Here is a 67,434-nt window from a genome sequence, read left to right as displayed (position 1 = left end):
GTGCTTGACCTGTGCGCAGGTCCTAGCCATCTTCAAACGCAGTGCGCCCAGTTCACTACGTGCTCCTAGTTCTTCAAGTGGACGGGGTCCAAATGAGCAAAAATAGAAAACGCTGTTAGGTCCAACGCCAAAGTGTTTCGACAGTTTCAGAACAACTGCAACTGTATGCACGCTCCACCGAGCCCCTGGGGCGAATCAGCATTGGGGGGCTAAACAAGGTTTTAGCAAGACCAAGTGCTCCCGACGATGCATTTTCGACACAAGAGAGCTAAGACGATGCACCTGTATTCGCGTGCATACCTGCTTGCGAAAGTACAGTATTGGGTTATGCAGGTGGTTTATTCACCCTCTTCCGCATGAGTGTTCTAGATGAGGACGCACACAAAATTGCGTGTGAATCGCTCCCATTGAGCCGCTATTAACAAAAATACATCGGCAGCAAATTTCTGCGCGTGATCACGGTGAGGGGTGAAGTCGCGTTTGGGCTTCTCAATGCGGGCTGATTTGGGGCTTTTAGTGCAAAGGCGTACTCCCCCATCTGCATGCATTCGTCTGCCTCTTTATAAGACGTACGACGCCATACACACATGTCTGTATGAGAACGTACAAAAATACGAGCGTACGCACACGACCTTTTAAAGCCGTCACCGATTTACAAACCACACAGCGCCCGTACCGTGAGCATGAGTACGCCCGTTCTAGGGCGCAATGTCTACATGAAAGCGTACAAAAATATGAACGCACTCATAGGCCGCTATTCCTTAACAGCCCTTACCAGTAAGCAAACCACACACACCGCCGGTACCACATAAACATAAACACACCCGTTCTAGGGCACATAGAAAACCAGAGGAAAAATTTCGACTACTGCTTTGACTGTATGAGCACCCACAGTAGATCTGGGGCACATACGCAACCTGTGAAGCGTGTTTAAAGCATCTGGATTCAGGGGGATAGCGTATCTGCGTGGAGCCTGCACTGGGGGCTGTGTGTTTTCATGAGTTCTGTGACGTGCTCCACTAGCTGCGAGCTGCCCACAAACAGAGGCACGCGTTGGTGCAAGTTTTGCGGAACAATCGACAGAATTCGATCAAAGCCGTCCGTCGCCATGCCTCCTGCCTGTTCCGCCAGCAAAGCCATCGGGTTCGCCTCGTAAAGCAAACGCAGCTTTCCCTTAGGGTCTGGCAACGGTGAGAAACAGACACACAGGTGAAAAGTAGACAAGGATGCATCGACGCTCAGCTCATTAGCGCTGTCTCCATTCCCCCTCTCGAAAATGAAAAACGGCAGATAAGGACAAAAGATACTACAACGCACGCTCACAAATGTGGCAAACAAGGGAAAGCCCCTAACGGATGAAGTTCAGGGCCAAAAGTTACCTTTCTTTGTGGGCGGGTACATATAAATGCCACCTTGCAGTAAATTTCTGTGGAAATCCGACACCAAACTCCCAATGTATCGCAGGGAAAACGGGCCCTTCTGTGCAGAAAGCAAAACCTCGACGCCTTACGTCCTAAATATGAAAAGTTCGGAACTAATAAACAAGTAGTCGCAGCTCCTGATGCTTGTCTGTAAATAAACATGGTACCTGACCATTGGTGGTTATTCCTGTGCATAAGCGTTAACCCCAGTTGTACTCTGAGTTGCAGGCCTTGAAGTAGAACTCTTAAACTGAGAGCAAAAACCCTACGTCCGAATTACCTCTCCACTGTGGGCTTCTTCAATAAAGCTTTTGACTCCGTCTGGGAATGCTTTGTAGTTTCCCTCGTTCACGCTGTAGATCTTTGCCTTTTCCTGCGTGCGTTCCGCCCGAATGGCAAGCCCTGAAAGCTAAGCCCTAGAGCCTTCTTCCCATTGTGCATCTGGAGAACGGGGCATTGCTTGTACTTCGAACGAACTTACAGGAAAGTGCATGTTAGGATGTGAGAGGAAGAAAGTGCCCAGAGAGGAGTCAAGTGTGAAGCCGTTTACGCCCGAGCCGGTCGTCATGACCTGCGAATACAGTTTCAACCACTACATGTTCTTAAATATGTGCCGCTGTGTGTAATGCGGCGCATGCTACGGTGTACACCCTTATCCCAAAGTTCTGTTTTCTTGCCCTCTCGCTCTTTCAACATATGCAGGCAGCCGTTGTCTCGCAAGCATTCCTGTATGTGTGCAACAGTACCTGCAGCACTACCTGCAGCATCCGGCATCAGTTGCAACTATCAGTGTCACATAACAGCCAACAACCACAGCCGGTGCACAGCAGCACTTACGAGCATGGTGCTGGAACCGTAGAGGACATAACCTGCAGCGAGTTGTTCTTTGCCAGGCTGCAAGAAGTCTCTTCTCTCCACCGGCTGGCCGACTGGAGAAACACGCTGGAATATAGAGAAGATAGTCCCGACGGAGACATTGACGTCGATGTTCGACGAGCCTAGAGACAAAAAACAGATGCAGGTTCTTGCAGTGCTCCCGTTTTATGCTCAAGAGCGCCTGGCTCTTCTAAACTAAAACTAAAACAATCGACATGAGGTGTTTACTTCGGGAGGAGCGGGTGCAAGTAGAAAGCGACTTAAACACATAATTAGCACTCATACAGGCATTGCCAGCGAAAAACAGCAGCAGCAACTGTAGCTGCATCGGGAGCACCACAATGGAGTCAGCATGAAGAGAATCAATTCAATTATTGCTGGCCGCGGCACAACCAGGAGCAGCGATAGAAGCCGCAGCAGCAGCAAAAGCACAAGCAAGCGCAGACAGCACAGCGTCAGTAACAGTAAAGATGCACCATCTAGCGGGTCCATCAGCAGCACGAGGTGGCAGTTGGGATTGACGGGAATAAAGTCATCGTCTTCCTCTGTGCATATGCCACAGACCACTTCCCTGTTGACCAACGCCTGAAGGCAACCAAACACCTAAACACGCGCCTTCGACTGTAAATCCACAGCTTTGAACCTACGTTTTAGATTCCTGGAAACAGGACGAATTTCAGAAGCCCCAAGTTTTCGCAACTAGTATACATCCTTAAGCCCCCACAGGTGATGCGAAATATTGACCTGATCCTCTCTAATCCTAAGCCGAAACTATCCAAATCCTACAACCAGTTGTTCAAGTTCAGTTGTTTTGCCTGACTTGAATGAATTTCTTGTTCGCGAAGACATCGAGCTTTTGCTGATCCTCTCCCTGCACGTTCTGGTTCCCGGCAGCCCCCAAGATGTCCACAAGGCCCGCCATATTAATTTCCCTGTTAACAACTTTGGCCGCTAGCTTGATGGCAGTTAGCAACCTGAACGCACGAACACACACGCACACACACTCGCAGCAAATACGCAATACAGCCCGTCAGGCCTCTACACCAAGCAATAAACAGGAAAGAACTGTGCTTGAAGCATGCAATACACTGGATCTAAATTCATCCAACTAAAGCCTAGGCTTTGATCTGGAAGCGACAGCGTCTTCAGTTGGGCTTCTAGGGCAACTTAGGGCCACTAGAAATGCGTCCAAAGCTGTTGACACTCCAGAAGAATGCTGCTTCAGACCGAAACACAACTTCCACTCTGCAAGGCTGTGTGCGCTAAGTGGGGAGAATCAAGTGTGTTTATGCAGTATGCGCTCATGCCGCAGTAAATCACTGGAAAGTTCTGTTCGCTGCATTCATGATCTTGGGTTTGGCGGATTTGACCTAGATATAAACGCAATGTGACTTTGATGTGGGTTTCTCACTTATTCATTTCTGCCTCCGAGCCTTTTTTCTTGAGTTTGTCTTTGTTTGCAATAATAAATTCCCCAAGTTCGGGGATAGGCGCAGAGGGTTGCGGCATTTTCACGTCTAGCGTTTGTGCTATATATTTTGGGTGTGGTATTTAAGGATCAGGACTCGAAAGAATGTTATTTCACAACCATAAAACACTATGACAAAAAGGCTTTTGTGGGACTGCAAAAGCGAGAATTTGGGGCTCCCTGGCCGCCAGCGAGCACCGGAGAGCTGTGCTCGTCCACCACTATTTTTTGTCCTTCAAATGTTGGACTTTTTGCATCTTTTTGTTTGACATTGACCCAGTTCTTTAAGTTGGAGGTCTAAGATGAACACATTGATGGTAGGTTCAGGGTTGCCATCAGCTCCGTAGCAACTGGAATAGTGGCGAGGCACGCAGGTACCTACACTACGAACGCGCAACCTGCGCGGGACAAAGTTAGGCGGTACGAACAGAACTACGAGCAGAGTCCAGTTCTGAGAGCTATTTAGAGCTTTCGGCTCTCGAAACAATGCATTTTTTGCCTCTAATCATGGAATTAAGCGGGGTACGCTTGTCGCTCCGAAGTGGGCGTAAGTTAGCTGGTTGTTGTGAAAGGGCACACGTAACAGTTAAGCAGGACTCGACGCACTACAAGTAATGGCAGCTCCACAATATTCTTAAAGTACCCAGTCCGCGCCTCCAGGCATCGGCGTGCCTAAGAGCGAGGAGCGCGTGGCCGGGTTCAGCTCGTACGTGTGCCTAGGTAAGGGCAAACTTTCAAATGCAGGTTTAGCGCCAGCCATACAAATGCATTAAAAACTAAGCACTGTTACCGGTAACAAGCGGCATTTTGGAGGGAAATTTGTAACCTACAACCTACTGAGGAACGAGCACCACGAAACTCCTGGGAAAAAGATGGGAAAGGAGCCAACCGAAATGAAAGCTACCGCGCTTAACAACTGCAGAATACAAGATTCCCCTGACAAGAAGCCAGCTCTGTGACAGGATTATTGCCATAGTTCCCGATATTGGAAGCACCATCAAGTCGCACCTACAACTGGAGCGGATGAGCTGCATGGAAAGTGGAATACTCCGCAAATGAAGAATGAAGATACTGTGGCATTAAAGAGGACCATCTCTGTAACCTGAGTCCCAATTTAACAGATCTGAACCAACATGAAGAACTAGGGCGATTTTATAAGCGAAATTACGACCCTGCTCCGTGGTATGCCATACTTAACTTAAATAGGCAGGTATTTCCTTACAGCACGCTGCAGAATTTAACAAAGCAAGCACAGACCTCTTTGAAAATTCAAACGGACAACTGGTAGAGCGCTTTGATGATAACTTTCCTGACATCGCAGCCTCCGCTCCGATGACGGACAGCCGCCAGAAAAAATGCCACTCGGAAAGTGGTGGCAGCTGCCCCGTAATACGCTGTGGCGACACACCGCAGAGTACTTGGTAGAATACGGCACGATAAGCTGGTCATGCAAGATGTGCGGTGGCGACGCTGAAGCACCACTGTGCTGGTCACAATCCAAAACGGGCTATGGCACTCGTAGTGGTGGGGGCCGAACTAGAGCCCCTCAAGCAGCAGCAAGACACTGCAAACGGGAATGTACTCAGAAAGCATGGTGGAATGGAGCACAGTTCCTTTGAGCAAATCGAGACTGTTCTCAAAGCCAGCCAAGATAGAAGTAAAACACCATCCGAACTTGCAGGCCTAAAATAGGGCAGCAGGGCAAGTGCTTAGCGAAAAGGTTTGGTGCAGGCGTGAAGCGTGCAGTCGCAACAGGCTTTAATACCTAGGAAGCTTCCTCTTTTTAGTGGGTGCGCTTTTTCTCATTAGAAACTGCAGAGCTGAAGTGTTTATCAGCACCTTTTTGTGTTTAACAGCATTTTCTTCAGCAAAACGCCCCTTGATAGAAAATTGAGGGAAGAAGGGAGCATGGACTTCAAAAGATGGATACATACAAAACTAGCAATGCTTCGAAGTAAGCAAGCAAGCAAGATCCCAGCTCGTTGTCCTTTGTCTCAACTGTATGGGAGCTTTTTCTGCCTCAGTGGCATTTAATGCGAATCCCATACAGTGTTCGTAGCCTTTACTTGTTGGATCAAGGCGTTTAGAACATCAAAGGCGCAGACAAAACGAAATCAGGTATCATTGGGGATGAGACGTTTTTTTTCTTTACTGATGAAAGCCAATATCTCAATCGCTGATGGCGTTCTTTTGACAAAGTAACCCTAAGAACAGGCAGAATTGTTTCACGATGCGACTGATACGGGTTACGTTTGCAATGTTTGGCTTGGGATCCTGAGAAGCTACTTTGCTTTGGACACCATTTCAGGCCACTAGAGGCTCTGACCTAACCTGTACTTTGCGTCACGCACTACCATATCCATTCATCTTCCAAAACAATATACTTTATAGACAGTTGGTTGCGCGATTTTGCCTCTGGCGGGCGCACACAAGCACGCAAAGACTTAAAGAAGCAGAGTCAAGGTTAAGAACAAAAGGGCAAACATATAGATAAGGTTCAGTCCAAACGCGAAAATCAACAGACAGGCAGATAGATACACTGAAGGACAGGCGACAAAGCATGCAAGAACAGAAAACAAAGGAGGGAAGAAAAAGCATTTGAAGATTGATGGGATATTAGCGTGCACTATTCCCTTGTATCGTTTGTCTAGCTCCATAATCGCTAGGTCTTCTCTACTACAGAGACAAATGCCACGACATACCTCATGCCCAGCTCTACTTCCTCCGGTGCTGACAGTTACTTTGGGCCCCATCATCCTAGCCACTCTGGAGTTCGAGGACTCCAGCGTATACGATGTAGTTATCCCAGAACACGAACACCAGGTTGGCGAAGGTGTAGTGCTGCAGGGAAGGAAACACCTGTTGGAGAAGCATATCCTCTTGCTGGAGCTGCGGTTTCACAGTGCGAAGCTCCTTAAGCATTCTCCGTTTGAAGATCTAGTCAACTATATTTATGACGGAGCCGCAAGACTTCTGAGAGCAAATAGCTTATTAGCGAGGAAAGTTCTGTTGACTAGCCTTGTTCTAGCAGCTCAACTTTGAGGGATGTTCTAGTCCCCGTAGTTGCACTGTTTTCGATATGGCTCACTTAAAATAGCGGCAGTTACATCGGTTTTAATTTACTAGCCGCTCACTAAGTCGCACAAATTCCGCTTGTGATAGTTACTCCACACTGTGGCAGGTTCTGGTTGTTCTAGATCGTGACACTGAGCTCTTGTGGCCCTATTTAAACGTTGTGGCCCCCCAAAAATAGATGCTTATTAAACGAAGCTCACCAGTCACAAAAAAAGTTGACTGCTTTGAAATAGGCCTTCTTGCCGACGTCGAGCACCATATCAGCTGCGGACCGGCCTCAAGGTTCTCAGACACGTCCTCAACGTAGCCTTCCAAAATTGAGGCGAATTGACAGCAGCCATCACATTCGAATGATACATTTCCTTGACTCCTTTTTGAAATCACTTTTTAATTTTGGCTCGGCGAACATGAAATATTCCGCTATTACTTTCTTGGCGGTTTCGCTGTTGTGTGTCGGCCGCGGTGGGCACGCAGAGAGCGGTTCTGCAGCGGACAAGGCTGGTAAGCGTTGACCTGCACCTGAATCGAAACTAACTATAGAAATGTTCTTTCATACTTATTTTTGTCTCGTTAGTTTGCCCTGCAGACCGGGTCAGCTGCCTTAATGAGTTCAACGACGTGCGAGTACGCGCTGGCCTTGACCCGTTTACTGCGGAGACAGATGAGCAAAAGGAGCTGCCCCTCACCAACGCAGAGTATATCAAAACGGTTTGTAGCACTATGAGGGAGGTAAGGTGAAATATTTTCTTATCCTCGTACTCGTATTCGTGTTCGTAATTCCTCCTAAGTCCGTCGCGTCACTGTCCTGTCCGTATGAGTCTGTTCTTGTGATGCGCCGCCAGGGACGGACCTTTACTCCCGAGGACGTTGTCTATAGGAGAGAAGGCACGTATGCTTACTCTAGCCAGAGTGGGGAATCTGGCGACTGCTCTATTGCAGTTAAGTACTGGACTGGGGCGTGGGTAAACTTCGGTGATCTTCCAGCCATGTACACCAGCGATAAAGGAGGTATCTACGCGAGATCTCGTAACAGGTCATTTGTGGCGCTTTTCAACCCTAATGAGGGAGCGACCATGGACTGTGCTTTCTTCGTCTGCCCTCCACCCACGTCAACTACGACTTCCACCCCGGTGACAGATGGGGATCACGGATCGTACTTTCGAAAACTCAGTTCGGCAGGACAAGTGCCACAAGCAAAAGGGGAGAAGGCCGAAAAATCCGAATCTATCACAGGCTCGGAAACACCAAAAACGGCGGCTGATCAAGCAGGCCAACCCTCAAAAGAACCAGCTAGAGAAGACATTGAGCACCAGCGCGAATCGGAAGAGACCGATGAAGAGCTTAACGCTGTTCAGCCCGCAGGCGTCTTGGGGAGACGTTTGTCCACAGAATCTGGAGATACTCTTAAGGCCCTTGTCTGTTTGACTCATCCAGCTGCTCTCGTCGTGGGCAAGCGACCCTTCTCGTAGGACATCTTTTCCATATTGCTGTCGTTGCTTGTGCTTGCCTTCTCTGTGCTCAAATGCTCAAACTTTCGTGGGTATCTTTTTAGGTTTTTTGTTTTTGCCGCATGTCATGCACTTGCTCGTCTGATCACCTATGAATGTATTTTTGCTTTACTGTTCCCCTTTTATTTGTTGTTCCCCTTTTCATTACCTTTTAATCCAGACCCTGTGCTTGCTCCCCCATAGCGCTTTGAGTGTTTTCAGTCAAGTCCAGCTGCACACCGGCTTGTGCTTGTCCTTGTGCCTGGCCTTAGCGTGCTCCCTCCACCCTTTCCATTTGCTGAGTTGGGCCAGCAGCTTACAGTCGTTTGCTGTGCCTGTAACCATTTTCACCGCCTCTATTGTGCTTCCTGCTAGTTCCACCTTCCACTGTCTCTCTATTTGCCTGATATTTTTTGCTTGTTTTGCACTTGGTTTCATTATTTTTTTGTTTGGGGTTTTCGTGAACCTGGGTGTTGTTCTCATGTTCAATTGCTTGATAGTCTTCTGCAGTTCTTCGCACCCACCCAACTTGTGCCTTTTCATTTTTTGCGCTGCTCTGTCTGTCTTTCAATTTCCTTTCCCTCTAAGCACTGACTATCAGTTTTGCACACCAGTATATTCTCTGCCACCTTTTGCTATTCTCCATAACCCAAAAGCATGCTACTGGGGACCAGTCTCTTTGCTGTTTGACGTTTGCGAACAGAGACGAAACTTGGGATCTTATACAGGAGAGTCTCCAGAGCTCGGCTTCCGCTCCTGCCCCTTCCGTCTTCTTTGCTTCAACAGTTTTTCTAGGGCTTTTTGTGCTTTTTTAAGTATTGTCGTTGTATGCCATATGGCCACTCAGGTAAATTATAGCTGTGTAGCTACATGGATGTGCAAAGAGAAGAAGAATCCGTAAAGTGGTGCTCAGCAGCTGCTTTGCATTTTCGACCCTTAAGGCAAAAAGCACCGTACAACTGTGCTCCTTACATTCAATTGATGCATGAACCTTTGCCGCCCAGTTAATCACTTATGTCGTACGACACAGGAGCGTACGCATCGCTGGGCTTTTCTTGTTTCGCAAGTGCCCAATATCATCAGTGGCAGTAGCGTCAGCAGCCCGAGGCGTTTGGTCTAAACAAGAGAGCCAACTTGCCTTCAGCAGTAGGGGAAACAAGTAATTTGCTTGCTGCGCCGCCTTCTGATTGGAGTTCGAGATCCAGTGTGCTGCCAATGAAGCAGTGCAAGTGGTAGACTGCTATGCAGCTGCCACTGTCCCCCTCAACTCTTGCTGTAAAATTCTCGTAAACTTTTCAATAGAGTGAAATTACGTACGCGCATTTTTTCTTTTGAGTAAGGCTCTCAGCCAACTAAGTTTTTCCTCCTGTCCTATGCCATCCGCTATAATGCGGCTGATTTTGAGGTCATCAAGACAGCTATGACGAATCTGCATCCGCTGATTTATTCCAATCACTTTTTTATTTGAGGTCCGGGGAACAGGCACATACAGGACCAGACACGTATGTTCCGAAAAAAGCAGTGGAAGAACGTGAGAAATTACAAAAGGGAAAGCCTGAGTAGTGTTACTTCGCCGTCTTGCAGAACCCTAGCTGCACATGATGAGTTGGCAGATTCGATCAACTTGACTTAAGAAAACGGAATGAATGGTTGTCGTTCAGTGAGAGCAGAACTTTGGAGAGCGGTTGTACGCGGCATTGCCATCCAGGTGGGTGTGCAGAATGGCTTTAAAAGCAAGCTAGTGAGCGTAGCTTAAACCGATGGCACTGCCACTGCTGCTTACTAACGTGCTAATTACCACAGCGCTCAGTCGATGGCGCTTTAGCAATCGTTCGCTCACCGGAATGGACTTAACTGCCACCTTCCCGCACTATCTCATCTTTGCAAGCCAAGCTTCGCACTAACGAAACTCAAGCGCTCGCACACTTCAAGAGCACCACAATTTTCAGGGTTGATCAAAGCCTCGGATCCGTTTCTCAAACTTGATGTAGACCGCCACAATGGCAGCGCGCGCTCGTAATACAGGATTCAGAAACAAGCTAAAGTGCCTCTAGAAGACTTAAGAGTGTGCTGAAGACAGGTGCACAAAACGGCATATGGGGATGGACTCTGGAAACCACGAAGTTTCAAACCGATCATCACTTATCTCTGACAGACTAAAAGGCGATTTTTCCATGTTCTTGCTGAGCTACAGGGTTCTTGGCAGCTCCAGGTCCCTATTAGTACCTCAAAGGCCCCTTTATCTTCAGTACAGCATGCAAAAAACTAGTTGTTCTTCGGCTGCCTCCGCAGTAATTATTCGGGGCTGTGTTCAAATTGAGGAGTAAGAACATTGTCCATTAGTTTACCAGTGCGGGCAAACGGCATATCGCGTGCGCTGTTGTGTCTCAAGTGGAGAGCGAGCCAGAAAGGGAATTTCGTCTGGCCCTTGAGGAGCCTCTGTCTCCAGAGCAAGAGAAGTTGGTTTTCCTTCCGCATTTGGCAAATGCGTTTGTTAACAGGTTGGGAGTATCGTAGCCCCCCATATAATCAAATGCAGGCTAGACCTCAATTACAAAGCAGAAATGTTGGTATACGCGCTCTGTGCCTCCTCTCCTTGTTGCCGCACCGAGCAACCCATTGCCCATCCTGCAGTTCTTCCGGGCGGCCAACACTGCTGGGCAGTCGTGAAGAGAAGAGCACTAAGAAGTGAAGCTTGTACGCAGCTGCACAGTGGAAAGTAAACAAGTTGGTGACGGTTGTGCCAATTTCGTGGAGGCGCACTTACACAGAGAGAGGCTCTCGGAATATGACCAACCGCCCACTGCGTGTTTGACTGTCATTTGCGTTGAAGAAGATCGTGAGTTCTTCGGCTAGATAATCTAAATGGAGATGAAGAAAACAAGAGTAAAAATGAATGAAGTGAGGAAGAGAGAAAGGGCGGACACCGAAGCAGAATTCTGAAAACTGTCCTCGATGTCGTCCCACTCATCCTTGCTGCTCGCACACAGCAAACGACAAAGAAATCGAATCCCACATTGTGCTCTTCCAGAATTTGCAGTGATGGCAAGCTGCAACTTAATATTTTCAGTCACAAGCCAAGGAAGAAACAAAGGCTAGAGAGCCAGTGCGTTGCAACAGCTGGATTGGAGCTGATGAAATGATTATAACATCAGGCACCAAGCAATATACGCAAGTAGGCAGGCGCTCGTAAAGGAACACTTCAAGCATTGCTGCCGACGTCAGGAACAAAGGATCACTAAAAGAAGTGCGGCAGCTTCCTAAACAAGGCGAATATGACGAACTATACTGACAGGGCAGCTCAGACGAGCAACGCCAGGAATCAGATGAAGGCACGGGAAAAGAGTGAACACCGCTGTAGTAGGTGAGTAGTAGCGAGCACTAGACGGAAAAGACAACGAATGTCTGTGTTCAGCAGATTTTGGAACGATTGAGTATACTAAGATTTACAAAAGGTCAGACAGCACAAAAGTCATACTTTAGGCGCCAGAGCACCATAATCGGAGTAGGCCTGAAACGAAGGAAATTGATAAGCTTTCGGGCGAACTCGGGACAGTGAAAAGAGGTGAGCGGAGACGAAACAACAACATATGAGGGTTTCTTACGTAAAAGGCATTTGTCCCGAAACCAGGGCTGGCGGATTCGTAAGACACACGAGGCCCCTTACGAACTGTGTGGAAGTTGAGAGGCGTCTAGGTGGCTGCTTTTGGGCTGAATCAGCCGCTTCATCCTTCTGGTCTTCCTGAAGCTGCCTGCTGCCTGTTTCTTCGGATACAGGGAAGGCAAAAGGGGCTGCCTCGTCTTCCTCAGACTGTCCCTCTAGATCAGTTGGTGTGTGGTGTTCACTTTCTTGTGATCGGCCGTTTAACGCTCCATTGCCGCCTGCTCCGTTGCCGCCTGATCCGCTGCCGCTTCCTCCGCCGTTACTTGAACCTCCGTTTCCATTTGGAGTTTCTTCAGTAGAGATGGGACAAGAGAAGTAGGCACAGTCGATTGTGGCGCTCTTTTTCGGATTGAAAAGAGCCACGAAGGACCTGTTACGAACATCAGCGTACACTCCGGTGCTGTCATTTGTGTAAACAGGAGGAGGGTCATCTCCGAAATTCACGTATGCTTCTGCCCAGTGGCGGACTGCAGCCGTGCAGTTTCCTGTAGTTCCCTCTTGTGGTGCGTAGGCGTAGGTGCCGTCTCTTGCGTAACTTCCACCGTTGTGGGTGACTTCCCCCACCTAAGAAGAAATAACACTAAGAACAGCACGAAATGTATATTTAGCACATGAAAAAAAGAAGCCGACCAACAAATCACGAGTGAAGGCGGATATGGCTGTCACCATCTCCATGTTGTGCTGTTTATCTGCGTCGTTACTTGTACTGTTGTTCGGGGTACCAGTAAGAATAAATACACTTTCCTTTTGAATTTGGCTGCAAACTGCGTCTTTGTATCCCTGTTCTTCGATGGGCAGTTTCTTTGCGGCCGTTTGCTCTGTGCTGAAGGGATCAAGGTCCGCCTTGGCCCTCGCGGCATTAAGCTCAATGAGACAGTTAATCGTGTCTGTACGCACACTCAAAATCACGCGAGCTAAATTCTGAAGACTGAAACTCAAACTTTACGCTGAGGTGCAGACTTACCAGCCTTTGCTTGTGCCGGTTGTGCAGCGTCGGCGCCGCGTCGTGGCACGAGCACCAGGGCAGACAGGAAGGCTGAACTGACGAGCCTCATGGTGTCACGCCATAAAAACTGATGAAAAAAGGCTAGGGACAAAGCAAAACAAAAAATACTTGGAAAACTTCATTCCTCCGTCTCTTTATTGGCTGTCCAACAGTCGGTTGCTTGGGACTGAGACGCCATGTCCCCCAGAGAGCTTGCCACTTGAACAATCGCGACTGCAACCAGCAGTCTGTGATGCATTTCCCGAGAAAGGACACTATTAAATTAAGCGAAAAACGAAACAAATTATATTTTAAACAAGAAACATGATCACTGAGGCGGAATTTTAGCAATGTGCATCTGCCTTGGACGTGTTCACGTGTCACACGCAGATAACTCTGTCCCATTGCTGATGCTCTAGTTTCCATTCTCGCGGCGAGGGTAAGAGGCATCATGCAGAGACAAGGACTAATTACGACTAGGAAATGATCTCGGGTTTTTCTTAGCAATTTTTCACTCTATGGGCTAGGCTTCCAGGGAGAGCCTCTGTAGGGTTCGAAACGTCACTGGATATGGTCCAATTAAGATTCAGCAAGCGTGAAAGTGAACTTTGCCAGAAACCTGAGAAGGCCAGACCAGTATTTTCACCGGGAACAGAAGCGGCAAGAGTGGCGGCGTCCGCCAGGCGTGTCTCCATGTGTCGGAGGCTCCAACGCGGCCCCAAACCTCAAACTCAACGTAATCCACACGTAAACACTACACTAAAAAAGGGAATAGGCTCTCCGAACCCTATATCTGCGTCTCACCTCAAATAGGTGGGGACAAACACCGCCTTTTCACCCTCTTTTGCCACTACGTGACAGCGAAAATTCGCCAAGGGATGATGCCCCGCTTGCCTCCTAGATTCTGCTTTTTATCAAAAGCCTGAGCCTCTGTAACTTTAAAACAAGACCGGTGTGTCTAGCTTTTCTCCCCTCAAGTAACATAGGTGTCCTCATCACTGTGGGTTGACGCTTTCCCGGATCTCCGCTCAACATATTGCAGGTAGAGCAGTTAACCCCTCGAAGGTGCTTTGACTTCAGTCAAGTTTCTTAGACATAAGACGTGCACTGCCACTGAGCCCAATGATGAATTGTTGGAGGTGGCCAGTGCTGGCTTAGCTGCAGCCATGCTAGTTACTCAGGTGCCATCACGCTGCGTCCAATTCGCGCCTGATGAGCCCGTAGCAATGGTAGAGCTGATGGGGGGCACATACTGTACTCCGTATTAGCTGTGGCCAGAGTGTGATGCTCTCAGGTACTTCAGGAAGCACCGCAACAATCTGTTTCCTAGCTTTCTGCGAGGCTGATGCCGCTGACTACAGGAAGCAATCGGTGTTCTCATCCTTGTTTTACCCACCTGCGTTGTAACACAATTGAACCCCTTGCGGTCAGTTACAGGAAAAAATACACCTCCACGATCCACATACTTAATACACCTAAATTCCGCAAATTCACGGCAAGTAATTCACCCTGGTACGCACTGCACTCCTTTTGCCATCTTCGTGCTTTGTAACATAGCACGCGGCTCTCTCTGCTTGTTTTGTGTAGTTTTGATGCCCTTGGGAAAAACGGTTTCAGCTAAGAAACCTTGAAGAGCTTGTGCTCGTTTCACTCGTGCGTCCAGGATCCACGGTCTGTGCGGGCTTCAGGCAGGTGGAGAGTTCAAGATTTCCTAGGGTTTGGTGGCCTTGAACTGTTCACTGCTTTCAAGGACCTCAACTTTAACTGATTGAAAGCTTTAGCCTAAGCTTAAGCGATACATGGATTCACGCGTACAGAAACAGGTTTGCTCCCTGACGTCTCATCTAATGTGCTTGGACATAAAAATCAATGCACCGTGTCCCTTCGTTCACAGTGATGCCAATCTTTTTCTGCCGCTGCTATTGCTGTCGCGGAAGGGAGGTATCCATCGCCTTGGGGCTAGGTTAGGAGCTCGCTGGCTTGGTTATCTAATCGCAGCAACAGCCCTCCTACGTTGCCCACGACACCGTGCTTCATCTATGGAAAACGAGCTCAAGAGAGACTGATACAATGCAGCGCACCTAACACCGGACAAATCCGTCTACACAGTCAGCGGTAGGTGCCCGCGCTGGGAGGCTGACTGGCTTGTAACTCAAGTGGCGAGGCACATTGAACTGCATTTTCAGTCTTGGTTGAATGTCACTGTGCGTATAGTCTGTCATTTGTCTCCCGTCTCTACATGTCCGTTTTGCTCCCCAACGATTCCGCAGATGCCCCGCGTGGGCCCCTCCCATGCAGACACTTACACCCAGAGAACTTCCACAGCTCCGCCGGCCTCCCCCACCGCGACCACTGTGGGGCCCCAGGCTCCCGAAGACGGTCCTTCAGAAGATGATCCTTCCTGCGGTGACGGTGCCGATGCAGAAGCAGCAGGCCACACCGAAATGTACCGCGGGGCCTCTACAGCACTTAACGGCGTCCAACTTATTTCTTCTCTCTTCAGACAATCTACCAGTCGCACCCCTGCCCTGCATGCAGCACTGGTAGTACAAACAGCAGGCCCATCGGTTGCAGGGACTGTAGAAGACTCGATGGTGGCAAGAAGGGCGAGGCCGCTGTCATCTAGGGCCCCGCATGTCACAACCGCGCTGGGAGACATGGGGTGTAACGGTGCCCCAGCAGGTGCACGAGGTGGCACGCGGCTGCTGCCCCGAAGCTCCCACACTTGCACGGGAAACGCTGCGTCCGCTGCTGCTGCTGCATCTGCTACTCCTGCTGTTGCTGCTAAGGTGCTTGGCTTGGCTGTGTCTTGCTGCTGCTCCATTGAGTGCGGTCTTTCCACTCCTATTTGCTGGAGCTGCTGCTGCTCCTGCCTGCGTAAAGTTGCAGCAGCTTGTGGGGTGTGGACAATTGCAGTCACTCTGCTGCCCTCAGCAAAGCCACAGGCTCGTATTGGTCCCCGCAGGTCGTGAAGGCCTCCTTGAGGAGCTCCCCAAACAAATGCGGAGGCGCATCGAAGGTCCCAGAGCAGCAGCTGCCCAGTGGCTGTACCTGCAAGAACAAGTGGGCCACAGGCTGCTGTTGCAGTTACTTCCGACACCGGTTCGTCGAAGAGCCGCTGCAGCAACAAGGCCGCCGGGGTGGCGCCCCACACCCTAACAGTCGCGTCCGCTGCTCCTGAGACGAGACAGCCCTCAGTCCCTTCATAGGATAAAGACAAGACAGAATCCAGATGGCCGATGACTCGCTGCTTCTCCTTTCGGGCCCCCGCAGGGATGCCGTAAAAGTTCATGAGCCCACTGCTGCTGCTGCTGCTGCTGAGGGAGGAGGGCTCCAAGTCTCGCTGCGGCAAGTGCTGTAAGTAGATGCTTCCATCTGCACACCCCAAGGTCAGCAACCGCCAAGACCCCAGGTGGGCTGCGCTGGTCAGCGAGGAGTTCGACACTTTGCGGTATACGGATGTCGCGTAAGAGGAAAGGGGCAGACATTCCCGCATGGCCGTTTCCGCTCCACCTTCCGGCAACCCGCCTCGCTGTTCCTGTTGTTTGTGTTGTTGCTGCTGCTGCAGCAAACGGCCTTCCAGAGCATCGAAGCAGCAGAGACGACCGTCTCGCCCCAAAACTGCCACCCATCCCCTGCAGCACGACAAACCGGAAAGCCCTAGCCAGCGACACCGGACAGCCAGCTGCTGCTGCTGACGATTCTGGACAGAATGGACTGTGGCAGTACTAGTCAATGTGCTGCTGCTGGGCCAAGCGGAGAAGCGACGCCAGGGTGAATTGGCTGTAGAGGCACTACGGGGATTCCGGCCCCACAGACGAGTTGCTGCAGCACGACTCCATGCTGCAGCGGCGCGAGTTTGCTGCTGCTGCTGCAGCTCCTGTTGCTGTTGTTGCTGCTGTTGAGGACGCGAAGCTCCCTCCAGCAGTAACTGTAGCAGCAGCTGTTGTTCCTTTTCAGGCCTTGGAGGGTTCCTCCACTTCAGGGGAACTCTCTCAGCTGCAGCTCCTTGCCGCGGCTGCTGCTGTTGCCTCGTTTGTTGTGTTGCACTCCCGGCAGCGGGTGTTGCACTAGCAGCTGCTGTTGGTGAAGGAGCGATTGAAGGGGGGATAGGAGTAGGCGTGAGGAGACCTGGCAGCAGCTCCGGGTGGTAGTGAATGTACAGGTGCCACGGTACGTCAGACCACATTGAGCATCCTACGTCTGCTGCTGTTGATACCGCTGAACTGCGGTGCCTGTCAGCCTGCAGCAAATGGCGAGGTGCTGAGCGTCCAAAAGCAAGCTCCCACTCAGAAGGGTCAAAGAGAGGAGATGATAGCCTGTAGCAACAGCGGCACCAACAATAGCATACACCCACCAGAGAGCCTGGCTGCAGACGCTTCTTTGCGATCGCAAGTTTATTGTTAATGAACAGAAGTAGTTTTTCTACTAGCAGCAATAGCCACTGCATCAGCAATGGCGGGGACCGGTCACGAACACCTATTGCCAACGTTAATGTAGCAGTAGCATCAATCGTGACAAAAGGAGTTCCAGCAGCAACAAACGCAAAATGAGCAACAGCGGCAACCGGAGGACCAGCCGAAACAAGCGCAGTAGCAGCCGAAGGAGCAGCTGCAGCACCTCATTGGATGGGGTTGCGAGAAAAGTTTAATGGGTGTCTGTCCGAACTCCTGTAGCTGTACGTTTCGCACAAGGGGAGGCAGTTGCTGCAGCAGCCGCGCCAATCCTACAGTGAATGTTCCCTCTTGGGTCCCTGTGGGGCAGCAGCTACCTGTTGCTGCTGCAGCAACGGCGTCCACATACGTCAGGGGGTGAAACACATTGTGAGCAGCGCGAGCCTCCTGTACAGTACAACCAATGCGCAGAACACGGGCCCCCAACCCTAAGCCGCAAATCCTGAACTGTGCGCCCTGAAACGCCTAACAAAGAAATATTGAAAACTTTGAACATCGTCTTCAGCCCCGAATCCTACAACCTAAACTTCCAATGCTTTCCCACATCCCCAAGTTCCTAAATAGTGTGCCCCGAACTGTATATCCTAAATTTTAGGCTCTGAACCTTGACATTGTGAGCCGCGATTCTGTCAAAATCCCCTTCGTCGTCACCTGCCCCGTTTGTTTATAGCCAAAAATGAGATCAATCCAGCGGTGGAGAGAGCTACTGCAGCTGCTACTTTCCAGTGCAGCACGATGCATCAGCAGCAATAGAGCAGGGTCTCCCTTGCACCAAACTGGTAGTTCCACGTCGCCCAATGTTTCTGCGGCTGCTGCAACAGCACCTGATGCTGTTGCTGCGGGTCCATCAGCCCTGCCTCTGGATGCATTTCCCGCTGCAGCAGCTGCAGTGGAGTCTTCTGCAGCAGCTGGGGCGAAGAGAGGAGTGCCAGCTGGTTTTGGCGTGAGACGTATGGCAAGTCGGTTACAAAGAAATGAAGTGTCGTACAAATAAAACTCAGGGGTCAATTCCACAAAGGTTGACTGCCCGCTGTATGCACCTAGGAAACGTACCACCACCCGCACACACCCACGCAACTTCGCATGCAGAAAAAAGCAAACAAATACGAAGCTGCGAAGCGTTGCAGGCGAGAGTCGTAGCAGCAGCAGCGAGCAAAGCAATACGAGTTGCAGCACCGGCACAGCCAGCAGGGATAGGAGGGGCATTGCCAGCGGGTCATACTTACCTGCCCAAGCCCCTTGCATGCTTCGGAAGATGCGATGAGTACAATCAAAACGGCCGCAGTGGAGTCTGAGGAGACACTCAGGAATGAGGCGGACCAAGAAGTGCACCGTGTAGGCGGGAGTGCTGTAGTGGCTGCCGTAGATGTAGTTTAGGTCTGCTGCTGCTCCTCCTCCTGCGCCTCCTCCTGCAGCTCCGCTGTCGACCACTACTGCTGCTGCTGCGCCGCTCTTGCCACCCTCGTCACAACCCTCATGTAAGCCCACTCCCCCCGCGTCCACCTGCAAAATCACGTGCAGCCTTAAGTAAGCAGCAGCTATGCAGAGTATAACAACAGTATTGCACAAAGTCTTAACACAAACGTGCCGCTTTGCGTGCATGTAATGCGCACGCATTATTGCCTGCGCGCATCAGTTGCTTGCAGTATCTGCCTTCGGAAATTTCGTCCAGAAACTGCACTGAATATACGCGTCCAGCTCTCCCATGCACTGCTCGCATGCGCCGCTGGCTTACTCGCGTTCATACCTGCACGTCTTTCATTCTCTTTAAAAGCCCATCGAGCCTCTGGGCGTTGAGTGCACCCACGGGTTTACTCAGATCTCTTAAAGCGGAAGGATCAGACAAAGGGTTTGAGTTGTCGCCTTCGGAATACCTGCGTAGCCATCCCAAGCGCAGGGGCACATGAAAAATGCAGTTTGTGATGCTGTTGGCTCTGCGATGCTCCGTCTATGGTGTGGCCTTGGCAGTGCTGCTGCCGGCACCGTTGATATTGATGTTGCCGGCACTACTGCCGTTGCTCCAAATGCTAGTGGTAGTGCAACTCTGGCTGGTGCAGTGGGTGCCACTGCTGAAGCTGCTGCTGCAAGGTTGCCTACACACTAATGCTGGTCTCTACACGCAGCAGTTGGCGAAGCACTAACCGGGAATAGCCGACGCAGCTAAGATAGCAGTAGCGGATATCGCTACCTCACTACAGGGAGCAGCATATTCTCCACCAACAGTAGACATAGCTCGAATTTAGGCAAAGTAGCATCACAGCTACAGCTACAGCCAAGGCAGCCGCGGCAGCTACAAGCAGAAGAACGGAAAATGCGGCAGCGTACCTTTGCAGGACCCACGGAAAAACAGGATAAGCTGAGAAGTTGCTGGTGCTTCTGCCTGCTGCGCTATTAAGGAACTGGATATAGTGCAAAGAAGACAACCGACCCTCCAACCACCGCTGCTGCATGCATCTCAACAGCTCGTCAGATGCTTGCATCATAAAGGCCCTAAAGACAAAAGAACACCAGACACACCACAGATCCACACATACTGCTCAGAGAAACCTGCGGCTGGAGCAGGATCGTTGATGCGTTTGTGGCTGCTGCTGCATACCAATCAGAGCAGCCTTAGCCGCAACCTCACCTTCACAGAACCATATAAAATTAGTGGCCCTAGCTGGAGAAGCAGCAGCACCAATTGCGTTCGAAGCACAGCAGAAACACCAGACAAAACAGCAACAGCCTCAACACCGACAAGAACGAAGCAGCCGCAGACGCCATAGCAATCGCAGCAGAAATAGCAGCAGAACTGACTGTGGCTTTAGCTGCTCTAAAGCGCATGCAACTTTTTCTCTCTCTGAAAGGTCGTCGAACTCCAGCAGCAAAACTTTGTGATCTCTCCTTCTGCGCATGCCCAGCCCATCTTGGCCTTTCGCCGCTTCAGCAGCAGCAGCGGAAGCAGCGGGCATCCCAAACCGCGCGTTGCTGCTCAGACTGCCACTGACGCCGTTGCCACTGCTACTGCTGCTACTGCTGCTGCTGCTGCAGCTGCTTCTCGCAGCAAACACGAACTCGAGCCCACTCGGACGCAGACAGTGCACCCGCCGCAGCACATGAAGGAGCGCGGCAAGAGGGTACTTCTTCGCAGGCTTGTTTGTAAAATTCGGATGAGGCTCCAAATACAAATAAGATGGGGTCAGCAGCAGCAAAGCTCGCTGAGAAGTCAGCGGGCGCAGCTTCGAGACCCAAAAACCTAAGGAAGCAATGAAAAAAAAGGCAGAAAGGCGACCTGGTAAGCGGCTGCTTCGTGGTTTGCGCGCGGCGAGTGTAGTTGTGCTGATACAGGCAAACGGCAGGACATGATTAACTACAAGAAAAGCAATGCGAGCTTAACAACAATGAAGCAAGCGTGCATAGAAAATCAACACAAGACTGGTAACAGCGAAGGGAATGCACATCACCTTAGCATGAACACCCGTACAGACACTGGCAGCAAATGGTGGTGAAACAGCAATGCCATCTCCGCGGTTGCTGCTTAGGCCGAAACTATTTCCATCTCTATGTTTATCCTGTTGCTGCAGACACCTCTGCGGACCTGTATTGGTAGGAAGCAGCAGCTGCTCTCTGTGGTCCAGCTGCGAGAAGCTGAAACGGACGTGCTGCTGCAGCTCCCTCTGCACTACAGCAGCAAAGACCTCAGGCGATAGCTGCTGCTGCTGGTCCTGTTGCTGCTGTTTTGTGTCTTGCGTTTCTGCATCTGCTAGCAGGGGCCCCCGCGGCAGGCGGGTCAGCGGGCTGCAGCCTGCGGACACTCGCCACAGATTCAGCAGCAGTAGCAACAGCTTGTTGCTGCCGGCAACCACTGGCCCTGCAGCAGCAGCAGCAGCTGCTGCTGCTGCTGCTGCGTTGATGGTCAAAACAAAACAAAAGACTCTAGTGGGGTCCTTCGCAGCATCTGTCGAGGCTCTTGGTTGCTGCTGGCCGTACATAATTGGCTGCTGCTGCTGCTGCTGCTGTAGCTGCTGCAGCTGCTGGAACTGCTGGTGCAGCTGCTGCTGAGGGCTAGAGAACAAAGGTGGTGGATGTGCTGCTGTTGCTGCAGTTTCTTGTGTGAAAGGGGACACGCAACGAGTCCTTCCATCAATGACGGTTAGAGAGACGCGCATGAAATCTGCAACGCCAAGCAGCAGCCGCAGATCCCCCGCCGCTGCTGCCGCCGGTGCTGCTGTCGTTGCGGGGGCATTGGAATTTCCATACCATCCCCAGCTGCTGCTCACGCCGCTGCTACTGCAGCTGCTTCTGCTGGTACTGCTGGGGAGCTGAGCGATGAAGACAATGCGCCGCAGCAATAGCTTAAGAATGTCTGCTGCGGGCTTGTGCGGGTCTAAGATAAGACTTTTGCTGCAAAGACGCAGTCGACCCTCTTCGCTTTGCTGTTGATGCTGCCGCAGCACCTGCTGCTGCTGCCACTGATGTTGTTGCTGGTAGTGCTGGCCATGTGATTGCAAGCCCACGAGTGCAGCGAGCAAAGGGTGTATAGACCCGTCATTTGTCGCCCTTGCAGCAGCAGCTCCTGAGCCTGCTGCTGCTTCAGCAGCTGCTGCAGCGGAAACAGCAGCACGAACATGGGAAATGGGGAAAGCAACAGGGTGAGAAGCAGCAATGGAGGCCTCGCAATCCGTCAGGTATTCTTCGCCCTCCTCGAGAATCAGGGCATTGAACACGCGCTGACCCCTGAACATCCTGGTGATCCTACTCCTACTCCTTCTGCTGCTTCTGAGAACTCTCTTGCTGCTACTTCTGGCTGCATTTGCTGCTGTTGCTCTTGCATAAGTTGCCGTGTGATTTTGCTGGCGCTGCTTCTCGCTGCTGCTGCAGCTGCTGCCGGCTTTGTATCTCTGCCGGGTTTGTCATGTCATGCTGAGGCTACACATCCGTCGCCGACGTCACCACTGTCTGGTTGTCGGTGCTCTTGAGATTGGTGTACCACGGCAGCTTAGCTGCGAGCGGCAACCGACATTATTTGGCCGTTGCTGCTGTTCTGGGATATACTAGTAATGTTGCCAGCTTCACTACACTGTGGTTTCTCGCGGTATTCTCTGTTACTGTTACTATTTCTTGCTGCAGCTGGGCACTGACGACAGGGCTGCATGCGCTCAACCTGCTCGTGGAGCAGCAACAGTTCCAGGTGCTGCATGCGGTTCAGTCATGAGACTAGCCGCTTTTTAAGGTAATCTTCCTGCATTCACGTCTATTTTTTGTGGCGAAGGCAGCAACGAAGCTCTTTCGTACGCTCCTTGCTGCTGCTCTCCGTTGTTGCCGCCTCAACAACTGTTGCTCGATGAGACCAAGGCGAGACCAGCGACTGATTTCCTGCATTAGAACTGCGGGGCACGTTATTGCGTCATGCCAAATTCAGGGGTTGGAGGAGTAAAGGACAAAGTTCCTTGACGCAGCGACTCGACGTGCTGCAACGCCAGCGAACAACGAGGCACCAGCTGCTGCTTTGCGCGTGTAACTGACGGTTGCGGAGCCCATCTGAGGTCTATCCAGCTGCGTTGCAGCGAATCAAGAGCGAGTGCTTTGCAGTGTATGCACTACCGCCCAAGTGCTTTTAAGTGACACTCCTCTGGACGCTTAAGGCCGTGGTAGGAACGGCACCGGCAGTAGGACAGCAGGAACAGCCGGAATCGCTTAAGCAAGCGGCGGCAATTTTTCCTGTGTCGCCGATGACTGCGTTGAATGGCAGCAGAAAGGACTTCAGCAAAAGTAGCGGCAACAGCAACAGTAGCAACAGGAGCCGCACCAAGAACACAAGGGTAGGGAAGCGGCGCTTCTGTATTGAAGTCTGACACCCTCACGTCACTATGTATGAAGGGCAGGATAATGTTGCTGGGCTTGGGGAGCTCCCCACGGTTACCGCGGCGACCCGAGCAGGTCCCGCTGCAGCAACAACTGTGCCTGCGCCGGTAGCAGCGGAAACGGCACCAGCAGCAGAAGCAATACCAGCAGCAGCTTCTCAAGCATCCACCTACGCAGAGTACCCTTCGGGGCCTTCAGGGGAGGGCTGCGTCTCAAAAGGCTCAGCAGGAGTTGTAGCAGGCCCGCCACCAGAGGCGGCAGCAGCAAATGCAGCAGCAGACGCAGCACCAGAAGCTGATGCAGCGGCAGACCTGGCTGCTTACCGCCAACTGCACCACCAGCGGTACGCCGAGCGCTTGCTGCGAGAGGCAGCCGAGGCGGAACTGATTCAGCGGCAGAGGGAAGAACAGGTGCATGATAGTAATTACTGCTGCTGTCGTGCCAGCAGAGCTGCTGCTGCTGGCATCGCTGTAGTTGAGTTTTGTGCCGCATTGTTGCCGTCTTTCACTGGAGCAGCAGGCGACAGATCTGATAGATTTGCAACAGGGGCGTGACGGATGTTAACGTGATTGGACTGCTGAGCCGCTTACTGTTACTGCTATTGCTTTTGCAGATTGGCGTGGAGCTGGCTCGTAGGTTGCAGCAGGAGGAGTTTGACCGGCTTGCGATGGAAAATGCAGCGAACCGGGAAAGGCAGAGGCAACTGGCGGAAGCGCGTTTTGGCGCTTCTGCCACTTCTTTCCAGGCGCCAACAAACACTGCAGTAGCAATAGCAGCAGCAGATACGGAAGGCCACCACTATGCTCTCGCGCCAACAGGCGGGGAAGCCATGGGAGACGACGGGTCAGTGATACTGCTACTGCTGCTGCATGGCCTGGACGGGCGCCACTGTCGGCTGCAGCGTTTAAATGCTGCTGCTGCTACTGTTGTTGCAGAGTGAGGGCCCCGCTGCGAACAAACTACACGGAGCGCCTTCTCGGTGATTCGCCCTCTCGGCTGGCAGTTTCTTCCTTTCGGTCGCAGAGGTATGCTGCTGTTGCTGCTCGCTTTGTTCCTGGCTTTTTTGTTTCCGCTGCTGCGGATGCTGCTTTCAGGGGCTGCATTGCATCTGGCCCAAGGGTAGAGCCATACATGCTCCCGGTGCCTGCATTTTTTAAGGTGTCCATTTAGCTTGTTTTCTGTCGTTTTTCCCCTGTATTTCTGCTTGTGCTGCTGCCAATTCTATCCCTGGAAATTCAGCTGCCCCCTACTGCTGTGTAGTGCACTCCGTTGGCAGCCACAAGTGATTTGCACTGCTATGGTGTACATCCGCCCAGCGGACGTGGGTCTTCTTGTTGCAGACTCTTCGAAGCTTATTCGTCACCAATGCATGAAGAAAGGGACCCAGACACTCCGGGGCTCTGGGCTCTTTTGAGGCAAGGAACTTGGTGAGGGCAACTGCTACTCCTGCTGCTGCTGCTCCGCCGGTGCCGGCTTCGCTGCTGCCGCTATGCGGAGTGCCGGCGCAGCAGCTTGTAGTTCTACTGCGGCGTGCGCGATATTTACTTATTCTGACCTGCAACTGCGACTGCATGCGCTTACAGCACGCGATCTGTTGCTGCCATTACTGCAATCTCAGGGTCGCTCGAGGAGATAACAGCGAGCTTCAAATCTGTGGGTTCTCAGCGCGGCACCTGCTGCCATGTTGTTTGTGGCTGCTTCTGATGGTGTTGCCCCTTATCATTCTTGTTTACGAGCTCTTATCTATTCAAACAGCTGCGTAGAGTGGAAGGTGGGTAAGTAGGTGACCAGTCAAATGGCTGGCCAACGGTGTCTCCCGCTGCCTAACTGACCAGATGGCTCGCCATGGTTTTAGGTAACCAGCTAATCGGTTTCTTACCTATCCAGTGAGATGGCTTTTGAGAGAGCCAGCCATACAGCCACGGGCCAGGCTGCCCCCCTGTGCATTCGTCCATCCAGTCAGACACCTACCCCGTGGATGAAGACTTCTCAAGCCTAACCCAGCACCAACCTCGCATCCTTGTAGCTAGTGTAGTTAGCTGGACAGAGAACCAGACAGGTAGCATCCCTTGTAGCAGGGTGCCGTTGCTGCTGACTACCAGCAGTGAATCAAAGGCGGAGGCCTTTCGGTGATTTCTGTTGCTGTGTGTCCCGCCGTGCATTGCGTTCGTTTATCGTGCCTTCTGATTCCGCCGTCCTGTTGCTCTTAGTTTTGTGTGTATCTGATCGCCTTGGCGTGCACCTTTGTTTTCCTTACTGTCGTTCTTGCTCCATCAGCCCGATGGCGTACAGCATGCCTCTCTTCCTCGCATTGTGTGCCGTGCACTATCTCTTTTCTCTGGTTGTGTCTTTTGTGCCTGTTGGCGTGGCACTTGGCACTGCTAACCGTGGTAGACGCTAAGCTAATGGGTGCAGGCAAACAAAAGTACGGGCGGAGGTATTGGGGCGGAACAGCGATGAAGAGGGCAAATGAGGATGCAAGGAGCTGGCTTGCGTTAGATAAGGAGCCACGAGCTACTTAGCCATAGTAGAGCTAACATGCGAACGAAGGAGTTGCATGAACTGGCAATCCCCCGGGCCGCTTCAGATACGGGAAAGACGAGCGGCTTGCCCCGCCAAGGAAATTAGCCATAGGTGTCACTTTCTAGTGAGTTCCAGCTGCCAGCGTCTAGCTAGTTCGTTGCAGCTTCGTTATTGAGCATAAACTCTTTGTAGCAGAGCCAGCAGCTGGGGGTAGCTGCAGGAGTTGCTCAGGGTCTGATGCGATGGCCAGCAGACATACGCTGCCCTCAGGCAAACAGCTGTCTCCTTTTTGTGTCATTTCAACGCCACCGCGGTCCTTGAAGTTCCCCTCAGGGGGCTCCCAAGCGCCTCGTGGAAGTTCCTGTTCGTGTTCCTCGATAATGCGCACGTACAGTTGCACAGGGGAGTCGCTTTTTTCTGCCTCTGCTGGTGCGTTTGCTGCTGCTGCTGCTTGTTCACTGCCGGGTTGCTCCTTTCTTAGAGGTTTGCGCGCATATGTAGCGGCAAGCCCTTTTGCGTCTGTCTGCAAAGTTTCGAAATTGCTAATGAAACTCTGCAAAGCAGAGTCAGCTCCTTCGCGAGCTAACTGACCCTGGTGTGCATACACCGCATGCCGTACCTGATGACTAATCAAACAAAGGAAACCAGGAACACTTCCCACTGCACTCTTTCCACTATGTGAGACCCTGCGGTCGCCAGCCTCCCTATGAGCAGGGACCTTCCCATGGCAATGGGACCACCTACATTCAGCAGCAACTCCTGCAACAGTGTGTATAGTGCACGCAAGGGCCGCTGCGGCCTTGTCTGAATAGAGCACATCCGATGCCACCACCAAGTTAACACAGGGCCGAATCTCTGCAGTCCGGTCCTGTCGGTGCTGTCGCTGCTGTTGCAACTGGAGCAGTTGCTGCCGCACCTCCGAGGCGTCTTCACTCCATTTGAGGGGACCTGCGGTGGCTCGAGGGGAATCTCCTAGCTCGCATAGAATGTCTGACACAGAAAACACGCCTTCATGCTGCTCCTGATTCTGTTGCTGCTGTTGCTGCTTCTTACTGCGTATCCGTTCCAACAGTCGCACAGCAGCTGCCGCCAACGCCTCTGCTGCTCCGCCAGAAGCACTTGCACTGGCCGGAATAGGGAATATGAATGAGTGCAGTGCAGCTGACAGCGACAAGTTACACCTCGTCAGAGACAAAGCAGCAGAATCGCAGTCAGTTGGAAGGACCCATGGTGCTCCCAGCAGGCAGCAGAGGCTGCTAGGCGCCCCCAAGCCGCAGCCGAGCTCTAGCACCTGCCGCTGCTGCAGCTGAAGAGCCTCCTGATGCTGCAGTAAATAGCACAGCAGCAAGCCACAAGCAGGGCCCCACAGATCAGTTGCTGTCGTATCCGCGCATGAGTCCAATTGCACTGAAAGATACACTGGCGGTTCCCCTGGCTGTCTTCGAGGGATGGGATATTCCAGGGAGGCGCCCGGGACTCTGCGCAACAGAGGCAGCAAAAGCAGCCTCTCCTGCGCCTCGCTAGTTGCTGCTTGTTCAGCTGCCAGTGCTGCCGCTGGTTGCCAGCAAGGAACCAGGGTCCCGTCAGCCCCCACTGGCAGAACTCTGATAGCCTTGCTCCGCAGCAGCTCCAGCACGGATAATTCTACCTGCATGCTACAGAACCAACCGTTGCAGCAGCAGCCGCTTGAGAGTCAAACGATGCTCCTGCAGCTGTTGCTGCTGCGTCTGCGTTGTAATCGGGAGCACGAAGGAGTCGCAGAATCTTCGATATTCATTAGGTTACCTTAAAAGGCGTATATTTGCATGCTAGAGTTACAGCCGAAGGCCTCTTCTTCCATAACGCATCATGGGGGCCCCTGCAGGAAGCCCCGAACGACTCCCAGCTGCAGAGTCCCGAAAGGGGCCCCCAGTGAGCTGCTGCTACAGTTCCCCACCGTTTCCCTCTTCATGTTCCCAAATATGTCACTGTTAAGGTATCGTTTCAACCCCGACAACGTTTGGGCCTTCCGCATGAACTCTGCAGCAACGAATTGGATGTGCTGCCGACCTTCGTTCTGTTGTTGTTATTCGCGCCGTTGCTGCGCTGGCTGCTGCTGCTGTGGTCCTAAGCTGTGCTGACATTAATAGGAAACGGAAAGGCCTGAAGGCCATTGGCGCCGCTGCCTCCCCTGGTTAACAGCAGCGACCGCGGAAGCTGGGAGCTGCAACAGCACGAGCAGCAGGAAGATGTCTGTTACGCTTAAAACAAACCTCGGCGATTTGAAGGTAGAGCTCTTCTGCCAGCAAACGCCGCGAACCTGCAAGGTGAGTACCTTTTGCTGCTGCCGTTTTTGCTGGTGTTCAGGCTGCAGTTGCTGCTAGGTAAATATGTACTCCTGCGCTGTCTGCATAACTATTGCACTACCTGCTGCTTCTCTTAGCCTTCCCTTCCTTGTGTGCACGTGGTGTCGCAGCTGCTACTGCACGTACCACTGTGTCGCTGCTGCTGCTTCGTACGTTACTGAGGCATGCATGCACTCCTCTTTTTGGTGCTGCTGCTGTTGCTAATGCCGCCGGTTTTTCTGCGATGTGCAGAATTTTTTGGCTCTTTGCGCTTCGAACTCGTACGATGGCTGTATTGTAACGAGGTAGGTTGCGGTGCTCTAGGTCTTCGTCGTTTTCTGACGCCAGCTGCCTGTATGTTGTCCTGCCCATTTGTGTCGGCTTGACTTCTCCTTTTTTTCCACGTCTACCCGTTTCTCCACGTATTTGTAAGCATGGAACACGAAAGAAGTAGCGGCAGGAGAGAGAGCGATGAGACGCCGCCCAGAGAAAGCAGACACGGATACAAAGCGGCACCGATATTTGTTTCTCTTTTCCTCTCGGTTTTTGCCCGTATCTTTCACTGTCTTCACGCTGCGTCCGCTTCTGCATATGTGTTTGGCTCTTTGATTCTTTCTCAGTTTTTCTGTGGCTGCTCATTATACCCCATTTTTGTAGTTGTTTATGCGGCTTTTGTCATTCCTTCTTTTGCTGGTCGTTGCACCCATTTATTCCTAATGAGTGTTGGTTCTTCTAATGTAAGGCAGCCCCGCAGTCTGTGCACCTTCTTCACTCTTCTGCTTCGCTGCATTGCAGAAATATAAAGGGGTTCGCAGTGCAAATGGGAGACCCTACAAACACTGGCAAAGGCGGCCAGTCCATCTACGGTGGCTTCTTTGAAGACGAGTTTGTTGCCACTTTAAAAGTAAGCAGACAACTGGCTAGCTCATGCGGTGATCATAGAAAAGATTATTCACTTCTGCATGCGTTTGATTAGCCAGCTTATCGGTAAATTCAATTCTCTAGTACAAGTGCAGATACGCAGGCAGTGCATAGTGATACTGGCTGTCAGAGTTCCCAAGCTGAAGTTGAGCTGGCTCGAAGAGAAGTTACGTACAGTATTGTTTTTTATTTCCCCCCGCTCACTTGTTTTGCTTTTCCTTCTTTCCATTCGTTGTCCCTTGCTTAACTCAAGTCCCAACTCACGAATCATTATCTGGCTCTGTAGCTGGCGTTGCTTCTGTCACCATTGTACCCATGCATTTGCCACTTTTCCTCTCTGTGTTCCTTTTTTTCGACTGGCTTTCACTGTCGGTCTGCCTGTGCGCGTTTCTGTCTCTCTGTTTTTTTTTGTTACCTTATTTGTGTGTCTCTCGGTGCCTTTGTTTTTGTTTTTCTCGCTCTTACTTCCAACCATTATCTACGTGCAGGTGTTGTGTCTGCACACCGCTACCTAGTCACTGGCCATATATAATATATGCAAGAGTCATTGTGCCACCCCATTTATGATTGTTTCTGCAGCACGACCGCCGGGGCGTTTTGTCCATGGCAAACCAGGGGGCTCCCAACACGAATGGCTCTCAGTTCTTCATTACTTATTCTCGTCAGCCCCACTTAAACGGGGTATATACTGTCTTTGGCCGTTTGATTGACGGGTTAGACACTTTAGACAAAATAGAAAAGGTGCCCACGGGCAAAAAAAACAGGCCCTTAAGTGAGATCAAAATTCTCAGCACCCAAATACACGCCAATCCCATTGCTGAACAAGAGCAACTGTGAGCCAGCAGGCTGTTCCTGTATAGATATTCATCTTCACTGTACATATAACCGATATATTGTCTCATTCAGACTTCAAGGCGTTGGTTTTTTCTTTTTGTGCCTATGGTTCTAGTCAGGCGGGTGATTATGCCTGTGATTTTTGGGGCGGGGCCTCGTTTCCTGACCAGGTAGATAGGTGCATGCATATAAGCGCAGCTACACATACATGGACGTTCTCTTGTTCAGAGCTGTGTAGTGTAGGCAGATTTACTAGACACAAGTGTATCCAAAAATACAGACAAAATGTAAATACAGTAACAAGCGCGAGTGCATCTAACGTCTCCACATGAATAATTGCTCAACGAATTCAAGTATGTGTGCATTGCTGTACACGTATGTATGCTTGTTCTACACGTCCACAGATGTTGAGCGGTGCTCTTTAAGGGACGTACGATTATCTGTATTGGCGGATATTCTTGCCTTGCGATTGCTAAGGTAAACGTCTATTCAAGAGCGACTAATAGGCTATCCACGCATGCAGGAATGCAAGCATGCATGCACAGTACACCATTTGTTGGCGTCCCACACATTGGAGTGAGTGTAGACGTGCGTACCTGTGTGTGCATGTGTACTTTTGTGTACTTTCGTTTACCAATATTTGGAAAGAACAGCATAATCACAACTATCTTTGGCATTCTAAAATCAATATCTTAAAAGGAGGAAAGAGAACTAACGGGGCTAATGGAACACAGAGAAGGTAAACAAAAAGAAAATGGCGAAAGTGACATAACAGAGAGGCACGAATGAAAAAAAGAGCAGAGACAAACCAGAGGCACAAGCAGGGATAGACGGAGACAGAAAGAAACAGGAAAAGGAGATATTCGTATGGAAAAACAGAAGGAAAAGGCAGATGGAGAGACTTGGTGGAGGCAAGAACAGAGGAACGTCAAAATATGGGGAAGCACGAACAGTACTAGATGCACTGGGTCGGCAGTAAAGTGCAAACAAATGCTGTGCTGGCAGAACTAAACCCTGAGCAATATCGCTGGACCGTGACCTCTCAACCCTACATTCTAGTTTCTGCAATATGAACCCTGTACTTTAAGCCTTAGGCTTTCTGTACGTATGCGGGCATCCACGTTTTGCGCATGTAAAGGCGCTGTTTCCATGGGGACGTTTACTTAAGGTGGAGGGACTCCAAAAAGATAGGGGACGCTTGCTTGTTTACGGCCCGAACCTTACTAGGAGCTCCCTTGGTCGCTATGCGTACTAAGTAATGCCTTAATGGGCACTGACATCTCACAAAACTGGGTTGAGATGGATAGGAAGGCTGTTATGGGGATGGGAAGCCCGCTGAGGGCCTCACAAAGCGCGGGCGTCTCCAGCCGCAGCTGACATCGCCAGTGGAGGCCAACAGCCACCTGCAACAACAGCAGCGGCAGTAACAGCCGCAGCAGCAGGAACAGAAACAGAACCAGCAATAGCAAGGCCTTCACTGTTTAGCGGCAGCGCATTCCTTACACTGGCAGAGGAACCAGCAGCTGTTCCACCCGCTGAAGCGCCAGTCAAGAGCAGCAGCAGCAGTGCTCTCTTACCTGACCCGGCGTCCCGTTAATTACTTTGACTATGACCCCTGGAGGCCCCTGTAGGTCCTTTATCTTAGCGCAGACTCTGCTGCTGTGCGTCCCGAGCAATTTAGCTGAGACGTGGCGAAAGTAAACTGACTCCAGAGAGATGATGCCGAAGTCAACTGTCCGAGGGGATATCTCAAGGGATCCTTGGTGAAGCACCTCTGGATCAGTTGGTTTAGGGTCAGCCTGCAGTAACAGTCGAAGCAGTGGCATGTGGCTTGCGCACTTGCCGAATAGTTTTTATGGCTAATGTAGCTGCTGCCACGGTTGTTGGTGGTGCTGCAGCAGGATGCGAAGGCCACAGCTGCAACTGCCGCTGCCTCCGCGGCGGAAATAAGCAGCAGCAATACCACAAACTGTGTCGGAATCAGCAGCATCCTTGGGGATTGCTTGGAGACAGCAGCGACGGGATTTTCACTAACAGCGGCAACGCCTTTACCAACAGCATGTTCAGTTCACACTGTAACACGGACATCGACACCAGCAACAAAAGCGACGGCAGCGAGAGCAGCAGCATTTTCCTATTTGTCCGTTCCAACTTTTACATTTCCTGTCAGTCGTTTCGGGGAGCTGGAAGCAGAGGTAACTTGCCGAACTGCGGAACTCTTTAGGGCCTGCTTCTGCTGCGGCTGCTGTTGCCGCTGCTGATGCTGTTGGCCGTTTGTCAGCTCTTCAGGGGGTTCGAAGCGTGCTTGCCGATCAGGACAGTAACTCAAATGACCCAAAGGGTGCCACCTGTCTTCTTCTAGAGAAGGAACCCTCAGGCAACCTGCGATTTCCCAGCAACGTCCAAGCCTTAGGCTTTCATATTTATAGGCTTTAAGACTAACGTGCCCGGGCATATTTGATGGCTAAGGGTTTAGGTTTTATTCCTTGAAGCTTAGACCTGAGGAGTTCAATTTTGTATGGCGCACGTTCTCGTGGGAGAATCTCTATGAGCGTCTGAGACACTGCTGCATTCAGCGCATCTCCAAGGGCAGCAGCACTCGTTGTTGCTGCTGCTGCTGTGTATATGTCCCCTAGTTCAGATGCAGGGATCCCTTCCTGTCCAGTCCTTCTGTCTTCTTCGTTTAATGAGGCAGCGGCTGTTCCTGCAGCTGCCTCGTTTGATGCAGCTACTGCCGCCGCTACAGCCGCAGCATCTTCCGCACCAGCTGCTGCTCGCCTTGCACAGGCAGCTCTCATCGTAGCGGCCGCCAAGGCATTAGCACACCCAGAATATTTACTTTGTAGCTCTTTTCCATCCAGGTGGTGCATTTCCTGCTGCTGCTGTTGTTCTGGCTCCCTTTGCCGCTGCATCATTGGAATGGTAAAGCGATCCACAGCCTCAAGACGCCCCTCCCTGAAGAGGCATTCAAAAGTGACACGGGACTATTCTCGAGCTCTCATTGAATTTACGTCGGTCACCGAGTTCACACTGCTGCACTTTCCTGCTACATATGGTGCCAGACATTATGAGATATATGGAGGGTCTACGATTTAGGGCGCAGCGTTTAACTCTTTGAAAAAAGCTCAGGTAGGCGTAGCACAGGGTAGCAACAAAGTGAGTGCTGATGGCCTTACGGTACGTGTACCTGTAGCAGCATTCTCAAAAGCATTAAATGCTGTGGCAAAGCTCTTAGAGGCAACAACAGCCTCATTCATTTTTCTCTTTTTAATACAAGATTTTTCCTTTTGATGCGGTGCAGTAAATAAACGGAGGTATAGCTTTTGCTGCTGCTGCTGCTACTGCTGTTGGACCCGAATACGCGGTTCCAGCGCTGGTACGCGGGCGAGTTGCTACCCCTTTCGTCTGTCTTCTTTTTTTTACATCTGTCTTATTGAGTGACTCATGACTGCGCTGTTTGGCCTTCTCCCTAAGTGCTTGTCTTTAACGCTGGCCTCATTTCTTGTGTTGGTTTTGTTTCGTTTTTCTCTTCCTCTGCGTCTGTCTATTAACTTCTTCATCGGCAAGCCAATACACGTACCTGTATATCTATTTACCAATCTATTCATCTACGTTTCTATGTCGATATGTTTATATTTAGCTGACTGTGAAAGAACATATTAATGTATCTACTTGCCTTTCTACTGGTTTTTCTGTCCAGTCCCAAATTTCTGTCTGTTTGTCCAAGTGCATCTGCTCTATCCCTTTCTGCGCCTTTTTACCGAGCCCTTACGTTTCTCTGCTTTTTATCCTACTTCTTCCAGTGTTCTATTTTTTCTTTTTCGTGTGCTATTTTTCTACCATCAACATTTGCAAGAACCAGCATTAGCAAGAATACTAGCAGCAGAGTCTGTTGCAGCGCCAGCACTTGCACCTCCACTGCCAACAACCTCAACAACATTCTCAGCAATCACAGCAACAGAGCAGCAACGAAAATTGCAAAAGATGTCGAACCTTTGCATTTTAGCAATATGGTTACTTCTGTAAATCAGCGCACTGAGTTCGGGTTGCAGTCGACCCGGCAAAGGCGCGAGAGATCCTCGCGAGGCAACAGAAGCGCGAGCTCCGTAGACACCCCCACCTGTCCACCAGCACCAGCATCAGCAACAGCAGCAGCAGCAGCATAGACACGAACAATTTCATCGGGGAGCAGAGATGTCGGGCTTTTTCTTATGGCTCGTAAACAGATGTATCTTTTGTCTCCTTTGAGCTATGTCGTTCATTTAGCTAGAATGCGTCCGAATTTGAATGCTGAATTACAAAAAATGTACTTGAAGTAAAAAGACTAGTTGTAGACAAAGCCAGTGCCAGAAAAGCAAAAGAGGTTTTCGGGCTTCCTTGGGTCCCCTAAGGCACTTTACCTAAAGCGCCTTAGCCGATGGACGAACACAGCAGCTGCTGCTTGCGCTTCTGCTGCATATGCTGCTGCTTGCAGCTGCCTATGCAGTTGTTACTGTGTTACGCTTTCTCTGAAACACTATTGTTGTGGGGAGTTCTTTCCCAGCTTTTGGCGCAGCTCTCGCTGTTTCTGTTGTTGCTGTTACTTCGGGGGTGATTGTGTGCGTGTCATTCACGTGAATCGGCTGTCCACGCACCTTCTGTTTGCCTCCTTCTCTCTCCAGTTGCCTGCATATGCTGCACGCAGTTTCCTGTGGATGATTCCCAGCTCACGTAGGCCCCGTAGGAGCGCTCTATTCGCTTAATCTCTTGGGGACTCGCACGCGGGTGCACCCGGAAGTGTCTGCACAAAATACCCTCAGCCGCGCAAGTTGTATCCTAAGCCCCAAGCCATTTATCATGAATTCTTGATGCCAAATGCAGCACAATGGATATATTGATTCCTGACAAGAGCAGACAAGCAGTCTAGCCAGCGGGCCGGGTCGGACTTTTGTTCACGGGTGCATTGCGAGGCTTGTACGGCTTCAAATCTAAAGAGCTCTGCACTGAAGTTCGTTCCCCAACCGAAGTACTGGATAGTAAACCGCAGATGCCAAGTTCAGCTGCTCCACCGTAAACTATTGAGGCTAGACCCCAGCACTTTTGAGCGCGCCAGGAGGTACCTGGTGAATGTGACAGCTTGCAGTTCTTCTGCTGCAGCCGTGCCGTCGCAGTTGTTTGCTTTGAACTGCTGCCACAAAGGTAGGGAGTCCTCCTCCTTCAACAACAAAAGGAAACACACAAAAGAAAACTGATGCGGCGGTAAAAGGACACGCCACGAAAGCAGCAGCACAAACTGCAGCAGTAGCGGGAGCTCCACTTGCTGCTGTTTCAGGGAAAGGCCATCAGAATGCAAAGGTGGAACAGACAATTCAAAAGCTGGTGAATGGGCACAAAGATAGGGAGACGCAGAACAGCAGCAGCAACAGCAGCAACCGCAGCGACATACCAGCAACTAACGAACAAAAACGTCACATCAGCACAAGTCAAAAGAGTCATTAGCAACACGACCCGGAGCTCAGCAGTGGCAGCGACACATGGCCAATTACAAAGGAGGCAACTGCAGATTGGGCAGTGCTATATGTAGCGGCATGTGTAACACTTCTTGCGGGAGCACGCCCAGCAGCAGCAGTTACCAGCGGTTGCGGGAATGGTGTGACTCTGTAGGAGCTCTTGTCCCGTTTTGGCTTGATGTGCACAAGTTCGAATTCAGCTATTCCATCAAATTCACAAGGACCTTCCCAGTACATTCCAGTATCATTTTCTGTACCAGCTTTCAAACTCTCAAAATCTCTGCGGCAGCAACAGCAGATGCGGCAACGAAAGCAGCAGGGTCAGTGAGCAATAGCCGCAGCAGCAGAATATGCAATAGCAGATGCTTTACTTAGTGTAGAAGCAACAGCAGGCGCACCAGCATGGAAGACGTCTGAAATCTTTGTGGGAGGACGGGATATAGTTGCAGCGCATAGGACAAAAGGTGGATTCACGTGAGAAAAATAAAGTACTGTAAGACCAAACTCTTTAATAGGCATTAAACAAAGATCATGCACGCATCAAATAAACAGATGGGCGCAAAAACTTCAGTTACGCGAAACAAACCGAAGTGAGGCAAAGCGAAAACTAGTTGCAGAGAAAAGTAATGGAGAAGTATTTGGTGATGGCAAAGGTGAACAGGCGAAGAAGTGCAAAAACGGAAGCACGTCAGGGCTCCCGAAGAAAAACAAACGGGAAAAACGAGACAGACTGTAGAGTGAGAAGCTCCTCTGCGTTTCCTGACGCTCCGCAAACGGCAAATAGACGAGGAGGCCACACGATCGCTGCTCCTGGTGGTGGTTCTCTTGCTGGAGTTCCAGCTGCTGCTGCTGTTGCTGATGCCGTTACCAACTTTGCTGCAGCGGCGCCACCAGATCCGAGAGTAGTTTCACTAGCGTCTAAAGCCTCTCCTTCTCTTCCATGAAGCACTCCATCTGGCCTAAAGCAGCAGGAACCACAGCAACTGCAGCAGTACCAACAGTCACAATTGCAACATCAGCAGCAGCAACAAAAGCACCAGAAACAACAGCAATAGCGCCAGAGGCACCAACAATTTTTCACACTTCCTATCAAGCAATGCAACGCCAAGAGTATCAATGAGAGCAGAGGGAGCAGCATTAGCAACAGCAAAAGCAGTCGAAGCAATGAAAGCACTAGGAGCAGCAGCAGCAATAGAAGTAAAGGCATCCGCAGCGGCGATTAAAACTTTGCGAAATTGAGTAGCAACAAAAGAGTAGCAGGGAACGGCCACTGGTTTTGTGTTCAGATCTTTGACAGCTGCCGAACATCGGCAACCGAAGCAGCAGTAGCATAGCCAACGCATGCAGTCCCTCGGAGTAGATGTGCTTGAATATCGGTCCAAACGATAACAGATGTAGCAACAGATGCAATAGCAGGAGCAGCGGCAAGACCAGCAACAGCAGCAGCAAGAGGGGCAGCAATAATGTTTCGTGCCCCTACCCCACGCGGCAGACTTCCTCTTCCCCTCTTAGGCCAAACGTTTCTCCAGTAGGAAGAGAAAATACCACGGACACGGCGTCGTCTACAGCAGAAGCAGCAACAGCAGCAGTAGCAGCAGTAGCAGCATGAGCAACAGTAGAATGGGCAGCAGCAAAGGGCGCAAGCTAGCTAACAAGGCCAGATACAGAACTGCATTCTCCGTTGACGGCAACAGCAGCGGCAACAGAATTGGCAACAGTAGCAGCAAATATAGCACTATTCAAGGCAGCAGGAACAGCAGTATCAGCAATGGAAAAAAAGTCGGTGGACCTTCAATGTTTGTCGAAGGCGGAGCCTGCACAGTGACCTGCGGCAGCAAACAAAGCACCACCACTAGCCGCCTTTATATGCCGCAGTGAGAGTTACAAGCCATGTGGCAACACAAGCTTGTCCAGCACCAGAAGAAACGGCAGCAGTATAAGCGGCAGCGCACATTCGCGAAGGGATCAACAGTGAAGTCGGCCCCTTCCTTTTGTTGGATTTTGACGACAACAGCTCCTCTGCTATTCTTTCTGAAAAACACGGCATAAAATAAAACACTATAACAATCTGCCCCCTCGTGTACAGCTTGCAGTGTAAGCAGTATGTGCAAAGAGGCTTGCTGGGCCCTTGGCTCCTGACAGCAGGAACAGCAGTTTCTGCTGCAGAATCTGTTGCTGTGGCAGCTACTACTGCACATACGTGACTCCTTGCGAGGAGTTACAGCAGGGATACACGGTAGAAACAACAGAAGCAGAAACAGGGCAGCAAATCACCTAATGAGAAGCTTAACGCTGCTTCCAAGAGTTGCCTCAGCGGCGAAGGCCTCGTCAGTTTCGTCGTTTGCAGAGAGGTTTGCTGTGCCCCTGGCCGCAGAAGCACTAGTTTCTGCAGCAAATTCTGCTGCTGCGGCAGCTGATACTCTCCCGTCTGCCCGTGCGTTCTGCGCAACGGAAGCATCTGATGTTTCCGGTTGGAATGCTCCTGATGCTGCTTGCGTTGCTGCTGCTTCGCCAGCAGCTGGCGCAGCAAGTGCTGGTGGAGAAGCTTGCTTCATAACGACGCAAAGCCTTGTTTTGTCGGGGTGCTCCACTGCGAGCTTTGAACTGCCATCGTGTTGCTCGCTCTTGATTTGAGTTCCATCAGGAAATAGAATGGTCTTTTCCTGTAGCAATAGCAACACCAAAAACAACAGGAACAGTAGCAATGACACAGATAGAAGTCAGTCGTGTAGCTGAAATATATGCGGCCGCCAACAATCAATTCGTGAACCCGCAGATGCTCTCAGAGAAACAGCAGTAGCAGCAGTGAAGGTTTCCCTAGAATAAGTAGAGGGTCAAGATGAGAATTTTATGTCGTAGTACATGAAGCTTATGCCTTGAAGAGTAAGCCTGGGAACCTACGCCGCTTCTTAGTGCTACCAGGCAGCTGCTAGTGTACTGTTGGTGCTGCTGTCTTACATGTGTCCGTGTCTGCGCTCGCATTGGCATTTTCGTTTTGCTGTTGAAAACAGAAGTGACCGTTTGCACTTGAGAAGAAGCAAAAGAGAAGAGGAGGCCTCTGCTTCCCTCCACTGTGGCAGCAAATGAACTCGGAGATAAATCATACTGCCTCCATTCCCTTGGTGGTGCTACTTGTGCTGCTGCTGTTGTTCCTGGTGCTGATGCCGTCGCTCCTGGTACTCCTATTGGTGTTGGTGCTGCTGCTGCTGATGAAAATGGCTTTTCTGCACTGGAATTCACGAGAGATAGAAGGTCACTGAGACCCTCTATGGCCCCCACGTCAAACAAGTCTGAGCTTCCACCTACACATAGAAAATATGAACAGCAACAATGGCAGTGGTGTTGGCGAAAAGAACAGCAAGCAAGGTGTAACAGTAGCTGCATGGACAGTAGCAGGTTCTTTCTTTTAAATGGCTGCAGCCTATGGCTGCCCCTTCCACCTCCGGCAGAAAGCAGGAGCGACACACTCTGTTGAAGCAGCAGTAACAGCAGAGTGGTAGTGGCAGCAGTAGCAGTAAAAACACGGAGGAAGCATCATCAACAAGCAGGAATATGAAGGGCGAGAGAAGACTAAAAATTTCCTTGGAGTAGCTGATGGCAGACAAAGCACAAATGATTGTGTCTCTGTAGTGCACATGCTTTTTGCAGTTCATCTTGCATCACACTATGCTTTCTCATAAGAAAGCTTCACTACTTTCGTTGGATGTATCACTGCTTTTGGTTTGATTGTCGATGTAATACAATTCAGTTAGTCGCGTGTGCCATCTCACAGGAATTTATTCGAAACCTCCCGAACCTCCTGCCGTCCGATGCGCATGTTAGCCAGTGGCCTGGCAAGCCCTGGTCGTCTCTGCCTATTTATTGTATAAACATAATGAGTACAAAATCGCCAAAAGTTTGCCCTATCTACGTAGCAACTTATACATTGTCAAAGTGAAATAATTTGAGTTTGCTTGATATTTTGCTCAAATAAAGTTGACGGCTTCCTTTCTATGAGCGAAAAGGGTGGCGCCCGCATATCTACAGTGGAAATGGCGAGAATGACACCACTCCTGCTGCAGCTAGTGTTGCTGTAACTGCCGCTTCTGTGATCAGTGCACCTAATCCAGTGGCGTCTTCCTTGGTACCACTGCCTCACTACTGCTACTATGGCTGAAACTGCCCCTTGATCCACTACGAACAGCAGTAATTCTGTTGTTGCAAACGTTGCTCGATATACGCCAGCTTTCCCTACTTTTGGTGCTCAAATTGCTAGTTGGGTCACCACTGCTAGAGCTACTGCTACTGCCGCAGCTTCTTGGTGCTGTCGTTACCATTGCTGGTGTTGCTAATGCCGCTGTGTTTCTTCTTGCCGCTGCTTCTTTGTTGCTCTCACCAGTGTTGAAGGGGTCGCTGAGTACATGTGCAGGAAGCTTCAGCGGTTCCTGTGCTGCTCGTGGAGGCAATGTTTCATAGAGAGAATACAAGTTCACAAGAAAAGGAGGAATAAAACCCAAGCTGCACCGAGCGGCAAACTCAGAGTGAAGGGGCACGCGGGACACGAAATCCCCGTTCTGCGGCAAAAGCAGAGATGGCACCGAGAGGACAAAGGACCCTTAGAAGAGAGACATGAGGACAGTAGCGGGCAACGAAAGGGCAAGAAGAGCAGAATCAACTCCAGGAGCGTCCGAAGTAGCAATGGCAACAGCGAGTGAGCCGTGACTTACTGGCAGCATTACCTCTACCCTCCCTGAGAGAGTTTGACGAACAACAGCGCCGCATGGCAGCAGTCGCCGCTGCAGCTCCAAATCCTCAGGGCAGCCAAACCAGAGCCGACCACGACCTAGCCTGAGGCTTGGACAAGGACCGCATTCTGCCGCTAACTCTGCTGCGGCTGCCGCTGCCGTTAGTGCAGTAGGCGCTGTACTTGGTGCGGGAACACCTGCCGATGCTGCAGCTGTTGCTATTGCGGCTGAGCCTGCGTTTGTTGCTGCGCCCACAGCAACAGCGGCAGCACCTGCTGCTGCCGCTACGGAGCTCAAACCTATTGTAGTGGCTGCTGCTGCTGCTGCTGCTGCAACTGTTTCTGTTTGCTGCTGCACGGCAGATTCTGCGGAGGGAGACGAGATAGAGATTTGACGGGACAAATAGTGCGGATTTCGTTCCCACAAAGAGCCGTCGGACGAAATCTGTAGCAAGCGGCCTGAGCAGAAGCAGCAGAAGCAGCAGAAAAAACATGAAAAATGTATCGTTTGCTGCCTCCACAGATGCAGAAGCGAAACCGAGGGCTGCAGTGACAGGGTAAATAGTTGCAAAGGGAGTGGCAATGGCAAGCGTTGAGAAAATAGCAGACGAAGGGGGAGAAAGGTACTGTGGTGTGAAGGGAAAGGGAAGCAGCAGCGCCATCAGCGGCTCACCAGAGGGGCTGGATATCTCTACAATAACTTCTAAAGGAATATCTGATTTTCTCCTTATTTCTTGAGGCCTTATTGTTTCGTGCAATTGCTGCTGCTTTTCTAGAAATTGCTGCTCTGCCTGCTGCTGCTGTTGCTGTGTCTGTTGTTGCTGCTTCTCCTTTTCCTCCTCCTGCTCTTTCTGTAGCTGCTCAGGACTTGCGTCGCTCGCTTTTGCTGAAGTATTTTGTTGTTGCTGCTGGTGCAGCCGCAAGAGAGAAGAAACGGAAAGCCTTACGACGAGTCGGTGACCTTCCGTTAACTCTGCTGAGAAAAGATAAAATTTCCCCTGCAGATTCTGCCCAGCACCAGCGACGAATTCCCTAGCCCTATCTAAAGTCTCTAAAGATGGCATTGAACGCGCCTCGTCCGATTCCTGCTGCTGCCGCTGCTTCTGGCAAATGGCAGATATGGCAGTCGTCCAGTTGCTGCAACTGTCGAGAAGACAAGGGTCCGCTTTCAAAGAGCAGCAAGCACCCGGTAGCAGGACTCGGAACTCCCTCCACTCTTTCGTCGGGACTGGACGCGCTGCGGCTTCTGCTGCTGCTGCTGCTGCAGCTGCTGCCTCAGCCTCAGCAGCCGCCGCAGCAGCAGCTGCAGGTCCCCTTCCTGCAGCAGCAAGCGATTCGTACGCTGTTCGTATATCTTTCCTGTCAACGCACCATGCTGTTCGTCAAGAACAAGGGCTCAAGATATCTACTGAAGCTTTTAAGACGTGAGTCGCTCACTGAATACAAGCTTGGGCAGGGGCCTGCTGGGTTGCGTGTCGGCGTCTTCAGCAGCAAATGAGACGCACTGGGATCCCACAGCGGCGCCAACTGCATATTTTGCAGAAACCAGAATGACTGTGGGGCTCAAGTGTACGTACATCTCGTCGCTGCGGGGGCTTCCATGTCTTTCTGGAGGCAAGTCGACGAGGCAGCAGAGACCTTCGGGCGCCTCTTCTGCCTTCAAAAAACGCCGCCACTCTCTAAATCCTTGTAAGGGGAATGTGCATGTGCTGCGCCAAGAGTCATTCCAGGTGCTGCAGCCTTTTTTGGTGCCGATGGCTGTTCTGGGGCTGCTAGAGTTTGCTGTGACTGTTGTGATCGGACTGCCAGAGGTGGCGGTGGTGGTAATGTTGGCGAGAGGTTGGGGAAGGCTGGACGCGTTTTGACTGCAGCAGCAAAGACTTGAAATGTGACGATCGCGTGCATCTATTTGAATCTCCCCAGCCAAGCATATATGCTGCTGTGCAGATATGCTACTCTTTACATGTGTTCTTGTGTGAGTGCATATTTGCGTGTAAATGCGCACGCCTCTATCTATTCATGTGCCATGTGTTATGCAAGTGTACTCACATATGCGTATGTATATAAACGTATTTATTCAAGTATATATAGACAGATGTATTGATACGAATATACGGATACGCATGTAGATGAGTATTTAGGTATAGAAAAATACAAGTATTGAAGCTGGCAGTGAGTTGAACGCTATGCATGGTCTGCTCATTTATTCGTACCGGTGAAACACAGCCAGTAGAAGGTGACCAGTCCTCTTGTTGACTGTACCCTCAAGGGTGTACTTTCGTGATCGTAAAACATAACCCAAGAAGTGCGCAAAGCGATCTCGTGGGATCGTCTCTCGCACGCACCAGCAGCTAGCCAGGCAACCCACTTGAGCACCCCCACCTACAGCAGCCAGCAGATTCTCGAAAGAGAGCAACTGAAGCAAATGCTCCACTTGAGCCTCACACAGATCCGGAAAAAAGGAATACGCGCGGCACTGCAGCGCCAACCTGCAGCATGGCAGCAGCAGCGGTGGCAAATAAGGAAGTATCCGCAGATCGAGCAACCGAAGTATAAATAAGAAGTGATTCAGCCATTCCATATGCAACCGCAGTAGCAGCTGGGGCTGCGGAAACACAAGTGCAAGCAGCACCCGCAGCATAAGCGACAGCAAGAGCCGCATTAGCGTGGGCAGCAGCTGCAGCACCAGCTGGAGGAACAGCAGCAGCACCACGCACATAATTACCAGCTCCAGCAATCGCAGGTGTCAGAAAAGGTTTAACAGCACGTGCGGCAGCTGCAACAGCAACGAAAGCAGATATGGCATGGCCGTGGAAAAAGCAAAAGACGAGAGGGAGCTGGGCATATGTTCACCTACTGCCGCAAAGGCGCTCTCGTATAGAGTTTTAGCTGCTGCAAATAGGCAGTGGGAATAGACGCTTCGATCGACTCTATTTTAGCTGCTGCGGCCTCAAGGCTATTTGGCTCTGTCCCGCAATTGATGCTACAGCCAGCAGCCTCTTGCTGCGCTTCCTGCTCTTGGTGTGCATCCTGCTGTGGTTGTTCTTGCTGCTGCGGCTGCTGCTGCTGCTGTGTGTTCTGCCCTTCCTGCTGCTGAAGTTGCTGCTGCGCCTCCTCTTTCCCACTTTTCTCGGGGAGCGAAGCTGCAGCTAATTCTCGGCGCCTGCAAAAGGCCAATACAGTAGCGGCCGCAGTGGCGATGTAGACTACAGCAGCAGATGAAACGGGGGAAAAGACGTTCCAGCACCAAATACAACGAGGAAAGAATCAGCAGCGTCATCTGCTGCAAAGACTGCAGCAGCAGCAACACAAGCAGCTGCAGCAGTACCGTTGGTAGCTGCAGCACCTCAGCACGAAGAGCTGCTGGCCTCTGCGTGGAGGTACGGAGTACCTGGCTGCTGCGTTTGCGGCTGCCTGCTGTAGCAGACAGTGCAGAAGTAGAGCCACAGATGTTTCCTCATAGGCTACAGAATTTGCCAGGGACGTGTATAGCCTGAACGGAGCAGCAGTGTCACTCAGCGCCCCTTACTTGAGGCAAAGGAAGCAACGGGCCATAGCTCAAAGAAAAGCTGCAGGCGAAAGAAACATGGGCACAGAACATGGAGAGGCGGCACTGGAAAAGAAAGAAGGAGCGCAAAACACAAAAGCAAAAGACAGGCAGACGCGGCGAAGCTAAGAAAACCAAGCTGCATACTGGAGATCTTCTTTCCGAGGATTCGCTTGTGAAAGGTTCTGGGTAGGGGCCGCTTCAACTGCAGCCCCCTCAGCGGCCTCTTTCTTGCCTCCCTGTCGTTTCTGCTGCTGCTGAAGCTGCTGCTGCGTGCCACTCTTTGTTGGGCCCGAGCTGCCAGCTGAAGCTGCAGTTGCTTGTGCCGTTGCGGCAGCAGCAGCCTCTGCTGCTGCTGCGGCTGCTCCTGCTTCGCGTTGCAGCGCAGCAAAGCACAGCACAGGCATCGTCTCCACAAAGCGTTTGTACGCATTGCGCTGTTTGCTGACCTCTTCCGCAGCAGCAACAAGACGGCCCAGGAGCAGTTCAGGGTCTTCCTTGTGTTTCCTGTTCAGACAGCCCTTACACCGTGCGCGTTGAGCTGTGAGCCGTACACCCATATTCAAATCTCTTAATACGGCAGTGGTTTCTATTCTAAATCCCAAGAGCAAGCGCACTCCATCTAGTAGACTATCAGCTGAACACCCTGAAGACTGTACGTGCACACCCCGAGGACTGAACTCTAAATCCTACACCCTACACTGCTCATCTGTTCAGCACGTGCTGACTTGTTGCAGTCTTTAATGCACATTAACTCAGCAGCAACTTGTTTGTCGTTGGCTTCTGCTGCCTGTAGAGCAGCAGCAAGTCGTTGTGCCTCTGCTGCAGCAAATTGCTCTGCCGCTTCTTGCGGCGTTGCTGCCGTTAGCAACATGAACACCGCCACTCCTACTGCTGCTTTCTCCAGCGAAAGTAACAAAGTAGTAGACCAAGGCAAGCCCCACAGGCAAAGCAGCAGATCCAGGGTGGGCTCGCGTAACCCCGACTCTAGTCTTCTTGATGCACCAGCGGATACCTGATGCTGTGGCTGCTGCTGCTGCTGTTGCTGCCCCAGTTGCTGGTCCTGAGCGTAGGGCGGCACAGATTGTGCCGCTACAGCTAGTGCATTTGCCTTTTCTTGTTTCATAGCCGTCGCGTACTCCTTCACCAACAGAGATGTTACCCGAGCCACATCCGCAGGCTGCATACCAAACACCTAGGCCCTACAGCCCAATTCCTGTGTTGCCCGAACCCTGCTGTGTGTTGAATCCAAGAATTGTTCTGCATTTAGCCTAAACTGATGCTCTCCACAGCAAAACAATGGCGTTCCGGTGTTAAAACCCAGCCGCTAGACCCTATTCACCAAACCCTAAGTCCTAAAGTGTAAACCTAAATGCTCACGTTGACGTCTGCAATGGACTTGGCCTTGGAGTCGGACAGAAGGTTGTTTCGCTTTGCATAAAAATATATTTCGTCGCCATGGGCCACGACCACCCGGCATGATCGGGGACCCTAATGCAAAAACAATTAATCGCTAACCTCCGACCCTACTCCCTGAATGCCAAGCCCGGGAGTTCAGTTTTCCTTAAAAAGATTACCCATAAAAAGCTTCTAAGCGGTGGAAATCAACTGTTCTAAAGGGGTTTACGACTTTGTAACGGTTGTAACAGCTATACTCCCTACAGACAGAAGATATGCAACTTTCAGGGAACTTGAATGCTGCCCCTCCTACTTGGGAGTTCGAAGGGCTGTCTGTTGTTGCAGCTCGTTTGTCTGCTGCTTCTGCTGCAGCAAGCAACAAAGCTATGCAGTCCACACTTTCCTGCTCCTGTGAAGCAGCGGCAACAGCCTCGCCTGGCGCTCCTGCAGCAGCAGCAGTAGCTGCCGCTGCTGCTGCGGCTGCAGCTGCTGCGGCCGCCGTAGCGGTAGCAGATGGGGAAGGCAAAGTTGGTGGAGGACCTGGTTGGGGTATCACAGCAGCGATACAAAAGCTAAATGGCATGGAGTCAGCAGATGGCGCATTTTCTGCTGGGGCAACAGCAGCGGCACCCAATCGTCTCTGCGCTGCCTCCTGGTTCTTAAAAGCCGATGATAAAGCAAGCGCTCCCCCGCGGATCCCTTGGCCTCCCCTGGCGGAGGGGCCGCCGGAGCCCCATCCTGCTTTCCCTTTGACGGGCATGGATGAGTCTGAATCCCCTAACCCTAACGTCTACGCGCTGAGCAATTGATCCTCGTGAGTGAGCTCTACACGACTGGAAAGTCTGCGGGCTTTGTTCGAGTGACACTGGGCAGCTCTTGTGCATTAATTGCAATGAATGATGCTAAATATATATCTTTACATCGCTTAGTTATATTTTTCAAGATGACTTGGGGTCTGGAGGCCATGAAGTTCATTAAGTGACCCTGGCGGGGCTCCGCTTAGAGGGGACCAGGCTTTCGAAAGGAGCTGGAGCTTGCATGTGTACATAGTTATGCTGGCATATTGATTTCAAACATATTAATTTTGTGGTGCGATAAATATATTCTTCAATACAGGAACAATTGGAGGGGGCCTTTACGGGCTAGCCTGGGTAGTGTCCCTCGGCGACGTTGGAACCGAACAAACCTAACTGGCGTCCACTACATTCTATGATTTTAAGCACCTAAGTAATGTATTTACATCGTGTAGACGAGTAAAAATGAGGATATGTGACCATCTTCTGCGCGTGGACAGCGACTTGCGCCTCGTCGCTCCACACAACTAGTGTCATCTTGCATCGGCTTTGTATATGCAAATTTTGTCCTGTTCCTACTACATTCTTAAACAACAAACCTTACATCTGTCCACCTCCCTCTAAAGCTCGCAATTATTTATAAATTCGCGAGCTTCAGACCGCATCAGCCCCACAAGCTCCTCCACTCATAATTATAAACAGCCTAGCAAGTAAGTATTGCCACTATAGATTTCTCATCCACTGTCATCGACACAAAAAGAGGCCCCCTTCTGACGGGGTGGCCCAGTTCCCAGCAGACCTCCAGAGTCCTGAGGAGACCCCGCTTCCCTTTTGGGCTCCCCGAGAGTCATCCACAAACACTAACAGGGTTCTTTGAAGGTCCACTGGAGTTACCCTGGGGGCTTAACTCCTGAGGCGTCTTGAAGTGTCCATGTCGAGGAAGAAACAGTAAAGAGAGACAAATCTAAATCATTTACAACTGGCTCTCACGCCTCCTGTGCGGAGCCACACGGCCCAGGGTTGTCCTCTCATACGAGGAGGGGTCCCTGTCCCAAAGAAAACAGAAACCCACTTAGGACTGCAGCTATGCTCAGCCCTAAAAATGCCCTACCACATACATGTAACGCTTGCGGGGCCTTCATCGGGTCAACGGAGGTCCCAACTACGAACTCAAGCAAGCCACAACAGCGGGAGCCTGCAGATGATATAAGGGGTGCCCGCCCCTCAGCAGGCTCAAACGTGCCTGCTTTACAACCTGAATTCTGGTTTCAGGACAATAAATTTTTGTTTGTCTTCTGTTGCCTCCATCTTACAGACCTTGTGAACCACCGCCTTCACACAAAACCTCATAAAGCAATTTGAACCCAATCCGTAAACCCTGATCCTTTCGCCATAAACCCTACATCCCGAAGGCTAGGCTTGAATAGGATGAACTCATGACATGCAACGTACTTGTATGCGCCTGAAATCTTCATTTTTCTCCTTGACTTTGAACACGGTCATGAAATCCTGCAGCACCAGAGAAACAGCCGCGCCTCCTCTGTAACTACGTTCACCTATGTTTCCTGTTCGCTCTGCCTCTGCTTTTGCATTTTTTATACATCAGTATGGATGCCCCTATTTTGCTTGTTCCCTTTGCTCTGCTACCACACAGAGAACCAAGGCGGCTCTAGGGTTGATAGTGTCCACAGCATACTTTCACAGCCATGCGTCCCATATGCTGCTGCATCACACGAACAACTTTAGCCTCAAGGGTCTCTTGTACTTCTCCCTGCTGCTGGGTACCCCCTGAGGCTTCAGTCTGCTGCTGCGGTCCCCCCTGGGTACTTCTTGAGGGGGCTCCACCAGCACGCTGGCCCACGTCAGATGGAGGGCCCCCACTGGCACTGGGGCCTCCACTCTGTCCATCTTGAGCCTTCTCGTCTGCGCCTTCCTGGGAAAATGACAAAGCCAACGATAGTTCCACCTGCAACTAATGAAGTGCACAACTAGCTGGCTTGATAGCGAGCTAGTTTGGTGGCCGGTCCACTTGCAGCGCGAGAAATGTTCATCAACTCGTGGCCTTGCTCCATTACGTAGATAGCTAATTAATGTCTCCACTAGTACCCCTAACTAGCTTACAATGTAGTTGTGTACAGTACTCATTAGATAGACACATAACTAGGTAGATGCATGGACAGCTGGCTGATACCTCTTCGTCGTCGTCTGACTCGTACTGGTGAAGTTCTGCGTCGGCTTCTTCATCCCTGGCCTTCTCTAACAAGTTTTTCATTTTCTAAGTGCGAAACCAGCAAGCATATTAGGGCAGCAGAAAAAGTATACAAACAAACGGGCAAAGCATAGCACGATATGCACGATTACAAGCAATGAAGTGCAAACGGAAAGAAAGAACAACCAAAACCGTGACTTGATCCCAAGAACAGCACAGACAGCAGTAAAAGAGTTGGTTGCAGCAGCGCCAGCCAGCAGAACAGCAACATGAGAAAACCCAGCAGCGAGAGCCTTACCGGCCCGCTGAATTGACAGCAACAGGGATCCCAATTAGCCCAGTAGCAAATAATAGAAGCTTCAGCAGCAGTATCAACAGGCAGAACATTTCCGGCCAGTATAACGACGGCAACGACAGCGAACGCTGGCTTACTTGGCCAAACGATGTAAGCGGGTCCTCCGGGTCATCATCGGTCTCTGATTCTACGGGGTCAGCTTCAAGAGTCTCTGCTGCGTTTTCTTTTGCGTCCTGTGGAGCCTCGCCACCCTCGTCGTCACTTCTCTCGCCCTCCTCAAAGTCCCATGTCACAGCCTCTTGGCGCAAATTGCCCAGGCTCAAGGCACTGCAGCAGCGCCAGTAGCCGCATCAGTGAAAGTGGATGCAATGCGCGTGATAGATTAGTAGCAGCGAAGATCAAAACAGGTGGTCCAGCAACTGCAACAGCTAGAAGGGAGGCAGCAAGAGCAGCGAAGGTAAAGAGAAAGCGGAGTCGTAGAGGAAAACAACAATAAACGACATCATGCTGCTGCTGCAACTTACGAGTCTATGTATTCGTTGGTTTTCCCTTTGCTGTTGTTCTTGTCCTTTAGGAAACTTTTGAGCCGCTTTTTCTTCTGTCTGCAAAACAAGGTAGCCTCAGACGCATTCTTCGTCCATACGCCTCCACGGCAGCAGCGCAAAGGACATGGCTTCTCACGAACTCGCCAGCAAGCGAGATCTCCAAGAGCAATTTCAAGATCTATTGGACTCACGGGCTTGTAAAGGTACAAGCTAGTACACATTGGTAGTCTCGAAATTGCAGAGATTTTGCGCGTGTGTATATGTGGATTTTAGAGTCATATACAACCAACGGTATTTAACGTTTACGAGTAATGTTACAAAGACGTAGAGTTTGGTTCCGCGCCCGAAAGACGTTTAATGGTTGGAAACTGCCGTACCTCTCTAGTCCCAGCTCATCATCAAATAAGGACTGCTGGGCATTTGCCATTTTATTTTTTCTACTGTCATCTTCGCTGTCACTTGCTCTCCTAAGGCCAACCGCCTTCCGAGTCAGAGCCGCATCTAGAGAGGCTTGCGCTTTTGACTGCACGCAAACCCCAACTCTAAACCCCTAGCGTTCTAAGACAAGGCGTTTGCAACCTACGTTTTGGATCAAGATACAACATACATCAACGATTCTGAAGAGCAACGCGTAAAGACCTTTAGCGAAGCAAACGAAGCAGCAGTAGCAAAAACGGCAGCAGCGGCGGCAGTAGCAGCAGCAACGAACACTGGCAGCAACAGCAAGACGTGACAGCAGTGCTAGAAAAACCACAAAGCCACAAAAACCATGACAACTATAGTGGCAGCAACATGCGGAAGCACACGCATCACGATATGACGGCAACAACAGGAGCGGCGCGAGCAACGGTACCCTTGACTCAAGTTCCTCCGGGGAAGGTTGTTGTGTGCCGAGTGTTCTTTCGAAGGTGAGCCACTCAGAGACCGGCAAAACATCAAGCACACCCTAAACATCAGCACAACATGAAAAAAAACATTGCATAAACAAAAAAACGCAGTTATTTGTGTACGGACAAACTTAAAAAGTTCTCCCTACAACCGTTCAAAGACAAACGCTCATTGTCTCCGTTGTGATGCATCCAGCTTATGCATGCGTGCAGACAGGCAATGAGGCTGCGAATGTTCCTGCCATTGTTGCGCTACTTTTATTCCTCCTACTGCCACTGTTGCTGCTGCTCTTAATACCTGGCTTTCCACAAGAAGGAAGAAGCAAGAAGCATCAACTTCATTCTTTCTAGTCACAAACGTTTTCTGCTGAGGCCGGCGCATTGGAATCGGTGGGACAGACGATCCTGCCGCCCCTTGCTGCTGCTCTTGCTGCTCCTGTTGCTGTTGCTGCTGCTGCTGCTGCTGCTTCTCGGAGTGCTGCTGTTGCTGATCTGGTAGCTGCTGTACGTCTGAGGAATCGCGAAGACGCCAGGGAGCAGCAGCGGCGGCCGTAGCAATTGCGTGTGCCTCAGCTGTGTCTGGCAGCTGCAACAAATGACGCAGCGATACAAATACGCCGTCCCACGTTCGTACCCGCAAGGGCAGCAGTAACAACTACAACCGGAGCAATAAATTGGGCTCCTTTCTACTTCAGTACCAAGCAATTCACAAACCTCCGTCAACTCAGTAGTAAATCGACCAAACTTAGCAATGGCAGAAGAAAAGACAAACCGCGGGAGATAAAAACAACATGCAAATGCCAGACCCGTAAAGTGTGCCCAGCTTTCTTTTCTCTGCTAAGACAGTGAGAAGGAGCAAAGAGGCACGTATGGGGTTGCACTTTGAGCAGATATGATAAGCGCCTAGTCCAAAAAACTACGAATAAAAGCAATAAAGCACGGCAAGTCCCCGGTAACATAGATCAACTGCCCTGGGAACAGAACATGACGAACGGCGAGACACACACAGACCAGACAAACAAATACACAGAACCTAAGCAACAAAAAAATCGAAAAGAAACCGGCAAGAGGGGTGTTGCCAGAAGCGTGGATCGATGCACTGCGGCGTTGGCTGAGGTGGCGAAAAGCAAAAGCTATAATTCACGTGAATAGAGGGATCCTGCGATGCGCAAGAAGTAAGCAACACTTGCCAGAGGGATATCCCTTGTGATAGAGATCGGTTGCCTTAGAGTTTTTATCGTCTCGGGCAATTTTGCTACCAGTAAACTCCGAGATTGGCGAGAAACGCTAAACCGCAAGCGGCGAGCACCATCTGCAAAGTCCGCAATGCCGAAGCTCTACAACTTGTACATTATACCGTAAATCCACAAGTCGCGAGGTACCGCAACTGCATTGCCATCAATCGCAAGTTTGAAATTGTAGGCCCTAAATCTCGAATTCATAGCCGTACATTCTAAATACGAAGTCCAGAGGCGACTCACCACCGCGTTGCAGCACTTGCTGAGCCACCTGTTCGAAGGGAACATAATCCGCGGACTGCCCCTCGTTTGGGGAGGATGGGGAAGTGCTTTGTCCACCAAAAGAGGGTCGCGAGCCGCTGCTGCTGCTGCTGCTGGTGTTACCAGGCGTGGCGGAAAGACTTCGGGCCGCAGAGGCACTAATTGGCTGACTGCTGCTCCAGGGCACGAGCTGCTGCTGGTGCTGCTGTTCAATCTGTTGCTTCAAACTCAGAGGACGACCTTGTTGTTGCTGTTGCTGCTGTTGCTGGCGCTTCCGGAGCATATCGGGGGTCCTCAACGGCTTCACTAGAGGGCCCCTCATCTTCAAAAGTGTGGGGCCCGTCAGGCGGTACCTCTGCAAATAGGAGAGGTGGAGACGCAGCGCGCAGCTACTCCAACTGTACACATGTACACCAGCAACTGGAGCTGCCGACGGTAGCTCACTTGCAAAGGCTAAGTATTTCAATTGACTTGCAGATACAACGCTAGCACTTCTTGCGTCTCCTACTAGGAGAACTTATGTTCATGCTGCCATTATTACTGTTACAGTTGTTAGCTTGATGGAGCTACTGCCGCCATACTGCCTCCGGCTCACCTGGCCCCACTACCCCGGCTGCGACTGCGCTTTATCTTGTTGCCTTCTACGACAGCAAGCCCGTTGATAAATTCTGCTGCAGCTCCTGCTGCCGTTGCAGCAGGGTGATGGAGGGCCCTTCTCTGGGGCCCACAGCAGCAGTTTCACCGTCGGAGCCGTCAGTTTGTTGCAGTTTGCTGCCTCCGCATGTCGCTGTGTCACAGCTGCAACACTAAAAGCAGCCAAACTCAGCGGCAAATGCAGCAACTGCAGCAACGGCAGCAACTGGAGCAGCTGCAGCGGCAGCTACTGCAGCAGTAGCTGCAGCGTTGTGCGAAGTCGGTGGTCGCGCAGCAGCAATGCCAGTTGTGTCTTGGGCTGAAGGGGGACAATGAGACCTGTCGAGTATCATAATGAGTTTACAGCTTTAAAACAAAATGCAATTCTTAGCTAGCTAAATGGATGCCTTAACATCTGCAATAGCAGCAGTGGCCGCAGGAACAGACGGGTCAAGGTGTGGGGCCCCGTGTGTGAAGAGCAAGAACAACAGCAACAGCAGCACTAGTTCTTCCAAGTGAGACGCTTGAAAAGGGTCCTCACTTGTCTTAAGGGGTCTACAAGGTCTCCCGTCGTAGATGTCGCTCCGCCGCGGCCACTCAAGTTTGCTGTTCATGCGGTTGCTGCTGCTTGCCGCTGTCTGCGTGTACACCGCGGTAGAGCAGCAACCCTCCCTGGCATTCGTCGTGCGCGGGACCGCAGGGAGCTTGTCGGTTCCAGGTCCTTCGTGGAGGGCTGGGGTGGGCTGCAGCGGCAGCAGCAGCAGCAGCAACAGTAGCAACAGCAACTACAACAACACCATATCCTACATCTCGAGGCCTCTTGACTCGTACGTGATGTCAAGACGCTCATCTTTGCCCGCAATCTCGCCGTAAGCTTCTTTTGTGACTTCTTCGACGGCCTTCAAGGTAGTGGTGGCGAAGTGAAGAACCTTGAGGGCACTTGGAAGCGGTCACTGCGAATGAGTAGCCATGGGGGGCCTCGAAACCCTTTAAGAGGGTGCTTTTTTGGGCATTTCACACGGGAGTACCTGTGGGGTCTCCAAGGTCCCCTTTTGGGGGCCCTTAGTTGCCATGCTTCCCCTTCTTAAAACTTTATCTAAGTTGAGCATTCCTTAATGTCACCGCATCTCTCGGATTGTACTTCTGTATATGGGGAGTTGCTGCTGCGGCGACCTCCTACTGCTGTCTCTGCCTGTTCTTCTGCTGCGCTTCAGGGTGGCTAATGCAGCTGTAGATAGTTCCTCTGTAGCGGCGGAAATCCCACAGGTTAGATAGGGGCACCCTGAGAGATGGCTCGTGGACGCCTTTTGACTTATTAATAAGGCCACAAATGCAGAGTCTGTGGGCGAAGAGGCTCCTCAAGTACTGCACTTAAGAGCTTCGGAGTGCGTTTAAGGGGCCATATCTGCATTACATTTGAGAAGCGTGTAAAAAGGCAGCATGTATGGGGACCTCCAGGGGTCGTGAATGGATCTGTTGGGATCATGATTTGGCGTCATTCCCGAACCTTGCCAGTAGGGTGATTCACTGCTCAGATGTATATCTGGGCTTAATCATCGAAATGGCCCATGCTGCATATTTAGGGCTAAGCCAAAACCGATTCAAGGGCTTTGCAGACGCAGAACTTGGCAGAGGCGTTGGTGCTAAGGACTGCTGCTGAGGACTTTGCGTGCAGGAGACACCGGAAGAAGTGAAACAGCAAATACGAAAGAGGCGGCTTTCCAATCATCGTGAGAGATGCGGTTATGTGTCGTCATCTGTTCTGGTTCTTCCAGCATTTCTCTTCTTTTTCTCTACCTCATCTCTTCCTTTGGCTTTTACGTTTTTTCTACATTTCCCCTCCTGCATGCTTCTTTCTCTGTCTATGCCTCCCGGCGTGCGTCAGTCTGTTTGCGTTTATTAAGTACGTTTATCTGTTTGTGTCTGCCCTGGTCTTTGTCTCTTTGGGTTTAACTGATCACTTCTCGTTGCACTTTCGCTGCTGTTTGCTTTCCAGTTTCCTTCTACCTGTTCATGTCTGCTTCTGTTCCAATGCACGTCCCTGCATATCGCTCTGTGCGAAGGTTTCTTTTTCCTCTGTGCATTTGTGCACTTCAGATTTTGCGCATTTCCCTGTCTGCGTACCTGTTTCTCGTCTTTCTTTTGCAAACATTTGCTGCCGCTTGCTGCAGTCTCTCCGCATCGTATATTGAAAAATGACTGCCTCCGGGTCGCCCTTATGGGCCCCTCGGCGTACAGGGAGCTCATCTTGCAGCAAGGCACTGCAGCAGCAACTGCAGCAACAGCAAGGGTACAAACAGAAGAGCCAGCAGCAGCAGCGACAGCGGAAGCAGGAGACATTGATACTTTTGCAGTGCCTGTGTGGGTGATGCGCCAAGCTGGCCGATACCTGCCCGAGTTTAGGGAGATAAGATCGAAGCACAAATTTCTTACAGTACGTTAGCTTTCTTACTTTGTATTTGGGGTTTTATTCCAAATGTAGCGTGGACCATATGGAAAGATTTCTGAGTAACTTGCCTGTTTCAGGAAAGGGGCTCGTCTGCGTACCTCTTTTCCTTGCATCTAGATAGAACGGGGAAGAGCTAAGATGGGAATCAAGGATCACGTAACAAAGGCAATTCGGTCAATTTTTTTTACTTCACATCTGCGTTCGCTTTTAATGTCGTTTCTTTTTAAATTTCTCAGGTGTGCAGAGACCCATTACTGGCAGCTGAGGTGACCCTTCAGCCTCTTCGTCGTTTCCCTCAACTTGATGCCGTTATTATCTTCACTGACATTCTTGTCTTACCCGAGGTATCTATGCACAGTTGTTAAACCTGAATTCAACCCGCCTCTACGCCTTTGTGCCAAAGGCTTACTGGTCCCACGATTTGGAAACCAAAAGCTGCCTGTAGCAAGGTCTCGTGACGCCGCCGAACAATGAAGAAATTTGAGAGTAAAGCGTTTAGAATGTTCACGTTGCAGGCCATGGGGATGCCTCTAACAGTAGAAGAAGGAGAGGGACCGCGTTTTGGCTGGCGGCTTGAATCGCCATCTGACATTGACCGTCTAGACCCCACATTTGATGTCGAGGACAAACTGGGTATGGGCCAAGGGCTCAAAGGACTTGCGGCTTAGTGTTTGTGGCGAAGAGTGTTGAGACAGGTGTGCCGTGTGATCCTTGATGACTCTCCGTTTGCACTGCTCGTACTTTTGCTTCAGGTCACGTACTGGACGCAATATACGCAACAGTAGAGCAGCTGGATGGCCGCGTGCCGTTAATAGGGTTTAGTGGGGCTCCCCTCACTTTGTTTTGCTATATGGTAGAGGGTGGATCGTCCGCCAAGGGCTGGCGCAGGTGCAAAGAGTTCATCTATCAACATCAAGAGAGGTCACTGCTGCTGCTACAGCAGATCGCCGCAGCAGCGGCAAGGTACCTTATCAAACAAGTTGATGCCGGAGCTCAAGTGTTGCAGGTAAGTGTGGCATAGCGACTGTCCTCCCTCTCTTACTGCAACAGCTGCTGCGGCTACCGCTGCTTGTAAGATCGTTGTTCGCACCGCAGCAGCGAAATCTGCTGCGTCTGCATTTGCTGTCGTTAATGGTGCCAATTTCAGGTGTTTGACACAAACGCGAGCGCTTTCTCCCCTGAGGAATACGAGCGATTTGGGGCTCCCTTTATGCGACAAATTGCGGAGGTGTCATTGCCGGCTACTTTTGCAACTGCTTTTGAACGGCTTCGCTGTACTTGCCGGAATCCTGTGCTACGCTTGCTACTGATGATGCGGTTGCTGTTTGTGGACGTTCCTGTTCTTAAAGCGCTTCATCGTGTGGCTGTGTCCCTGACGTTTTGTGTGTGTGTTCTGTGTATGTGTGTGTGTGTGTGTGCGTGTGTGTGTGTGTGTGCGCACGCGCTTGGCGTCACGCCATCAAATCCTAAACCGTAGAGTGTGGCCTGTCTCTGCAGGAGGTGGCATCTGCTCGCCCCGGAGTGCCACTAATTGCCTTTCCGAAAGACCAACCCCTCTTATCATTCAACTCGTCATCCTTCTCGGCTATAAGTATCGGCTGGGGCACAGAAAGGGCCCTTGCTAAAGCTAGGCTTCAGCAAGGGGCCCCTCTTGGTGCCAGGCCCCCCATAGACAGCCCGCTCACCAAAGCGCTGCAGGGAAACTTGGATCCTCACATTCTGTATGCGCCAGATGAAGTCATCAGGCAGCAAACGACAGACATGGTAAGCGTTTTCTGACTTTTCTGAATAAGCTTCACGCTTCAGGCTTCCTTCTTGGTGCGGAGGAGTAGTGCTGGGATCAGCCATGCCGTGACAGAGTGAACATATACGTCGCTCCCTACTACGCAGTCACTGATGCAACAGCAAATTGTGGTGCTCAGTACCGTTGCTGCTGCATCACATGGGACGCACATCGGCACTCACAGTTTCGTGATTTTCCCGCGATACCGCGTTGTTGTTGAGGTCGCTTTTGTTTGCCTTGCGGCTAAAGTTTGCAAGCATCTTTCTGTAGTGCATTCTTTCTCTCTGAACAAGGATGCTTATCACGTTTGCTGCTGCTGCTGCTGCTGCTATATTTGAGTCGGTTAGGGTTGTGACTGCTGCAGGTGCGCGCATTCCAGCCTGGGCGTTACGTGGCAAATTTGGGGCATGGAATGGAGCCTCAAATGGACCCTCACAAGCTCGAGGTTTTCTTGCAGTCTGTGAAAGACGCGGCAGCACAAATCAAGAAGGAGCACGAGGCCTCTTGCAATACACAGGCAGCAAGACAGCCAGCTACGTAGCTCGCTAGGTCACTTGTATTTCAGTAGCTACCTGTCAGCAACTTAAGCTGCGTCTTGTCGTCCAGTTAGAGAAATATTCAGCCAACTAGCCATCAAAACAGTCAACAGGTGCAGCAATTTTTGGTACTCCAGACGCCACATGCACTCACGAAAGGCCCAACGAGTAGATCTCAAGAGAGATCGGCATGGCGTTCAGCTCCATGACTTGCGGCTGATTGTCTCGTAAGTCTTGTCTCAGCTCGCAGCCGCCACGGCATTCAAGCTTGCAAGGTAGGCAGCTAGCCAAGTTACAGCAAGGTTGCTGTGAAGTCGGAAGGCCACTGTCTACCTTGGCAGCCAGCCAAGCAAGCGGACGCCTAGCTAGCCAGTTGTTTAGCTTGCCACATACATGGGCAGGAGTCTCGAGAGCTAATTATCAGGCTAGCTCGCGAGTCTCCTGCTGCAGGCGAGAGTTTCTTTGGCCTCTCTCTGCAGTTTCAAGGAGTGGTCTGTGCCTGCATTAATCTACTTAATTTGAAAAGGCACGTTTAGAGCTAAGCTTTGCGTAGGGCTTGCTGTATTCCACTGTCGTGGGCGAACTGCTTTCCCGAGCTGCATGATTTCCTGTTCGGAACTCACTTAAGCTTGTTAAATTAAGCTAGCACGGGCTTGTCCCTGTATTGCCACTCTACCCCTTCGTACTCGTCACAAATATCTACTCTTGTTTTAGGATCGGAGCCAGCAAAGTCCAAACTTCAACATATGTATGAGTTGTGCTTCTGTGATGGCATTCGACGGCTTTCAGTCATTCGCTTCTTCTACCTTCGTCTTTTTCGCCGAGCTAGAAGTAGCCGGCTCCGCTTCCACAGTGCCCTCGCGTTTCTTGCTTACGCTGCCGCTGCTGCAACTGCTTGTGCTGTTACTGCTCGTGCCGGCGATGCTACTGCTGCTGGTATTGATGCTGCTGTTGCTGCTCCTGGTGTTGGGGTTCTGGGCTGAACGGAGTTGAGTGGGCAACGAGTCCGAGGCTTGCGCGGATCGCCACAAGACATACTTGAAGGTGCCCATTTGCCGAATAGGAGACGACCCGAGCGACCCCTATACAACGCAAAAAGAAGCCTACGCACCAGGTTGTGCCCCAAATATTTCAACATGGATATCCTGCTCTTGAGGTGCTGTGTATACTGCATTTGGGGCTTGATAGCAATGTAAGCCGCACATGCTCCGCGTGAGCTCTAGCAGCGGGGGCTATGTTCTCGGAGAAAGATACAACGAAAATCAGAAGATAAGCTAAGACAGCACGCTGCCATGACTCCACAGGGATCGTTGCCGCACGTTGCACCGGCAGACGGGGAGCAAGGGCCCGTTGCTGCGGCATCAGCCAACAGCGGCAGAGGAGACAAATGAAGTAGCTGCTGCACAAGCGGCAGCAATGCGGAGTCAAACTACGCTGCGCTGCTGCAGCGGCCTCACCTCAATTAAAACCCTCCAGAGTCCTCCGCAGCTCCAGCTGGACCTCTCAGTAAGAGCAGCAACAACCTGTTGCAACAAACCATCCTGCATCAGTTCAGCCAAGCCCCAAACAAAGTAACGCATGCGACGACCACATAAGCTGCAGGCTAGCCACTGCAGCAAGAACTTCAGCTGAGCATCCCCACCAAAAAAGCCACAGCCCCAGTTGCCTGCAAGCAGCAGTAATACCAAGCACAGCAGCAGCAAAGGCAAAGGTGCACAATCGCTAGAGAGAGTAGCAGGAAGCAGTGGTATGCAACGGCAGTCAGCGGCTAAGGTCAGTCGTATCTGTCGCTCCTACAAAGCTCTCCTGCACCTGTTGTAAGTGGTCTTAGACCCGATTTCTTATCCGTTGCTGGAGCTTGTGCCGCAGCTGTTGTTGCACCGTAAGCTGTATCTGCTGCAGTGATGGTCGCCGCTGCTGCGTGCGGCAGGTCTGGTTCGTATGGCAGATGAAGAGCAGCGGATACTTTCTGTACTTCGCGCATCATGAGAGGTACGGAAAACTGAAACGAAGAGTGCAGTACTTCCCGTGCTGTTGCGTGCCGACTGTGAGACGGTAACTCAAGCCCCAAAACCTCCGCTGCGGCTGCGGCTGCTGCTGCTGCACTTCGAGCAGCCCCAGAGGATCCAAAGCGTCTTGCATCATATGCAGCCACGATGGAGGCTATCTCCAAGCGAAGCAGCGGACTCAGGGGACCTGGCTCTTGTGCTGCTGCTTCAGTTACCGTGTCAGCCCTTGTCCTATGCTGTGTCGTATTCTTCTGCTGGTGCGGGTCGCTAGTAAAATGTGGCACAGGTAGCCACTGCAAGCGGATAGGGGTGCTGTCGACGGCCTCTACCCCCTCTACCCCTTTCCAGCCTCTCCAGCAGCTGTTGCTGCTGCTCTCCGTCATTTTTGCGTAGTCTTTGGTAGTGCTTTCTGCTTCATCATCGGAATTTAGAGATAGAAGCAGGCGACTTTTCAGACCAGGCTTCTTCAGCTCTTCTCGCCACTGCTCCTGCGGCTGCTGGTGTTGGCTTTGATGATGGCTGTCAGAGCCAATATCTGCCTGCTGCTGCAGCTGCCCCTGCTGAGCTGATTGTGAAGAAGTTCTGCTGCCTTTGGCTGTGTTGTTCCCGTCTGGATTTGCATTAAGCATACACCTGAAGGTGTTCGCATACCCCTGGTACCTAGAGAAGCGGAGGCAGCCGCAAACGTGTGCTGCCTCCCCTGGAAAGAGATGCTGCGACAGAGGGCGCAACAGTAGTAGCTCGGGATACACAGCAAAGAGAACTTCCTCCTGCAGACACCCTTAGCGCAAGCACAACATGAAGACGCACAAAACGGACAGATGCAATGGCTGAGGGAAAAATACGTCACACTACCTAAAAGCGAGTTACCAGGTTAGGAAAGCGCATGAATCGAACGGAACTGTGAAAGAGACCACACGGCAAACCTGATGAAGCAACAAAGTGCAGCAGCTCCAGCCGCAGCACCGGAACAATACACCACCACTGTCAGACAACAGCGCAGTCCTGCGCTTGCTCAAATATTAGCAACACTATGGCGAAGCAGCAGCACTAGCAGCCGTAGCAGCACCTCCAGATTACCTTGGTACAAAATTCCCCCGCCAACCACTTTGTTTGCAAAATCCGCTCTGATGTCGAGCGATTCACTAGTCGGGATGCCCCCCCCGTCTTCTGCGTGAAGAAACAGCTGCGGTTGCAGCAGTCGTCCCTCTTGCAACGCCAAAGCCTCTGAGCTGATACTACAGGGCTCCGCCTGGGCCCGGGATATTCGGATACACCGTAACACGAAGCAGCAAGGGTGACTCACGGGCCACTGGCCAGTAGCAGGCCCACGGGGGACGTAGCAGGAGCGACCCAAAAACAGGCCACTGCATGTCGCCGCTGCGCCCTTGACGCCGCCGCTCTCGCTGGTGTTCATACCCACGTCAGGCGGTTTCGGCATCAGTGAATAGTTGCATATTGGTGTGGCAGCAGCTTCACCAGCAGCTGGAGCATGTGCAGTGCCAGTAGAAGCACTGGGACTCTCGTCCGCACTAGAAGCCGCAGTAGCCTGCGTGGGAAGTAGGCTGCACGTCTCTTCTTCTAGCAGCAGAGAAAGCTGACGGACTTCTTGCTGGCTTCGGGTGTCTCTACAGCAAAGAGCAGCAAGGTGAGGGGGCGCAAAGGCAAAGAGGGGGAGGCCTCTGCGCTGACACTTGTCGTGGAATGCCTCCACTGCTGCAGCCATGCAGCAGCAGTACCTGCAGCAGGGCGCATAAATATTCAGGGTGCTGTTGTCGCTGTTCACGCCATTGCTGTCATTGCTTTTGGCATATATTATTTTCTCTGTTTCCAACGTAAAACCATCTTACCTGATAAAGCAGTGGAGTTTGGCGGCCTGGCTTGGTGCTGCAGCAGATAGCATAAGCAGCAATAGCAGAACTAGTACGAAATAAGCGCTCATCTCCAGTTGCTGAAGTCCTTGTTTTTAGAAATCTCGGCGAGAAACAATGAGATGCCAGCAGAGGAAAGGAAACAAAAGGACACCGAATTCGGTTCACCGAAACCCAGACACAGCACGGTCAAACCCTACTGAATCCAGTACAAACAGCAGCAGCAGCACTAGCAGGATGAGCCTTAGCTTCAGCAGCAGCAGCAGCATACCTGCGAAATCAAAGAAATCGACAAAAGATATATCTCCTAGGTTTGACAGCCCCGTGGCAGCCTTTTGCCATTCTGGGGGCGGCAGTAAACCAAAAAGGCCCAGACCGAACAGCACCCAACCTTCGGCAGCGCTAATCTCTGCTGGGCAGCTGGTCACATGCAACCCACTTGTAACGCTGCCCTTGCTGCCGGTACTAACGGAGCAGACCCCGCTGCTGCAGTGTTTGTAGAGCTGCAGCCGGAGCCGGCAGGACCCACAAGTGCACGCTTGCAACCTACCACTTTCTGTCTTTGCATTTGATGCTGTTGTTGATGCTGCTGCTGTAGCTCCTGTTGCTGTTCTTCCTCGCAAGATGTGCCTACACCTAGGGAAGATCTGCTCAGCCATAAGGACCGCTTTTACTAGTAGCGGAAGGGCTCTCCTGAAAAATGGAACCGTTGCTGCTGCTGGCACTGCAGAAAACAGCCTCTCGACGTTCTGGAAAGTTCGGGCTGACGGCTTGCCTGGGGGCGGCAAAGTCTCCTGCTGATGCTGGTGCAGCAGCTGCTTCTGGTGAATTGGCGTTGCCACGGTCTGGTAGCCTTCGTCTTGAGCCTCCATGAAAACCCCCAAACCTCGGGGATGTAGCGCACCCTGCTGCACTAGAGCCATCCTCTCCAGGTAACCCTCATAAATAGCGTTCTGTACATCCCTTAAAATTTGTTTTAGCTTGGGGGCACTCAAGGAGCTCACTGAGGCTCCACCAGGGTGCCACCTTTCCTCGGAGCTTCCCAAGACTTTCGTGTGTCCCTCCTCCGAGTAGCTCACGGCTGCCTGCAAGACTGAAACCGCGCGTCTCCACTCTAGGGGAGGCTGGAGATGGTGCAGCAGCAACAGCACTGGCTGGAAACCTGGCGCAAGTGGCCCCTGTGAAGGGCACTCATTCATTGTGTGTTCACCACTCATGATGACGGCCTTTCCATGCTCTTCCTTTTACGGGTTTTCTAGCCGTTCTTCATGTTTTTCAGTGGCCCGACGACCCAGTGTTGAGAGATGAAAATGGGCACCCCGGAGCAATGGTGTTCTGTGTCTCGAGACAGCAGAGGCCAGCGGGGCTCTCTGGTGACGGCATTGCAGCTCCTTCGGACGCTGTACATGCACTAGGTAGGTCTCACAGCATGTAATTTGAAATGAGGCTCCTCTACTGGTGATTTCTGCGAACAGGTTGCAAATGCTGGTCACTGAGGTGTCGCAACCCTCAAGTGGTCGAGAGGGATTGCAGCTGATCTTCGTACTTTCCTGTTAGCAAAGTCCGCCATTCCTGTGTCTTGCCACATTAGTGTCGTTCGGTGGAGGATCCAGAGACCCTAAGTCTCTCAGACGTAGAATGCCGACCCTCCCAAAGCCCGGGGGCCCCTCAGTTACTCACAATGCCTTTGTGACAAGAGTGCACGTACTACTTGAAAATTTCAACCTTCTTTGATTATAATGATTGGAAAAATGTAAAGGCAGCACGGGGAGAGTAACGCGCGTATACCGCTAACCATCGATCACCCAAACTTGAACCACGCCCACGACCCTTTCATGGAAACCTTGTGTGTACAACAGGTGTTGCTGCACTACACGCGAAATTTCATTTGTTTGATGGCTGTCTTGTTTAGTTGCGTTTTCTGCAGCCCATCTGCTGCTGTCATCGCCGTCATCCGAGTTAGAAAGATCACTTCGGGTGCCACTAGCATGATGACACACTGATCTACGCTCAGCTCCGCATTTCAAGAAGTTCCAAAGGATGTCCTGCATGCCGCCCCTGCCACGGCAGTGATTCACAACGCAGCCACAGCTGTAATCCGTCCCAGCCATCTCCGCAACTGAAGATCACTATTGCGTTGCCCACTAATTCGCGACGACCGAAGCAGAACGTCTGCCGAGTCTATTTGCAACTCACTAACGGTGGGCACTATACTACTCTATGTCGTAATTTGCTAATGCTTGGAACTAGGCCTACTGCAAGTCTTTCTACAGAGCGGCAGTTCGCAGCAAATGCCACATCATGATAGACACCAGTACACCAGCAAAAGGAGCAACTTAACGTAGTTGACAGCCACTTGACCCAACGGAAAACCACACAACCAAACCCTTCGTGCCCCCCGTTGGAATGCGGAGGGCGCTGAGGTACCCTCTGCGTTTCCTACAGAGCAGCTAGTCCACCAACTAGTCCAGCAGTGGTAGCCACGCCACCCGCCGCTGCGGTGCGGCTGTTGGCTGCTCAGCATATTGCAGGAGCAGCTGCAGAAATCTTGGGCCACAACTCTGCGCATTCCTTTGCGACTGGGCCTGTAATGGCAGAGCCCTTCATCTCCCCCTTGTTGTTGCAGATAACTCCTGCATTATCCTCGAAGTATATGAAGTAGCCCTCAGCCCGCCTCCAGGCGCGGCGCTGTCTCACAATGACTGCAGGGTGCACTTTCTTGCGCAGCTCAGGCTTGCCCTTCTTGACTGTGGCCAACACCAGGTCACCAAGGGAGCTTGACGGCAGGCGGTTCAGGCAGGAGCCCCAGCCCTGTAACACGCAAGGAACCAACACTCTAGTTGCGCATGTGCAGGGCAAAGGAACGCAATAGTCGGGGCAGTGTTCGTGCAAATGCCACTATTTGAAACGTGGTGAAAATTAAAGCGGCACTTACCTTGACAGCAATGATGAACAGGTTCTTAGCCCCGCTATTGTCGCAACAGTTGATGAGGGCACCCACCGGCAAACCTGCAACGGAAGCACCAACCGAAGGCAAAGCCGAATATATGTGCCACCTCTTTACTTGTCTGTACAAACGCATTATTACTTGCAATTCAACAAATCAATGTGTAAGCTCTAGAACACAGTAAGAATGCGAGGCACTGTGGCCCGCCTGCTCACCGAGGGTGACCTTCATCTTGTTGCCACCGGCACCTCCACGTCCTGAACAAACAAAAGCCATACAAATAAAGTGAAAGCATAAAGACAATTCCGCGGAAGTACTTAGATACGGACCCTCGTCACGCTCGGCGGGCAGCGAGAGATCCGTAGTGCACGGGGAGTTCTTCCAATAGCTGATGCTCGAATTCTACATGGAGATCCGCTTCAGCTAATTTCAAATGAAAAAGTGTAGCCTTCTGCCAATGGCAGAAGTCTGAATCCGTCTTCGCCAGTTTGCAAGGAAATATCGCATCATGGAGCCCTGAGGGCTTTCATACACCCGACAGTAGCTCATGTTGAGCCAAGGATCTATGAATAACGGATCTATTCGTTCAGCAAGCAATTACAGTACACAGGAAGGAGCAACAGAGCTGAAATTCGACTTTGCCTTTCACGGGAAAAGAAGCATTGTCACTCGAATGGGCTACCCCACACTCACCGCGCTTCATTGTGCTCTTTGCGCAGGGGAGCCAGAGCAGGATATAATAATGCAGCCCGATATTGCCTTACGGCACAATAGAAAGGTTGTGGTCGCTGCCGGACCTCAAACTATGCTCTAAGTCTCCCAAGTTGCACCCACAGCGCTGCAGCCTGCTCCTACCGTGAGCCCCATCGCAGCCAACTTCTAGGCTGCATGCATCCCCATTTCATGAGTTGCTAAGAGCGACTGCTTTCCGAGCAGTACTCGAGGTATACCAATTTTTGAAAATATGCACTAAGGAGAATTTTTGTTCGATGCAGTATGAGGTGGGATATTGAAACTCAAAGTGAATCGCTCGAGCCCAACCACGGCTTATTATCCTCGCTGGCGGCAACGGAAAAGGAAGGCACGTAACGTAAAAGGAACACAACCTCAAGAGCTCGTGTCGTATGCGTTGAGTAGAGCACAAGAAGCGCATGGTAATGCTTTTGGAACGGCAAGACACGAGAGAAACCAGATACGGGTGGCGCTAGGACACTGAGTAGAGAGTAGGAACTCGTGTTGAGGGGTTGGAGACCACAGTAATGAGTGAATAGGTCATCAATTCAGGCTTCAAAGGAACACTGCATAGATACATGTGGAATGTCGCACAGTTTGGGGCAATTTTTCTGCAAGAAAACTCGAAAAGAAAACTCGCTGGCCGCTCCCAGTGAGTAGGGCATGTGGTGGAATGGGAAGGCTTGTTGGTGGTCGAAGCAGCTACAGTTCTTGGAACTCAGTAGCGGTTGTCCAGGCCAGTACACAGGTTACGTGGCTACCCCTCATCTGTAGTACCTCAATGCCCAACGGCTTGACTTGTGAGCCTTATCTACGGATCTACGGAAAGTGTAGTCCTTTGTGCAGCACAGTTGTAGCTCTCCGCTAACGAGCTTCTTCACACACTCAGGGAGAACGGACGTTCCACAGATGGATCCACTCAGGGTCTCACTGACAGCCTCACCTCACGCCTGCAGGATTTTAAGACATTTCTTGGAAGTGCTGTATTAAGTGCTCAGCACCCAGGATTAAAAGAGCAGGTCAACACGGCGCTGCCATCCAAGTAGCGAAAGTGTGTGAGTCAAGGCCCCCTAGTGCCGACTCTGCTCCAGAGCAGGATAGTCCTCTCCTAGAACCCTCACAAATAGCACGAATACTCAGCACGAACAAGCGTTAGCGACAGTGGCATTTCTCTGTCGAGTTCTTATGTAACTGTAGAAGCACAGTCGCAGGCAGAGATGAATCCCAGCGACCGCAATGTGTTGTTCATATATAGGTGTTCCATTTTAGCGCTGGCGTTACCAAGCTAGCACCGAGACCACATCGGCGATGTCGACATTGTGTACGGGTAACGCATTAAACGGGATTAGTTTTTTTTGGAAAATCTTGGTGCCTGTGGTCTAGTAACAATACATGATATCTTTTGCAAGTTTGGTTGATGTGTGGTTGAAATGCACCACATCGCCCGGCCATGCAACTAGCATCTTGCTTATGCCTAAAATGTCGGATTCCAAAACTATTATCTGCGCTTCGTCTAGCTCTACAAAGCCCTGGGTGGTGTTTGAGCACCTGCAGCGGCAGATTTTCTTTCCGGTTGCATTCATCGCGCAAGGCCGAATGTTCCGATAGGCAGTTTGGTGTTCTTGGTAGAAAAAAGGCAATGCCCAACATTTCCTTGCTTACGTCCTTGCAGTCTTGTGCCCTGCTCTGCCAAACGCACTCCATACTGGAGATCGCGCCCGTTCGGACTACACGTGGGATTTTTAAGAGAATTGATGCTTCTACAGAAGCGCGTTTTGGCACCTCGCTTTAGTGCACCTCGCTTTTCTGTCAAATACCCCTAACACTGTCTCCTTGTGCCGCTGCAGCAGCAGCTGCTTAACTTGACTATCTGCCTCAGCGTTCAAAAGTTAAAGCCTTAACCTTCAGGACAATTCGGCGCTTCCAAAAAAACAGTGCAGTGGCAGAGACTTGGAAACCATGAAAGCAATGTAGTGTTTACGCTTCCATCTTATTGCTAGATTGGTGCTAAAAAAAGCAGCGTTAGTGTTGAATTTGTAATATGCGCAGTGACGCCATATTCACTCCCCAATGGAGAGTCTAATTCACAGAACAGACTAGTATGTTGATAGTTCTTCTTTCCCTTGAGGGTTGCTGAGATAACCTCGAAGTTGAGTCGATCTTCGAAACTTTGGAAACCGCTCGCTAGCTTTCTAGAAAACTTTGCAGGTGGAGTTGTTTGGTCACGCGATAGTTACCTTCTCCATCCTCAACACAAAATTTAACAGAGCCGTCACGAAAGCGTCTCTGAAAATAGCAAGTGCACAGCCAGCCAAAAATCATCCACACGCTTTCACAAACACTTTACAGTCAGCGAACGCTACTTCAAGGCTGCAAATTTGCTTACCAAGGAAGCCAAGACACTTGAGCGGGCAGGCAAAGGGGTTATCGCCAAAAGTTGGCTCTCCTGGTGCCCTGTAGTGTTTTGCCGAGGCTGCGAGGCCACTTCGTCTAGTGAACGCAGGACGCGACTCCCATTGCTCAAAACAAGAGCAATGCCGTACAAAGGGAAGTGTCGAAGAAGCAGTCCATTTTTCCTCTCCTTAGCCCTTGCGTGTCCAGACTTTTGGGGACGGCGCCTTTCGAGGTCACACTTCCAGTCGCTGATACTACTACCAGAGGCCGTGGTGCTGTCACTGAGGTCAATACTACTGCGCGAATTCTCACCAATAATCAAACTCGCCACTAGGGAGTCAGCTTCCCACGGTACGGCCCGAAAGAGGCGAAGACCGGACTCATTCGCTTCGTCAGCCGTTTGAGAGGATAGACTGACTGACAGTGGCTCTTTCCGTAGAAAATGTAGCACAGGAAATGGCAAACGGATCTGATCTAATAGTACAAGGCTCCCCAATCCACTGGCGAAGCCGCAGCTGCCCTCACTCCACTGTAGCAAAACCAGAGAGTCATCCGCAGTAGAAAGGAGCAACAGCCGCTGCATCTTTGCTTCGAGCGCCCGCGTTACTTCTCCAAAGGGCATTAATTGTAGAGCCTGTATGATCGGGTCGGTACCACTGACCGAACTGAGTGCTGCTGGGGCTAAACGCGTGTATGTGCATCCAGTAAACCATTCTTCAGCCACTTCAAGGCTCATTCCACTTACGCGCTGCAGCACACATAGTACAACACAAAGCTTACAGTCACAGATTGTAGGCAGCAAGCAGGTGTTGCAAAGT

The 67,434-nt window shown here is 51.2% G+C and overlaps 13 protein-coding genes across 13 annotated transcripts; 4 read left to right on the top strand and 9 right to left on the bottom strand.

Moving 5' to 3' along the window:
- Positions 1-945: 945 nt before the first annotated feature.
- ENH_00048740 (fructose-1,6-bisphosphatase, putative) lies at positions 946-3,806 on the bottom strand (the record flags this gene model as incomplete). Its single annotated transcript, XM_013581134.1, has 8 exons — positions 946-1,181; positions 1,380-1,479; positions 1,702-1,794; positions 1,903-1,992; positions 2,259-2,419; positions 2,774-2,882; positions 3,118-3,271; positions 3,709-3,806. 8 exons carry the CDS (start codon positions 3,804-3,806, stop codon positions 946-948), a joined length of 1,041 nt encoding a protein of 346 aa, XP_013436588.1.
- Positions 3,807-7,190: 3,384 nt separating this feature from the next.
- Positions 7,191-8,309, top strand: ENH_00048730 (SAG family member; the record flags this gene model as incomplete). The annotated part of the gene is made up of 3 exons (XM_013581133.1): positions 7,191-7,341; positions 7,427-7,569; positions 7,683-8,309. 3 exons carry the CDS (start codon positions 7,191-7,193, stop codon positions 8,307-8,309), a joined length of 921 nt encoding a protein of 306 aa, XP_013436587.1.
- Positions 8,310-11,773: 3,464 nt separating this feature from the next.
- Positions 11,774-13,046, bottom strand: ENH_00048720 (SAG family member; the record flags this gene model as incomplete). Its single annotated transcript, XM_013581132.1, has 4 exons — positions 11,774-11,804; positions 11,933-12,555; positions 12,757-12,878; positions 12,956-13,046. 4 exons carry the CDS (start codon positions 13,044-13,046, stop codon positions 11,774-11,776), a joined length of 867 nt encoding a protein of 288 aa, XP_013436586.1.
- Positions 13,047-15,278: 2,232 nt separating this feature from the next.
- Positions 15,279-22,154, bottom strand: ENH_00048710 (hypothetical protein, conserved; the record flags this gene model as incomplete). Its single annotated transcript, XM_013581131.1, has 8 exons — positions 15,279-17,295; positions 17,597-17,817; positions 18,082-18,470; positions 18,657-18,933; positions 19,178-19,304; positions 19,756-19,920; positions 20,227-20,665; positions 21,008-22,154. 8 exons carry the CDS (start codon positions 22,152-22,154, stop codon positions 15,279-15,281), a joined length of 4,782 nt encoding a protein of 1,593 aa, XP_013436585.1.
- A 1,125-nt stretch (positions 22,155-23,279) lies between these two features.
- On the top strand, positions 23,280-25,037 carry ENH_00048700 (hypothetical protein, conserved; the record flags this gene model as incomplete). Its single annotated transcript, XM_013581130.1, has 5 exons — positions 23,280-23,684; positions 23,888-24,117; positions 24,210-24,299; positions 24,615-24,701; positions 24,893-25,037. 5 exons carry the CDS (start codon positions 23,280-23,282, stop codon positions 25,035-25,037), a joined length of 957 nt encoding a protein of 318 aa, XP_013436584.1.
- A 905-nt stretch (positions 25,038-25,942) lies between these two features.
- Positions 25,943-27,451, bottom strand: ENH_00048690 (hypothetical protein, conserved; the record flags this gene model as incomplete). Its single annotated transcript, XM_013581129.1, has 1 exon — positions 25,943-27,451. The coding sequence occupies one exon, from the start codon at positions 27,449-27,451 to the stop codon at positions 25,943-25,945; it is 1,509 nt and encodes a 502-aa protein (XP_013436583.1).
- A 574-nt stretch (positions 27,452-28,025) lies between these two features.
- On the top strand, positions 28,026-29,879 carry ENH_00048680 (cyclophilin, putative; the record flags this gene model as incomplete). Its single annotated transcript, XM_013581128.1, has 4 exons — positions 28,026-28,103; positions 28,374-28,426; positions 28,917-29,025; positions 29,622-29,879. The coding sequence occupies 4 exons, from the start codon at positions 28,026-28,028 to the stop codon at positions 29,877-29,879; spliced, it is 498 nt and encodes a 165-aa protein (XP_013436582.1).
- A 1,341-nt stretch (positions 29,880-31,220) lies between these two features.
- On the bottom strand, positions 31,221-45,793 carry ENH_00048670 (hypothetical protein, conserved; the record flags this gene model as incomplete). Its single annotated transcript, XM_013581127.1, has 25 exons — positions 31,221-31,279; positions 31,459-31,675; positions 32,035-32,258; positions 32,404-32,831; positions 33,870-33,996; positions 34,511-34,656; positions 34,976-35,070; positions 35,489-35,645; positions 36,238-36,324; positions 36,846-36,927; positions 37,155-37,191; positions 37,318-37,396; positions 37,640-38,028; positions 38,324-38,667; positions 39,741-39,918; positions 40,072-40,547; positions 40,762-41,463; positions 41,526-41,953; positions 42,302-42,577; positions 42,946-43,251; positions 43,480-43,581; positions 43,783-44,229; positions 44,364-44,815; positions 45,016-45,126; positions 45,347-45,793. 25 exons carry the CDS (start codon positions 45,791-45,793, stop codon positions 31,221-31,223), a joined length of 6,396 nt encoding a protein of 2,131 aa, XP_013436581.1.
- Positions 45,794-47,075: 1,282 nt separating this feature from the next.
- On the bottom strand, positions 47,076-51,584 carry ENH_00048660 (hypothetical protein, conserved; the record flags this gene model as incomplete). The annotated part of the gene is made up of 11 exons (XM_013581126.1): positions 47,076-47,159; positions 47,280-47,336; positions 47,524-47,760; positions 48,019-48,102; positions 48,469-48,658; positions 48,856-48,933; positions 49,254-49,399; positions 49,730-49,822; positions 50,062-50,349; positions 50,948-51,075; positions 51,245-51,584. The coding sequence occupies 11 exons, from the start codon at positions 51,582-51,584 to the stop codon at positions 47,076-47,078; spliced, it is 1,725 nt and encodes a 574-aa protein (XP_013436580.1).
- A 923-nt stretch (positions 51,585-52,507) lies between these two features.
- Positions 52,508-56,668, top strand: ENH_00048650 (uroporphyrinogen decarboxylase, putative; the record flags this gene model as incomplete). Its single annotated transcript, XM_013581125.1, has 10 exons — positions 52,508-52,764; positions 53,110-53,161; positions 53,571-53,625; positions 54,067-54,329; positions 54,581-54,688; positions 54,860-54,977; positions 55,097-55,350; positions 55,492-55,572; positions 55,842-56,108; positions 56,492-56,668. 10 exons carry the CDS (start codon positions 52,508-52,510, stop codon positions 56,666-56,668), a joined length of 1,632 nt encoding a protein of 543 aa, XP_013436579.1.
- A 780-nt stretch (positions 56,669-57,448) lies between these two features.
- ENH_00048640 (poly(ADP-ribose) glycohydrolase, putative) lies at positions 57,449-61,742 on the bottom strand (the record flags this gene model as incomplete). The annotated part of the gene is made up of 6 exons (XM_013581124.1): positions 57,449-57,745; positions 58,121-58,329; positions 58,476-59,453; positions 59,753-60,300; positions 60,523-60,559; positions 60,815-61,742. 6 exons carry the CDS (start codon positions 61,740-61,742, stop codon positions 57,449-57,451), a joined length of 2,997 nt encoding a protein of 998 aa, XP_013436578.1.
- A 1,318-nt stretch (positions 61,743-63,060) lies between these two features.
- Positions 63,061-64,193, bottom strand: ENH_00048630 (60S ribosomal protein L23, putative; the record flags this gene model as incomplete). The annotated part of the gene is made up of 4 exons (XM_013581123.1): positions 63,061-63,354; positions 63,479-63,552; positions 63,706-63,747; positions 64,184-64,193. 4 exons carry the CDS (start codon positions 64,191-64,193, stop codon positions 63,061-63,063), a joined length of 420 nt encoding a protein of 139 aa, XP_013436577.1.
- Positions 64,194-66,406: 2,213 nt separating this feature from the next.
- On the bottom strand, positions 66,407-67,352 carry ENH_00048620 (hypothetical protein, conserved; the record flags this gene model as incomplete). Its single annotated transcript, XM_013581122.1, has 2 exons — positions 66,407-66,508; positions 66,609-67,352. 2 exons carry the CDS (start codon positions 67,350-67,352, stop codon positions 66,407-66,409), a joined length of 846 nt encoding a protein of 281 aa, XP_013436576.1.
- Between the last annotated feature and the right edge of the window lie 82 nt (positions 67,353-67,434).

This window comes from Eimeria necatrix, genomic scaffold (genome assembly GCF_000499385.1).
Source record: "Eimeria necatrix Houghton genomic scaffold, Enh_scaff37, whole genome shotgun sequence".
Lineage (NCBI taxonomy): Eukaryota > Apicomplexa > Conoidasida > Eucoccidiorida > Eimeriidae > Eimeria > Eimeria necatrix.
Note: the sequence above shows the minus strand (reverse complement) of the source record. Positions and strands in the feature narration are given on the sequence as shown.